This window comes from Ananas comosus, linkage group 18 (assembly GCF_001540865.1).
Source record: "Ananas comosus cultivar F153 linkage group 18, ASM154086v1, whole genome shotgun sequence".
Classification (NCBI taxonomy): Eukaryota; Viridiplantae; Streptophyta; class Magnoliopsida; order Poales; family Bromeliaceae; genus Ananas; species Ananas comosus.
The window spans coordinates 10,118,655-10,179,602 of record NC_033638.1 but is presented as its reverse complement, the minus strand read 5'-3'; the positions used below and the strand labels follow the sequence as shown (position 1 = coordinate 10,179,602).

The window sequence follows — 60,948 nt, the reverse complement described above, 5'->3', positions numbered from 1 at the left end:
TATAAGAGAGAGAAACTATATCCTCTATTAAATTATTGCTTTTATAGGATTTGAACGGTGGATTAGAGATCATGTTTGTTTGTAGCTCGATCTACTATGGATTTGAAAAGTTAGAAAATTTTCTTGGACGATCCGAGGACATGTGAATTAGCTTCTATGATTCGGGAGTTATAATGTTGTAACGCGAGTCGCTTTTGAAGAAAATACGGAAAAATACTGCTGACGTGTTCTACATACACTAATTAATGATGATATATAAGCATTGTTAATGGATATATGGCTATTATTTTTATTATTATTATCATTACTATTATTCTACTTCAATAAGTTTAATGGAGAGTCATGTGCATCTTCACTTAATTTGGCATCTGTTTAAATTGTGTGTGAGGTTGTTTGCTAGAGACAGACTAAAGATACGACAGGTCGAATTGAACCCTCTTTCACCTTTGTTTGAGTTAGCATTCTTTTTGCATATGGTGCGTGTTAAGACAGTTCTGCACCTGAGCTCTAACGAAAATCATTGACAGCTAGTTAGCTTGTTTTGGATCTTAACAAACTAGTTAGTATTACCGACCGTCCCTAGAGCAAGTGGCAAAAGACTTGGTGGTTGGTATTCGAGACCTAAGTTCGAATCTTAGTTGATTCACATTTTCAACTAAGTTTATTTCTAAATGAAATAAACGAAGCGGGTAACGTGCTACCTATCTCTCAAAAAAAAAAAAAAAACCAAACTAGTTAGTTATTCGCGGGCAATAGAGGGAGAAGTGTCGACTTTTATGTTTCTCTATCTTTTTTTCGTCTTTGCAGTAAAAGAAGAATCTGTTAGCGGTTTCGTCCGTTTATGTGTATGGAGGTATATTAAACTGTAAATAATAATAATAACATAAAAATACTCCTTAACTCAAAGAGTAGCATGCATATTTATTTTCTAGAGGGACCTCTAATGAACGTAAGCTAAGTCTTTGTCTTCAAATTTTGTCTTGGGGCTGCATCAGATAATAGTACTAGCTAGTATAATTTTATATTAAAAACAAATAACTACGCTGAAATAAAAATTTAGAGTCTAATTTGAAAGAACTAAACTCAGTCGGTATGATCTAGAAATCTGGGGGACTAGATGAAATGAGGGATCCAACTCTACAGCTAAGCCGAACCCTCGAATAGAATGGACCGGAGTTGAGGCCTCAGTTTTTTTTTTTTTTTTTTTTTTTTTTTTAAGTTGTATGCGTATATGTAATTAAAGATTTTTTTTTTTTTTAAGTTGTACGCATATATGTAATTGATTATAATTACATATTTGTTCTGGTAAAAAAACCTGAAAATTATTAACTAGAAAACTTGGCTTTGGATCTTCTAACATAGTTCATATAACATATATAATTTGTCCACTCATTCTTAATATTTTATGGACTTTTCCGAGTTACTGTCCAAATGACTCGACTCATCCCTGTGTGCAAAAAAGTCAAAAGAGCTCCTCCTTCAACTTTATGCAGTGGGTTTGGCGTGCATGCATGAGACAAAAACCCTCGCCTAACAAAAGAAGCGTCCTAGAGCAAGTGACAAAAGATTTGATAATTGATATTCGAAATCCAAATTCGAATCCTAGTTGATTCACATTTACAGTTAAATTTATTTCTAAATAAAATAAACGAAGCAAATAGCGTGCTACCTATTTTCTCAAAAAAAAAAAAAACCAAAAGAAGTGTACTCTCATCACCTGATTTTACATTTTTGGTTAAAATTTCTAGGACTCTGTTGAGTGATTCATTTGTCCTTTCATGCAATTTCACTGCAAAGGGACTATCATGAATAGACAAATTTTACTGTACATCGGTCACATTTGAGTAAAAATATAATAAAAATATTTTGTTATTAATTATGATGGAACGGATGAATTCAAAAATAATAATTTAATTAGTTGATAATATCACATCAGTAATATAATTTATGCATCTTAGATTTTGTTTTCTTTATAAATATCATTCCTTGTCACTTCAATCACTATTCTATTTAATAGAGATGTATACGCCAGAGCACTTCTTATACCTGGCACAAACATTTTACCTAACAATGATCATTTAATTTGGCCATTCTCATCAATTCCCAACTATCGACAAGTCTAAAATGTTAGGTCGAATCATATTCTTAATAATCAGTAATTTAGAAAAACTAAGCTGTTCCGTATTATGAAGCGCGGTGTTATCGGTTAGTGGTTTGTGTAGATAATCATAAGAGATATAAGACTAAAGTGATGATAACATATTTTTTTAAGAGATAGGTAGAACGCTACATGCTTCGTTTATTTCATTTGGAAATAAACTTAGCTAAAAATATGAATCAACTAAGATTCGAACATGAAATCTCGGGTATCAATCATCAAGCTTTTTGCCACTTGCTCTAGAGATGGTCGATGTGATGGTAACATATTATATATGTGACTCGATGCAGGTAAAAAACTAAGGGATATTTTAGATGCACGGATGCAAATGAGTAGGCTCATGATATTCTATATGACTTTTTCTATTATTTTTTTTGAAGTTATATATAGTGACAATAAATCAATGTAGGGTAACAATGGGGCAATGATGATGATGCATTAATTTCTTGTTACATGCTAGATATTCCAATTTTTAATTGAATCCATGTGGGAGGGAAAGAGAATGATCCAACCATGAATTAACATAACTACTTTTACTACATACAATACCGATCAAATATTTTGATTTGATTTGATAAAACTTAAACTGCAAATTGTAATCAAGTTCGGTAGATTTGTCAAATGAGGTATTGTACTTTTAGCATGAGTTTGCTAGGATTAGCTCTAATTAGTATAACTTTTCTACTTCAAAAAATTCAAGATATAAAATTTTATTAAAGCATAAAATGAAATTAATTGCTAAACAGCAAATAGATACAACATGTGGTTAATTGAGGTTTCGACCTATATGGTGTTCAAGGTTTGTGCATAATTTCGCCACATGTAAACAGAGAATTATCGCTGCACAGAATTTTTCTGCACAAGAATCGCGTCGCGATCATTACGGTGGACACCTCAAAATCCAGAACAATTCATTATTACTGGTGCAAGGAAAGGATTATGTGATAACATGTTTTCGTGTCATATTCCTTATCTTTCTATATAATTAATTATTATTATAATCCAAGATTAGGTAAAGGAGCAAAACAAGGAAGCAAGGAACAACAATGTCCTTTCCATTACTCAGCAACTACCTCTCATTATTATTATAATAATTATTATAAGACATAAATATACAGAGAACCCCTCAACTACAAGTCGTTCTGAATAGCAACTCTTGAAATTTTTTTTCAATTGAGAACTTGAAAAGAACCAAGTTGAGGGGGAGTTTAGAAATCGCCTATAGTTGAGGGGGTGTCCATACATTTTTTCCACCTTCGTATCACGGTTGTCAATATGCCACGTCGACCCAAGTAGTGTGGGCTCCACGTGTCAGCCTGCCAACCGTCTGATGCACAAGCGTTACACCGAAAACGTCCTCCCTCTAACAGTATCACCATTATCACGTGTACCCGCCACCTCCATGTTCATCGAACACGAAAAGACTAAATTGCCCCTCCCTGCGATCGCACGTTAAAGGGTCCCACTCCCATGCGGGAGCGGATCCCGTACAACCTGAGCTTTACAAAAATAGCTACATACAGCACACGTGGCCTACTCCCGTTGGGTGTATAACCTGTAAATGATTCTGTACGGGCGTCCGCATAGTTCCTGTTCACGCCTTTCGCGCCTTGTGCGCAGAACGGTGTCAGAGGAGCAGTAAAGGCCAACCCCGTTTTGAAATTTCAAATATTATTATTTTATTAAGATAAAATTTACACATACCCCCCTAAACTATAAACTATCTTCAGAAATACCTTTCAACTTTATTTTTTTCCTTCGTTTTAACTTTAAATTTTTTAATTTTTCTTATTTAAATAGCCTAGTTGAAAATTACATTAAATTTAATAACGTTCTTAATAATTATTTATTTATTATTATCCTATTAAATATTCATTATTAGTTAGTTACCTATTAATGAATAAAATTAGTAAATTTGATATAATTATAAACAAATTTAATAAAATTTCTGGTGTAATTGGCTAAACCACACAATGAAAAAAAAAAATTGAGAAAAAAACTATAAGCAAAGAGAATGTTTGTAAAAATTCTATAGTTGAGGGGCCCTACTTACACTTTTAACTTTTATTTATTTATTTATTTATTTGAACTGTAGCAAAAAGAATTTAAGAGAGAGAAACAGAGAGAGAAACAGAGATTTTAGAGAGAGAGAGAGTGTTGTGTCCATTTCCCCACTCCCCCTACCTGTATCCCTCTGTTCCCCCTCTCTACAACGCCGCCATTAATGCTCCTCTCTCTCTCTCTCTCTCTCTCTCTCTCTCTTTGAGACGCGCACTTCTCTCGATCTCTTCTCATCTACGTAGCTCCCGAATCCACGCACGAGCTCGATCTATAGGGCGTGGCTACGCCAATACCTCTGAATCCTTGTTAAATTGCTCTTCGTCTTCATATAGATCATGAGTTTGGATTCGTCGATTTGAGGAATGTACCAAAGTATCAGATCGCGGAGAAGAGAGGAGATCGACGGCGGAAAAGGTTCGTGCTTTGTTTCGGTTTCTACTTTCTGGATTTCCGATTTGTCGCTTTGCTCGGAGTTTTCTTTGTCAAATTAGGAGCTACGAGCATAGGATTCTCGTCAAATTTAGGGTTCAATCGAGGTCTTTTTAACTCGATTTGTTTAATCCTAGCTTTTTAAACTGTGACATGCCTCGCCCCTCCCCTGGAATTTCGCTGATGCGTCGAGAACAAGTTTCGATTTTGTTTTCGCATTCCGAGGATTTTGCACGAATCCGTCCGAGTTGCTTCTACTCTAATGGGGAGACGTAGAAGATTGTCTTTATTCGAGACTAATAATATAATAAAAAAGCTATTAATTATAAAATACTCTGACGACTCGCAAGATGCGATCTTTGGGTTTATTATCTTAATTAAGGTTGAGATTAATCACTCCCTTTTTTCCCGTCGTTTTTGGATTCCTACGTGCTGTAATGTTTTTAATATTTCATTATATAATTAAAATTGTTTGATGTAAGATGCTGCTCTCTTTATCTGTTCCTGTTTTGCTTTCATTTTTTATCCTTCTTTAAGAAGGTAACTCCAGAGCTTCAATAAGTTCCTTTTCCAGAAAAAGGGGGGACCTTTATTGAGTTTCTTTTAAGTTTATTGCAATGTTGTTGGAATAGTTGCTTAAAGATAACTTTTTGGAGGTCTAAAAGGCGTTATTTTGCATAGTCATTAGCTTGATTCATTTCCCATCATGCAGAATGTTGTTCAGCGAGTGAAAATGTTTGTTAACCTGCTGTTTAGTTCGATGCTTCCTTTCTAACTCATTCAGTTCATCTTCTTAAGTGTTTTCCTGCTAATGATGAATTATTTTTCATCTTAAACATTCTGTTTTGTTACTTTAGCCTAGTGATGTACTGATATTAAGTGACTCGATATATGTAAATCAACATTAGTAGCCCAACTTCATACATTTCTTTGTCTAAAGTTGCTAGAGTTCATGGGGATCTATCTCATTGGAAAAGATACTTTGGTTTCAGGAATGTTTCAGTTTAGGAAGCAACCAAGTGCCTCAGAGGTGCAGGTGGGTTCTTCTTATCGCTGTGGCTCGTCAACAGAAGGAACTTCTGTAAGTGTTTTCATTTGTTGTTCATCTTTGTATGAGATTGATGCCAACAGAAATGCGGTCGTAACTGCTAAAGTGGGGATATTTTGGATGCTTTATATAATCTAACTAATGGTGGAGTTTGCTAGATTCTTATTCTTGTACCTATATTTTTTGTTTTTACTTGCATTATTGTGTATAGCTGATGCATGAGTGGGAACATTGATCTATTTCCATCTTTTTTTGGCCACAGTTTGCTCCGGAGTTCGATAGAAGTTCATTAATGAAAACCTCAGGGTTGCCAATCAAAATGCTAATTGAGGAAGAAGTGTCCAAAAAAGCGCAAACTAGGCACTCCCCACCAAGTGTTATTGCTAGACTGATGGGTCTTGACACCGTTCCATCTTCTCATCTATCCCACAGCCAGCGCAAGAACGTTCAAAGATATGTGCACTCGCCATCATCTGTAGGTTCTGAAGAGAGGCATGTTTTCTCTGAAGATCTTTCTCGCAGAAGAAGCACTGATGAACTCCCAGAGTTAAAAGATGTTTTTGAAGTAATGGAATCATCAGAGTTGAAGGCCTGCAAGAATCAGAAAAATAGAAAAGGGAGAGTGAGCTCTAGACATAAGGAGACTGACGTGGACTTTATAAGGCAAAAATTTATGGATGCAAAGCGTCTCTCTACTGATGAACAAAGCTCTAAAGAGTTTGACGATGCAATTGAAGTACTGGAATCTAATAAGGATCTTTTATTGGACTTTCTCGATGAACCGAACTCTTTATTCACGAAGCACCTCCACGATCTAAATTGCTCTCCTCCCCCCCAGGCAAGCCACATCACAATTCTGAAACCATCTAGATGTATGAAGTCTTCAAAGCCAGCAATGCTTTCTAAATTAGGAAGAGATACTGAGATATTGAGAGAAAACCCAAAAGAATTTAGGAACCTTTGTAGAAAGCCTGCAATTAGACCCGAAAGTGACTGTTTTAGTGAGCTCTCTGGTTCTCAAACATGTAAATTGCCAAAATCAACTTATGAGGAAAAAATTGGAGCTCACAGTCATCCAACTCGGATTGTTGTGTTGAAACCTAGCCTTGAGAAAGCTCAAAATATGGAAGGAGCTATTCCATTAACCCACGAGATCTTTCAATCTGGCTACAGAAGGCCCATGCACTTCTCATGTCCTGGGGCTCAGGAATTGTTTTCAGAAGGAACTATTCGGCCAGATTTGTCTGACGGTTTCGAATTAGCTCTGGGGCCCAAAGCAAGGGGCTCGAGAGAAATTGCAAGAGAGATCACAAAGCAAATGAGAAAAACCGTACACCGTGGTGGTGCTAAAAAGGTATCACAGATTTTGCCTCACATGGATATGATCGACAATCCAGACGTGTTTCAGAGATCTAGTGACTTGCATGATGATTGGAACCCGAGACTCAGCCCGTCTTCAACATATTCAAGTGCATCATCAGTTAGCAGAGAAGCTAGAAAGCGCTTGTCTGAAAGATGGAAGATGACCCACCAATTCCAAGATGCAAAGACTCTTGCTAGAGGCTCAAGCACGCTAGCTGATATGCTCGCTTTACCTGATAGGGATGTGCAGAAGGCTATGAAAGCTTCAAATCAGACACGGGCTTCCTCTGCTGGTCCTACCAGTAAGGATGGTTGGAAGGATGGCAACTTGATCGGTTCACCAATTTCGAAGTCTCTTCCAGCTTCATCAAGCAGTCGAAGGAGTCCAGAATGCAGGAAAAGAAAAGAAAGTGGCCAACTTAGGGATTATCGTGTAGTTGAAAACTTACCCAATATTAATCTTGATGATTTTGCTGATGGTAGCTTTATTAAACAAGGAAGATCAGAAATAAGAAGTTCAATGTATCATTTTGACAAAGCTTGTTTGGGTAGCGCGGCTGAAGATGAAATTTTGTTGCCTGAACGGGAGATTCATGTGAGCTCTGAAGAATTGAGGAAAAGTATTCATGTGAAAAATCTTTCTCGACAGGAATTCATGCATCCCACACTCTCTATCGATGCCTTAAGGGAAGGAGATCAGCAGCTTGTTGACATTTCTTTGGTTACTGAATGTCAAGATGGAACCTGCATGTTGACCACACAAGCAAAACAGGTGCAGCAACAGCTTGGATCAGCAATAGTTGTGGGGGATGAGAACATTATTACTTCTGATCTGGATGGCTTGGTACTAGATGTGCGTTCGCATTAATGCTGCAGTTTGAACTTTCTGTTCCATATAACATTCATCTTGTTCATTCTTTTTTAGTGTTTCATGCAGAGTAATGTTAGTTTTGATTGGCCTTGTTTCTAGCTCAACTACGACTTTTTCCATCTCTTCCTGCTTTATCTTCTTGCGTTGCTTTTTTTCTTTTTTTCTTTGGTCCCTTTTGATATCTCATCTTGTTCCACTTCTCAAGAGTCAATTATATGCCTTCAGGAAGAGAGAGTTGATCACCCTCTGGTTGACCCCATACTATCCCCATTCAAGGCGCCGCAACCAGCATCACCGGTAAGCTCCAACGAAGGTGAACCAAGTCCAGTATCTGTTCTAGACACTTCTTTAGAAGAAGAAAATTCTTCTTCAGCCTGCTTCGAGAGAATTAGCACTGATCTTCAAGGCAAGCGATTCATACTATGAAATTATTTTACGATAATGCTCTGTACTCTACAGCAACTTAGGCTGAAAATTACAACCTAACATGATATTTTTCATCACAGAGCTCCGAATGCAACTTCAACTTCTCAAGCTTGAGTCTGCAGACACTTATGCAGAAGAATCAGAGCTTTTTATAGTAAGCGATGAGGAGAGTGTGGGAGAGAGTCAGCCTCTGTGTCCAACAGGAGAGATCATTCAAACTTTCCGAAATGAAGAGGAGAGAGACTTCTCTTACCTACTCGACATGCTTATAGATTTGAATGTCCACCTTACAAACCAGGATGGGCAACTCAGTTCATGCTACTTGCTGGACTCCCCACTGGGACCAGGTGTCTTCGGCAAGCTTGAAAAGAAGTACAGTGGGCTTATTTTGTGGTCAAGATCAGAGAGGAAGCTGTTATTCGATCTAATAAATACTATTCTTGCTGATGTGGTTTCCTCAAAATTGGATCTCGTCTCGCGCGGGGTTTCTAAGTGGCATGCGCCCAAATGGGACCGAGAGGGTCTTGTGGAAGAGGTGTGGCAAAGAGTCGTTAGTCGAAGGAGGGATATAGGATGCTGCAAGGAGGGGAAAGTTTTGGAATTAGAGTGGTTGGATTCTGAAGGTGGTGTTGAGATTGTCGGAAGAGATATGGCGAGCATGTTATGTGATGAACTAATTGAAGAACTCATTGCTAACTTCCGATAGTGGATAAGTTCCTTGAGGAACAAATATAGTGGGTGAGTTCTATGGAATTAGAACGAATTTGCACATTTTGGAAGTTCAAATATGAAAATTTCAATTTCCCACCCTATATTTCTTTTTGTGCAAATTGTACCTGAAACAGTTTGTATCAGCCAGTCAATCACTGAGGTGTCCTCAAGTTTTAAGTAGCATAATCTCATGGTCCCCTTTTATTTGATTTCGCCTCTGAATAGGGAAATCAGTGTATAATTTCTCCTAGTCATGCTGTGACAGCATATAATGAATTTCTTATCATCATGCAATGCGCAATATATGTCAGAATTGATTGCTTAATTTGGTGTAAATTGTTGAAGAAAAAGCTAAGGCATAAGTTGTGCGACTTTTTTAAAAGTACTGTTTAAAAATAAAAAATTATCCAGATTATTTGGTTTCTGAGGAAGCATCCGTTTATGCCTCTGACATTTATAAGGTGTCGTATATTATGAAATTTTTGTTGCTGATGTTATGAATATATTCATACATTCCTCTGACATATATTTTCTTCTCTTTTTCTGAGAAAAAGGAAACATGCTGTCTGATTCGTCCATTTTTTTCAGAAATAACCTCAGATAGAAATATACAACAATTATGCTTTAAATTTGAAAATTCGGATATTAATTATTAAGTTTTTAATCAACTATGTTAAGTATGGTCGATATTTCTCCAATATTTTCAGATGTGTAACAATTAATGCATTAAGCATGCATTCTTTTAACCCTAAAAAGGTATAAAGAAAAGGATAGTGTATACATCCGCGATGATGATGATGATGATGATGGTGGTGGCAACTTATCTATTCTAATTCAAGAGAAATAGACCATTAAGTTAATAACAACCATCCATCATGTATAATATTTTCTATTAAACCACGTTTGTTGCATTTGCTCACAACATTGGGATTACCAGCTAGCTAGCCTAGGCTTAGCTCAAATAGCAACTAAAGCATGTTCCCATTTAAGAACTTATTACAGCACTAATTTACTACTTGAATGGTGATGCATGTTCATTTGGAACCTTTTATTTGAGGGTCCATTATTGGTTCAAGGGACATATAATGAGAAAGGAAGTAGGTAAATTAGAAGAAGCATCAGATTCTATTAAAGTAGCTCAGTTTTTCCTTTCCTAACTTGTTCTACTTCTATTCACTCATCAGGAATCGAATCATGTAAAGTGCCTTTAATTAAATGTGATCATGGTTGTACCCATTTGTCCACAATGAAGGACCCATTAGTGGCTAATGTCAAAGTAATAGTCCACATGACCTTTTCTGGTTTCTTAACTAGCTTTTACCTTTAGTGTTTTCTCTTTTTTTTGTGTAAGAAAAATCATTATTTATTTTCTAGAAATGAAACACCTTAATAAAGAAAAACCACTTTTTTATAAAAATTTTCTATATCAGCAAGCTGAATCAATAAGTATATCATTCATTACTCTCTAATGCTCAAAGTTTTACTTTAGACAATAGGAATTGAGAGATCCTCTTAAAAAGGAGATAACTTAAAATCTGCTTTTGCATACAAATAACAAATATATAGGAGATAAAAATATTCACCTCAACTGCTCCAACTTGTTCCTTTTTCCCTCTCTTCTTTTCCCTGCCTCTTGACTACAAGCATGCTCCTAAGTAATTTTTAACTCTTTCTGCAGAAGCTTAATTATTATCAGCACAAGCAATGCTCATCACTTGGTGAACTTTTCTTAAGGGATAACACAAAAAAAATACTTACAATATGTGTCCAGAGTAAAAGCCACACCCATAAGACATATTTTACTATAATTAAGGCTTAAAACCAGGAGACCCATTTTGACTATTCTTTGCTCTTTTGACCCCCACTTCACACTGTTCATGATGAGATACATGTCTCTACATGCATGTATACTAAAAACTTATTTTTCTTTGATTCACTCTTTTATACGTTGCAAATTAAATTCATTACATGGTTTTACAAAGCATCTATGATTTATGAGCTTTAGATATATCTTGAACTTGTACCATGAATGCACTAATGCTAAAAACCTACAAATTTAATTGGAATTGATTTTTTTTTCCCCCTTCTTTTAATTTTTTTCCTAGGAACAAGTGGGTGGTTAGTAATTAGTCAACACAATTTCACAAAGTTACAAAAGTACACAATCACATGGGGGACTAATGATAGCTAAAACCATAATTATGTGAGCATAAAGTGATTAATTATGTGAAACCTATATGAAAAGTTGTTTGAGTATGGGACACCATGGCCGAAAGGTTCAAATGGGATTGCTTCTATTGATCAAATTAAATAGCTTTGTCTCTTGATCTTATTTTGCAATTTATTTGGGGCCTAATTGGATAGTCCTTCATAGCCATGAAAAATTTGTCATAATTAATAAACCTCGTAGACCCACCATCAAATTCAACTCAAAAGTATCTGGTTTGGATCAATGATAACATCCAATCTTTATTTGCTTTTTCGTGTTCTAAATGCCTGTGCTTTAACATGCGATTATTTACTTGTAACGTCCCAATAGTTCCATATCGAATAAAAAAAAATTCTGATTAGAAAATATGAGGCTTATACACTAGTAATAATAACTAGGCTTAAGTATTTTGGGCCGGTGGTTTGGCCCAACGAATTATTATTGTTAGTGGGTCGGATCGTTACAAATGGTATCAGAGCCGAATACCAGCCGGAAATGTAAGAGCTAAGTGCTATGCGGGGCAAAGTCTCTAGAATATCACGTTGCCTGATAATTCTGATCTGATGTGGAAAAAATAATTCTAATTAGAATATATGAAACCTACAGGCTAGTAATAATAGCTGAACTTAAGTACTTTAGGCGGGTGGTTTGGGGCCCAACAAGTTATTGTTTTTGAGAGAGAAAGGTAGCATGATGCTAGCTGTTTTGTTTATTTCATTTAGAAATAAACTTAGCTAGAAATGTGAATCAATTAGAATTCGAATTTGGGTCTCGGGTACCAACCACCAAACCCTTTTGCCACTTGCGCTAGGAACGGTCGGCCTAACAAATTATTATTGTTAGCAGGTCAGGTCGTTACAAGTAGATAATAAAACAAATTATTGTTGTTAGTAGGTCGGGTCGTTGCAAGTAGATAATAGTGATCGACTGGAGATTAATTAGCTGAGTCGTTGTTGTACATATAGAAGATCTTCAACTAATTAAAGAAGATTAATAAATTGTTCTTATCTTATTGTGTCTGTATAATCTTTTTCATTTTCACAGAAAAGTTAAAAAGGAAAAGAAAAGTGGATTGAAAATTGGAATCATATCACTGTAAGAGTTGGCTTAAACCCACCAGTGGTAATGAGCTACACTTTTACCTCCTATTCTCCAAATTTAAAAGCATGCCAAAGTGAGCTCCCCTTGTGAAGCTTCTCCCTCCTTTTTTAGTCCCACACTACAACACTCCACTCATCATAGCTGCTTCCTTGTTATCCCCCTCCTCTGAACAAAGCAAAATGGCTTCTCTTCTCTTCAAAGACATGAAGAGAAAGAGCTTCTCCTGTGCATCACCTGCCGCCGCCGCTATTTGCACGAGCATCGATCGAAAGTCCATCTTTCTCCCTACAACTCGAAGCACGCCTCATCATCAAAGAGATTTGCAGAAACAAAAGTCTTATTATCCCTCCTCCAATAACAAACCTAAAAGCCAAAACCTCAGCTGCAGCAAGAATCAGTCAGAAAAGCTCATTGATCTCATAAGCCCCGTCGATTCGTCTCGCCACCTACTTAGCTCTTCGCGGTACCTATCGGACGACTCGGCCTTTATTGATATATTTCCTCATGACTCCACTCCTGTGAGTACTTTAATACCGATTGATTCGTCAAAGTTTCGAGCAAAAAGAGAGGATGACAAAGTTATTTTGAGATCATCTTCTACAAGATCTCAAGACCAGGTTCAAATCACAGCACCCTTTTCTTCTAGCATGTAAATTTGTGATCATAGTGTGTTATGCAGCTTATGTTGTAAATTTGTTCTTAGGTTGTGGCATTGAGGGTCTCCATACATTGCAAGGGCTGCGCAGGAAAGGTGAGGAAGCATATATCCAAGATGGAAGGTGAGGTTTTTTTTCTTCTTTTCCTTTCTTAAAACTATTTCTTTAGAATCTCAACTTCTAAAATCTTTAGTTTGTTCCGCAAAGTTCCTTTCTTTTTCCTTTGATTGTATCATATATAACAATGAGAACTCCAGCTTTGGTAGTACTACTTTATGTTGAGCAGGGGTTACATCCTTCGACATAGACTTGGCAACGAAAAAGGTGACGGTGGCCGGAGAAGTCACGCCTTTGGGTGTTCTCAACAGCGTCTCGAAAGTAAAGCACGCGCAGTTCTGGCAATCGCCACCGCGGGCCTCAGCTTCATTCTAATCATAGTTGCGCCTCTTAAGCACCATAAACTGTCACATAGATAAGAAAAAAAAAAGAAGTGATGTTTTCTGCAAGTGAACTCTAGCTGATCTACTTAGAAGGGCTTGATCTTAGGATGTCTTAATAGATATGTCCTCTTTTTGAATATTTACTTGCTCTTTTATGCATGATATAATCTCCATCTGTAAGTGAATGTATATCTTGTGGTATATTAGTAACATCAAGCAGAAAGCGGTAAGCGGTATGTAACAGCCAAGGAATGTATTAATTTATAGCTTTAATTGAAATAATGTGGAGACGAAAGAATGGTAACATGCTACTACTTTATTCAATAAAAATATGAATTAAGCTACAAGATGAGGCAATTAGGCCTCTTAGGCAAAAAAAAAAAAAAAAAAAAAAAAAAAAAAAAAGGGACAAAAAGGTATTCCAGAGACTCCTGCGAAATTGGACCTCCGCCATGTGTTTTTTTCTTTTTGAAAATTCTTTTATTCCGCTCTAACAAGATAACCTATCAAAAAATGGCGATTGGTGTTAACTCTCTTCCTCCTAAGACGGAGTTATGCAAGATCATCTTGTTAGAGGTAACAATCCCTCTAACAAAAAATATGAAATTTTTGCAAACCAAAAAAAGGTGATCAACGGTCTCTGACTCTTCCAAACAAAACACACACTCTCCTCCCCCTACTAACCCCTTTTCAGCTGGTTATCCACTGCGAGAAAAGGTTAGCTTTCCATCATGTTTTCACACAAATTGGATTGGAATATGGAACCACCTTAGGTTCATCATGTCACAAACATGAAAAGTAACTCCTTAATTAAATAGAGACCATCTCTTTCTCACAAAAATGTGAGATCTGAAGAAGGCGAAAATAGGGAGAATACCACGAAATTGAACCTCCTTTGGAAAAGTAAAGAGCTTAAACAACCATGAAACAAAATGTAGTAGTTGGTCCCCTAGATGGTAGATAACCCAACACAACTTTTATGAGCTCAAGGTGGAGGGATGGGTTGAACAGTGCTCAAGAAATTCTCACATTACTCCAAAAGAAACAACATATCCACTTTTGTGGTCCCTTAAGAATTATATGAAACAGTGCAAAAAGCATTGGGTGTAGCAACCTTTCTCTGTCTCTATTATGTGAGCATGGGTGAGTTCAGTGTCTTCTAGGAAAGACATGGAACATATTCTAGTGTAACATGTCTCCAAACTATAGCTTGTGCTTGGTTTCTACATAATTTTATTGCTACTTTATTAGTTTAATTGCGTATATAATAATCGAACTACGGACAAACATTTCACTAGAATATTTGTCTTGCACCTTGATTGTCTCCACCATGCGCAATCAGTCAAAGAAAAAGTCCAAAATTTCAAACATTTGTTCCATGTTAAGATTTGGTTGTTTGAATATCGGGTCGATAATGGGCCGGGCCAGGGCCTACTCGACTCAGGGTGTTGGGTCCGGAAAACAATTAAGGCCCAGGTTCGACTAAGGCCCAATACTCCTCTGCTTCTCGACAGGGCAAACACTGGCACATACCATCCCAAGTTCGAAACCTAATTGCTTCACATTTTTAACTAAATTCATTTAAAATAAATAAATAAATGAAGCGGATGTTGCACTACTTTTCTCTCCGAAAACACTTATCTTATGAAAGTAATAGTGCAGGAGCTTAGAAGCATGAAAAATAAATGTTTCTGGGATAAACAAATTAAGAAAACTATGTCCAATAATTACAGTTCATGTCATATATGGAGGTTCATCTATGAAGAAATATTTATGACCACTGGTTGGAATCATACTAATTTCATGTAGCAGTTCCTTATTCATTCAAGAGGGTTAGGTTTTCTAACTAAACATGATAACTGGGAACAGCTCCACCCATTGCACTACCTTATTAACCCAAACCACTAACACATCCAATTCCAGCTGCTATATAAAGGGCAGGTTCTCCCTCCCAACTTCCACCACATCCACAAGCAGAAACCTGAGCATTACTTCTTTTCCCCTGATCTTCCATTTCTTCTCCTTGGAGCAGCTTAACATGGCGAAGCAACTTGCCTCGACGCCCACCACACTCAAAGGAGCATTCTATCTGATGCTCTTGCTGTTTGTAATGGCTCGCTCAGCTTCGGCTCGAATGCTCGATGAGCAGCATGTTGGGCCGGTAACCACACCGGTTGCAGCACCGCCACCTTCCGACTCGATCCCAGCCCCTGCTGACCCACCCACCGACCCCGCAGATTCACCGTCTCAGCCAGACCCCGCATCAGCGGATCCCGCAGCCTCACCAGCTGAGCCAAACGCTGCAGCAGCACAGCCTGCAGCTGCACCAGCTCAGCCAAATGCTGCGGCGACGCCACCACAGCCGGTTGGGACATCTCAACAGTCTGACCACCCGTTGACCTTCTTCATGCACGACATCCTTGGCGGGTCGAAGCCCTCCGCGCGCATTGTAACGGGCCTTGTGGCAAACACTGCGGCCAACGGGCAGCTCCCCTTCTCGAGACCCAACAAGGACATTTTCCCAATCCAGGGTGCCCTTCCCCTCCCCAGTGGCGTCAACAACGTCATCAACAGCAACAACGCACCCTATGTCGCAGGCCTCGGTGGCACCACCACCACCATAATTCAAAACAATGGCAACGCCGCTGCCAACGGCGGGAGCAACGCCCTTCCGTTTGTCAACGGGGCAAACCTGCCGTCGGGGGCCACACTCCAGAACCTTCTGTTCGGGACGACCACCGTGTTCGATGATGAGATCACGGAGGGGCATGAGATCGGGACCGGCATGATTGGGCGTGCGCAGGGGTTCTACGTGGCAAGCTCACAGGATGGGACGAGCAAGACGCTGGTGCTCACCGCCGTGTTTGAAGGGGAGGGAGGGGAGTACGCGGACACCATCAGCTTCTTCGGAGTGCACCGCACCGCCGCTCCCGAGTCGCACATCGCCGTCATTGGTGGCACCGGGAAGTACGAGGATGCCAAGGGATTTGCAGCCGTTCAGACGCTTCAACCGGCAGATTCACACACAACCGACGGCGTGGAGACACTTCTCCAGTTCTCCGTTCACCTTCTGTAAATTTTAAGCTGTATGTGAAGTGCCATGAAACTGTTTGAAGCTGTGAAACTTCCCCCTAGATTTGTTTCTTCGTGTGAACTTTTATGGAATCTCTGTGATGTACTGGTGAATTTCGTTAGTAAAAGCTAAATTACTCCACTTTGTTCTATATTCTTGCGATCCACACACAACTTCTTTCGCATTACTAAAGCAAAAAAGATAAAAAGAGCCAAATACGAGCTTGTTTTATAGTGATGATAGTAATTAATATCGCCAAATGAGTCTGCTTCTCGAGACCCCAAAAAAACCCTCAAATAAGTAATATTCAAGTAATTAATAGTAATGGATAAGAAACAGATCACCATCAGGAGTTTGGATAGGTACCTAAGCAAAATATTCATGGGATGAAAGGAAAAAAGAGAAGAGAAAACTTCTAATACACTAATGAACGGAGGTGAGCAAGTTACTTCAGATCCTACATTTCTCTGCAACAGGCAACATGATAAGAGGGAATATAATTCAGTAATATAGCTTCTCTTATCTGCAATATATCATACAGGGAAAACACATGGTTCCAAATGAAATTAAAAGACGAAAAAGAAAAGAAAAAAAAAAAGAAACAAAAAAATGCAATATCTCTAGAGACAAAAAAAAACCTACATATCGCAATAAGTCTCTTGCAATGAAGAACGTAGAGGAGAAAGGAGTACTAAATAGGAAAAACTGAATCTGTGGGCACTCGTAGGTCATCAAGAAATTAAGTAAATTTACCACATATGATACAATGAGAACCTTCTACTCTTCGGCATCATTTTTCATCTAAGATACGTTTCTGGAAATCCGACATCATCAACGGAAGCCCTTGCCGTAATGGAATCTTCGGCTCCCAGTTCAGAAGCTGTTTCGCCTTAGTTATATCAGGTTTCCTCATGTGCGGGTCATCTGCAGTGTTGGGTCTGAACTCGATCGTCGCACTCGGGTCTATCGTCTCTTTCACCACCTGCACAGCGGTGGAAAATGTTGTTTAGTTTCAAGCGAAGTAAGAAATGTGAGGGTACAAGTTTAATTAGGTTGAGATTGTGATCAGACTTGGGCAAGCTCCAACATGGTGAACTCCCCAGGATTCCCCAAATTGAAAGGTCCAATATGGTCGCTTTCCATCAGCGCTACTAACCCATCAACCTATCGAATTTTGCAAGGAAAATTAGTCAAAATGAATTTCTTTTGCTTAAGCTTTTAGAAGGAGCAATTATGAGGTATTGAGGAGTTTATACCAGATCTGAAACATATTGGAAACTTCGAGTTTGTTTTCCATCACCATAGACAGTCATAGGTTGTTTACGCAAGGCCTGAAGAGAGGGGTTTTAACAATCAAGTGAGGTAATATTTGGAAGCTTTATTACGCTTTCGAAAATAGAATCCTAAAAAGGAGGAAAATTTAAAACTGAAAGAAAAACAAACCTGTGCAACAAAATTGCTAACTACACGGCCATCATCCAAGCACATGCGAGGCCCATATGTGTTGAATATACGTGCAATTCGCACCTAGTGAGAATTGACAAAGGCCAAGTTTGATCAGTCCAATATTTCATTTCCTACTTGCTTGTCATAAATATAGCGTCAGGCGAATTTTATTTGCGTCACATGATTTCAAAGTAATATTAAATGAGAGAGAGAGAGAGAGAGAGAGTGAGTGAAAAAAATATAACAGCAATGACCCTCTTGGTAGAAAAATTGTCAGGCAAGATTAACCAAGCCAGGGTCTTAGCTTATAGCAGGCCAAGCCTGAACAAAGTCTAGATCCTAAGACAAAGCAAAGGTCAAGTCGCCCAGTCTGTTAAGGCTCCACTGCAGTTGTACAGATTGAATTACCAAAAAAAAGAAAAACACCCTGAAAATTGTTGCATAGAAATTCTCCTTGGCCCAAGCAAACGTTAAGGAAAAGTAGACTAAAATGTGTTGCATGCTATGTGTTGCCTCAGTAGTGCAATATATTAAGATACTACAGCTTATTATTAAATCGACAAGCAATCAAGTAAAAGATTTCAAATGTGCAAAAGGAGCTGCTGTTTACATAATAAAATGTAACTTACTATAGTTATGTTCCTTTTTTAATTAGGTTATGTTCGTTTTTTCGTTTTCCGTTGTACGGATTTGCTTTTGGCATTTTCGGTTTTTCTGTTTTCTGTTTCGTTGGCGCGGTTAGGAGGCCCTAGTTGCTTCCATCATGTATGCCTAATTCATTTTACTTTATGAATGAAGCAGGTAGTTGGCTACCTATTTCTCAAAAAAAAAAAAAAGAGAAAAAAACTTACTATAGTTCATTCAAACAAAAAAGGAGAAGAATATCTTGACAGAAGCTCATGGTGTATCGTTCAGAAAAGTTTTTGGATTGGGTGTTCAGTGCATGATGACATGTTCCTCAACAGCATAACCGTAACCAATTTAGATCAAGTTGTCAGAAACAATCACCTCAACACCAGCGCCGCGATGGTAATCCATAGTCAAAGTTTCCGCTGTTCTTTTCCCTTCATCATAACAGCTCCTAACACCTAGAGTGTATTAAACGAAGACAAATGTCATTATAAGGTGAAAAAAAAAAAGAAAAAGAATGGGAGTTTGCACCTTTAAATAAATATTACGCAGTAAACTGGGAAATGAAAAAAGAACACCTTTGGGCAAAGTAAAGGCATTAGTATGGTTATTTATATTACAGAAAAGAAACACCATTGAGAAAAGTTAGGTGGTTAACCTATAGGATTAACATGGCCCCAATATGTCTCCTTCTGAGGATGCTCAAGTGGATCACCGTAGACCTCACTGGTACTTGTCAACAAGAATCGGGCTCCAATCCTCTTTGCTAGGCCCAACATATTCAAGGTTCCCATTACATTTGTCTTGTGATCAAAATTAAGGATTTTTTTCAAAAATTAACATAAGGGGATATATTATATTAGCTATCATGCTGAGTTCCTCATTAACGGGACACAGTAGATAGAAAAAGACAAACACATTGATAAAGAAGCCAAATGAGGCTGGGAACCACATAAGCAGGTACACTCGGCTGAATTAAAATCCCTTTAAAGATTTCTGGGTCTATGAAAAACTCTAATTTAAATCAGTAAACAGTAATTTGTCAAGTACTTAATCACAATAACACCAATTTTGACCAAGTTTCACTCCATGGAGATAGGCAAAATCAAATCATTCCTTGCAAGTCGAACAAATATTCAGTCCCACATTCCCACTAGATAGAAATTCTTCTAAATTCACCTTGAATAAAAAAGTTTACTCTTAATGCACCTGCCAAAACAGCTTCCAATATCAGATCTCATTTCACGAAGAAGCTAAGTGAATCCTACAGCATAAAATGAATCAACGCTAATTACCTTGACTAATTTCAGGACATCAAATAGCTATTTACAATGAGATCTACAATGCATTTTGTTTAGATACTGAATTCGTAATTGCACTACAATTACCCTCTAATAGACACCAAATTCAAACAAATTTTATCACGATGGAGTAAAACCTCAGTTAATTCGTATTGAACTAATCAATCCAACTCGGGGGAAGAAGGATATGATGGTCTTGATGGGGTTATGCTTGTAGTGGACGGGGGAGGCGGGGCAGGCGAGGTGGTAGATCTGGTCGACCTCGAGGAGGATGGGGTCGACGACGTCGTGGCGGATGAGCTCGAATCGGTGGTTGCCGAAGTGGTGCACGACGTTCTCCTTCCTCCCGGTGAAGAAGTTGTCGACGACGATCACGCTATCTCCCCTGTCCAGCAACCTATCCACGAGGTGGCTCCCCACGAACCCCGCCCCACCCGTCACCACGATCCGCATCGGCCGCTTCCGCAGCCCCACCGGAATCCTCCGCCCCCCTGCTCCGCCATGGACGACGCCACGGATGGAGGAGGAGGGGAGGAGGGCGAGGGAGGAGGGGTGGAGCGGGGAGGAGGAGAGGGAGAGGGAGGAGGGGTGGAGGAGGAAGAAGGAGGAGGCGATGAGGGCTCCGGCGAGGAGGAAGAGGAGGCGGTGCTCGCGGAGGAGGTAGGAGACGACGGAGCGGGGGAAGGAGCGGTGGTGGTGGTGGTGGTGCTTCGAGGGTTTGGTCACCGGAGCTGGGGAGGGGGAAGGGATCTGGCCATGGTGGTGGTGCAGGCTCGGTTGCTTGTGGAGTTGCTTCATCCGATCGCGGCGAGGGAGGGATCTGATCCGAGCGTTGGTCGTCTTGTGGGGGGCTGCGGAGGAGAGCAGGTGATCTCGTTATTCCGTTATTTCTCCGGTGGATATATGCCGGGCGACCATTGGGCTTTGAAGACCTGGTCTACCACGTCATGCATGTACCGAGCCAATCAGAGCCCACTACTCTATAAACCCATTAAGGGCCCATATATATGAGATGGGCGCTTAACGGGCTAGTGGGCCCATACCTCACATGGCCCACGACGACACGCGAAGCTAGGGTTTTCTCCGGGGCGCTAGGGTTTATTTAAGCTCTTCCTGCGCCGCCGCCCATTTCTTCGAGCCATTCTCCTCCACCCGCGTCGCGCCGATCCCCTACCAATTCGCATCGCCATGGGTAAGAATTGATCCCTTCTCCCCCGCGATCCTCTCCCCTGGATTTCCCGATCTCCACATTCTCATCGATCTCCTCTCTTTCTCCTTCGATCGCAGCGAGGATCAAGGTCCACGAGCTCCGGGGGAAGACGAAGGCGGAGCTCCTCGCCCAGTTGAAGGATCTCAAGGCGGAGCTCTCCCTCCTCCGCGTCGCCAAGGTCACCGGTGGCGCCCCCAACAAGCTCTCCAAGATGTGAGTCTCATGGCGATCTCTCTCTCCCTCTCTCTCTCTCTCTCTCTCTCTCTCTGTATGCTTATACTTGCTTGGATTGTAACGTTCTTGTCGTCGTGGTTGTGGTGGTGGTGGTGTAGAAAGGTGGTGAGGGTTTCGATCGCGAGGGTGTTGACGGTGATCTCGCAGAAGCAAAAGGCGGCGCTGCGGGAGGCATACAAGAAGAAAAAGTACCAGCCGCTCGATCTCAGGCCCAAAAAGACTCACGCCATCCGACTCCGCCTCACCAAACACCAGGTTTTTTCCCTCCCCTATAATCTAACTCTTTTAAAATCGGGCGGTTTATAGTTTTTTTTTTTTCCTTCTTTGCGTTCATTTACTTGTTTATCATTTTGTTTGTCAAATTCGTGATGATATATAGGTTTATGTGTGTGTCTGAGGAACTAATGAGATGCATCTTGAACATCTTAATGTGCGGCGGGGTACTCCTGTAGAAGCTTAAATGTTACAGCTCTGTGCTTGTGTAAAAGCTCACTTTAATGTGCGCTAATTTTGGTGAAATTATTTTTCTTTTCCGAATCATTTGTTTAAAGGTAAAGGTGCAGGAGAGAAATTGTTCTTTGTTCTATAATTTTTATTGCCTGCTGTAAAGCTATTACCATTAAAAATGTGGCTCGATTCAGCAGCGATACAAGTATTTCTGGGAGTTCATATCCAAGCATAGGTGTCATATTAGTTGCTAGTGGAAAACTACTTGCTCTTTATGTGTGATTAAAACCGAAGTGACTCTTTTGTCGTAAATTTACTGATGCTTTCGTTAGCTTTCCGCTAGCTTTTATGTTAATGCCTTTAGCAAGAGACTTCGTAGGTGTTATTATTGTGTAATATGTAATAAACTTACGAAGCTTGATAGATGATCACTTCGCTGGAAAACTGATCCTATGGTTATTTATATTAATATGTATGAAGCTGGTCTTTTGCAGTGTCCTTAAAAGTATTCGATTCTTCATTTTTCCTTTCTGCTGGTGGCTGACCCTAGTTGTAAAATGAGTCTGGGATCTCAACTCACATGTTTATTTTCCTGGAGGATTTTAAGAACGTCACGTATTTTTCCATTTTCCTAAGACTTTGTCTTGTATGTTACATTCCTTCAATAGTTTTATGTCTTAGTGATTGGTTAAATCGAGTCGAGATTTTTATTTGGGAGGAGATCTTGCTATTGACGTTTTGCTAGTATCTTGTCAAAGGATGCTTGTTGATTTGGGAAGTTTGATCTATATCTTCGTCATGCTTCTTATTAGTCATCTGTATTTTGGTGAATGCTGATCAAATTGGGTTGATTATAGTTTTGTTCGTGTGATGCAGGCGTCTTTGAAGACGGAACGAGAGAAGAAGAGGGAGAAGTATTTTCCCATGAGGAAGTATGCAATCAAAGCATGAAAAGAGTAGGAGTATTTGATGTTCTTAGCTGGAATTCGACGCTTTTAGTTATATCAGTTGCATTTTATTGTAATATTTGCTCTGTTGGTTAGTGTGAACTTATCACCAAATTGCGTTTCTTCATTATGGATTGAAACAGCAGCTTTTAGATGCTTGAATTTCTGCATGTCTGTAGCATCATTTTGTTGGATTCACAAAGATGGCATGTAGTTAAGCAGTCCTAATACAATTTGCTTTTTTTTTTGGCATGTAGTTAAGCAGTCCTAATACAATTTGCTTTTTTAAAAAAAACAATCTGAAATACATCCTGTTCTGGATGTGATATTCTTTTGTGTGCCACAATAAAATTCGTTTGTTATGAATCTTACGGTAACTCTATGTATTGAGTTTCTATTAGTTATCAAGTTGGTGTACCTGATATTACTAAAGAAACTTCGTTTTTTTTTTTTTTTTTGAGAGATAGATAGCATGCTATCCGCTTCGGTTATTTCATTTAGAAATAAATTTAGCTGAAAATGTGAATCAACTAGGATTAGAACTTGGGTCTCGGTACTAACCACCAAGTTTTTTGCCACTTGCTCTAAGGACGGTCGATAAGTTAAGAAATTTTGTTGGTACAAATAAAGATCGGATCTTCCGTTTGAATTAGAAGACATGTGAGATTGACACATGAAATACTCTAGTTAATAGGCCAAATGTGTTTTTGATCTCTAGTATTCTCTATTGGGACCAACGGGTACCTTACTTGGCCTAATTTCCTGAACCCTAGTTTCAGAGGGTGAGCCTAAATAGAAGGTGACGTGGATTGAAACTATAGAAAAGGCGAGTCGTGGGGATGAAAACGCTTTTGACAGTTGTTTGTTCAATCAGTGGCCTAATTGTTTTGAATAAGATTATCGCATGTGAATTATTCGTTGGGTAGGAGATGAATCTCAATATTGATATATTCTACTAGTATCTAAAAGTCTAGCATTTGTAACAAAATCCGTTATAGACTAGTTCATTAGGATATTCAGGTAAGAACAAAATCCGTTGTAGTCTAGTTGGTTAGGATATTCGGCTCTCACCCGAAAGACCCGGGTTCGAGTCCCGGCAACGGAATTTTTTAATTCTTTCTCTTTCTCCTGGCAAATAGGTTTTCCCCCTCTTTTCTTTTTAATATATATCTATATATAATATATTGATGAGATATTGCTGCATAGGCACTTGATAATGGTCAGAATATGAAAACTCGCTATCAGTTTAGTAATATATCATATAATTAGATTAAATTGTGTTGTGGTTACCTTATCTCAGGTAACTGATGATGGCAGAAAAATTTGATGAACAAAAAAAGAAAAGTGGTTCAGGCTCGCAAAAAATGAGAAAAATAGTACATGTATTTTGAGGATTGAAATGATATAAATTTTTTGTAACTGTTCGGGCGCCGCGCGCGATTGCACACGGGCTTTTGCAGTGTGTAGTCGTGCGGTCTGTTTGTATGGATACGAATACGATTGCATGTGCGGTGTCATGTGCAACCACACATTCTCGCGTTTTCGATCAGGGCTTTTCTCCAAATAAACCAGCTGGGCCAAACAAGTCTTTAGTCCAATACCTAATACTAATATGTGATGAAAAATATTATTTGTATATTTAAAAAATACATATAAATCTTACACTTCTGGCTTCCTCGCTTCAAGTGTAAATTTTTTTAAAAAAATTTTAATACTTTTTTGAAAATGATGAGATTAGTACATTTTGAATCGTATTAATAGCATAACTCCCTATAATTATATTGCAAAAGAGATATCATACAAATCGTTTGCTTTCCAACTATGTCCAATATTTGATCTCTTAATTTAGACAAATAAGCAAAATATGAACTGCCACAATTATTTTTAGAGAAAAAAAAAACACAAAAAAAACAGAAAAAGCTCGACCACAGTGGGAGTCGAACCCACGACCTTCTGATCCGAAGTCAGACGCGCTAATCCACTGCGCTATGCGGTCAGTTTACAACTTGGTTTCTTTGTCTTTATATATTTAATTAATATGACTATTGAATCTAATCACAAATTTACAATTTATCATTTTACAATTTGGGACTCCATTGAAACGTGTGTAAAAAGGTAAATACTCCTCCCGGTGACATGCATGTGGACTAAATAAGCGTGAGAGATACGTATTACGTATACACATATCCTCTAAACCAAACGTCATTAAAAATAGGCCAATTTGCATAAAAAATTTACTTATTTTGAATTTTTGTAAAACTGGGCCACCTTTTTTATTTTTGCAGATTCGGTTCATTTTTTCAGCAAATTAACCAAAATACCCTTATTACTTTTTCTCTTTTCTCTTTTTCTCTTTCTCTCTCCTCTTTGTTTCTTTTGTTTTTTTTTTTTTTCTCGCCGAAAAAAGTAACGAGGGAGAGGCGGAGGCGGAAACGGTCCGCCTCACCTCTCACCCTCATGCTCTCACCCTCGCCCTTGCCCTCACCCACGCATCCCCCACCTTCCTCGCCTCCGACCCCGCCAAGGTCACGCCGCGATTTTTTTTTTTCTTTTATTTTCTTCCCCGACTCTCCTCCACCGTCTCTGACGACGACGGCTCTCTCGCTCTTTCCCACCCTTCTCGCCTCTCCCTCTCCCTCTTTCTCTGTCGCCTTCGACGACGATGCATTTTCGCCGGCGTCGACGCCGACACGTGGAGGTCACTGCGGTGCTGCAGCCTCGGAGGGGAGGGTCCTTAGCGGCGTCGTCGCCGGCGCCGTAGCTGTTGGCAGAGAGTGTAACAAAAAAAAATTATAAACAAAATAGAAAAAAATAAAGATAAAAAATTATATAAAAAAAAGGATGAAAATAAAATTGCATCGTTAACTGCAAAAAAAATTATAAGTTGCACTACTTAAGATGTAAACTGCAGTTTTAAGATAAAAATTACACTCTTTAAATTAAAATTACGCTATTTGAGAGATATTTACACTGTTTTTCTTCTTATTGCACTCTTTCAGATGTAAACTGCATCCATTTAGATGAAAGTTACACTTTTTAAACGAAAGTTGTACTGTTTCTCCTCTTGTTGCATTATTTTTTCTCTTGTTACACTATTTTTTATCTTAAACTACACCCCTTTAAGAGATATTTATACTGTTTCTCCTCTTGTTGCACAATTTATCCTCCTGTTACACTATTTTTTATCTTAAACTGCACCCCTTTAAAAGATATTTATACTGTTTCTCCTCTTGTTGCACTGTTTTTTTTCTTGTTGCACTATTTCTCCTTTTGATAAAAAACAGTGCAACAAGAGGAGAAACAGTATAAATATCTTTTAAAGGGGTGCAGTTTAAGATAAAAAATAGTGTAACAGGAGGATAAATGGTGCAACAAGAGGAGAAACAGTATAAATATCTCTTAAAGGGGTGCAGTTTAAGATAAAAAAAATAGTGTAACAAAAGGAGAAATAGTGCAACAAGAGGAAAAACATTGCAACTTTAGTTTAAAGAGTATAACTTTCATCTTAATGGATGCAGTTTACATCTGAAAGAGTACAATAAGAGAAAAAACCGTGTAAATATCTCTCAAAGAGTGTAATTTTTATTTAAAGAGTGTAATTTTCATTTTAAAGCTACGGTTTATATTTTAAGTAATGCAACTTATAACTTTTTTTGCAGTTAACGATGGAATTTTATTTTTATCCTTCTTTTTTATGAGCTTTTATCTTTATATATATTTTTTTGCTTCTTTTATTATTTTTTTGGTCACCCCTCTCTGCCAACGGTCACAGCGCCGGCGACGACGCCGCTAAGGACCCCCGCTCTGAGGCTGCAGTGCTGCAGTGACCTCCACGGTGTCGGCATCGGCGCCGGCGAAGATGCATCGTCGTCGGAGGCGGCAGAGGAGGAAGGAGAGGGAGAGGACGAGAAGGGCGGAGAAGGGCAAGAGAGGCGTCATCGTCGGAGACATGTAGGAGAGTCGGAGAGGTAAAAAAAAAAAAAAAGAGTCGCGGTGCGGCCTAGGCGGGATAGGAGGAGAGGAAGATGGGGGTGTGTAGGTGAGAGTAAGGATGCACCGGACAAAATCGAAGCAGGCCGTCTCGCTCTGTCTCTATCGCTCTCTGGGAAGAGAAAAAAAAAAAGAACGAGAGAAATGAACAGGAGAGAGAAAGAGGAAAGAGAAAAAAATATAAGTGTATTTTGGTCAGTTTACTGAAAAAGCGGACCTGCAAAAACGAAAAAGGTGGCTCGATTTTACAAAAGTCCAAAATAAGTTATTTTTTTATGCAAATTGGCCTTAAAAATAAAAAATAAAAAATAAAAAATAATTTTAAAGAAAAAAAAAGAAAAAACAAACGACAAAAGGAGGTTGTCGTCGAGAAGACATCGAACCGTGCCACTCTCTCCTCTCTCTCTCTCTCTCTCTCTCTCTCTCTTTTCCTCTCCGTCCATGTCTCGTTCCTCGTTCCCTCCTCCCCCTCCTCTGCAAATCCCTATAGGGCTTCTTCGCCCGTAGCCTCCTCGATCCGCGCCTAGGGTTTCATCTCCCCGCCTCCGAGGTCGCGACGACGACGATGGGCATCGAGATCGAGAAAGGTGAGTCTCTTCCTAACCCTAACCCTAACCCTCTTAATTCCCGATTCTTCGCCCCAATTTTTTGGTGTAATTCATGCTTTGTTTAGAGGGAGAGAGGGACCTGGAGATGGGGTTGGCGAACCCCAGCTCGCCGTCCCCCTCGGCGAAGGCGCCGTCGCCGGCTCCGGTGCGCGTGCTATCCAACTCCGGGAAGCGGATGGACCAGGGGGCCTCGCCGTCCCCCTCCCCGGCGCCGGTGTTGGTGCTGTCGAACTCCGGGAAGCGGATGGACCAGGGGGCCTCGCCGTCCCCCTCCCCGGCGCCGGTGCTGGTGCTGTCGAGCTCCGGGAAGCGGATGGACCAGGCGTCGCCGTCGCCGTCGCCGTCTCCGACGGCGGCGGCCGCGACGGCGCCGGTGCTGGTGCTCTCGAACTCCGGGAAGCGGATGGACCAGTCGGCGGGGAAGAAGAAGTACGTCAAGCAGGTGACGGGGCGGCACAACGACACCGAGCTCCACCTCGCGGCGCAGCGCGGGGACCTGGCCGCGGTGCGGCATATCCTGACCGAGATCGACGCGCAGATGACGGGAACAGGGGCGGAGTTCGACGCCGAGGTCGCAGAGATCAGGTCGGCGGTCGTCAACGAGGTCAACGAGGTGGAGGAGACCGCACTGTTCATCGCTGCGGAGAAGGGGTTCCTCGACATCGTGGTTGAGTTGCTCAAGCACTCGGATCGGGAGAGCCTTGCTCGGAAGAACAGGTCGGGGTTTGACGCGTACCATATCGCTGCGAGAGAAGGCCACCAAGGTGAGGCCCGAATCAATTGCTGAAGTCTTTTCCTTGGATTTACTGTTTTAACTTTTAATCATTAAATCTACCATTTTTAGATCAAATTCCAGTACTTTTTTCAATGAGTAATCTTATTGGATATGAATTTTGGGAGGAACGAATTGGAACTCTTTCTATTAGCAGTTTTGCAGGAGGAGAGTAGATTTAGTGGAGTTCGAGGATGATAGTTGTATTTATGTTATTCTCTATTTCTTGCTTGATTTGTTGAATATGTTGAGTAATATTGAGGTGCAATTTGTTTGTTTGGTGACAATATTAGAGCATACATTATCAATTAGCAACATTGAAGGGCTCCCTGCTGCATTTAATTTTCTAGTCCTTCGATTGTTTAGCAAAATGTCCTTATCTTTGCTGGTGATTAGTAGGTTGTTCAATGTATAAAAAAAATATCTATTTCCCATCTTCTGTATGATGTAACCTCCTTGTATTCTTATTATATGCTTCGTTGACTTGAAAGATATATGCAATTGACTTGACTGCTTTGTCAAATCCAATGTTAAGTTACAGTAAAATATAGCTCTAATAATGCAAAAACTCCAATAATTTGAGCATTCCGGACTGTACTCTATATAGTTTTCACAAAACGAAGAGATAATGAAGGTAGTGGCTTCCCAAGATACACACTTTAAGCTTTTCAAAACCTAAATTGCTACCATACAAAATTGCTAATTGCAAATGCTCATAAAAACTCCATAGTTCATTTTAAACATTCCTATTGATTATAGTCTACTGCTGCACAGCCATCTGATCTATGCGTGATACATATTGATATCATGTATCATTGTAACTTCTTATCATATTTTGCCTAGTAAGCATATGTATTTACAGTGATTATAATCACATCAGTCATGCTGCTTTTATCACCACTGAGAATCTCTTTGCCCGCACTTCATCTCACTTTAAGCTGCCATGTGAGATGCGCAAGAAAGCACACTTACCACCAGCCGCCCCCTTTTGTGTTCTTGTCACGTTAATAGAAGAATGATAAATACATAAAAACTTTGTTGAACTATAGCACATTTTGAAATGGTTTCCCAAAATTTTAAAGTTTTGTTTTACTACTGGACCTTATTGCTATTTTGATTTAATTACCTATTTGTTAGAACTAACAATATTTTGAGCTGTTTGATGGGATATTTTGGAACCGAAGGGAATTTTTTGTTACTAGGAAAAACATTCAATCACTTCTTTTGATGGAAAAATGCATGAGTTTGACAGAATTTTAAGAAATTAGATAACCGGAAGGTTAGGTAGTATTGTTAGAATTTTAAAAGCCTAGGTACCCATAAATGGGTAAGATCAGGTAATGTCTACATGTTTTCACGAGGAACAATCTATGATTAACCTCTTTTGTACAGCAATTGTCCAGGTACTTCTGGATCACGACCCAAGCCTTAGCAAAACATTTGGTCCGTCAAACGCTACTCCCCTTATATCCGCTGCCACAAGAGGTCATATTGATGTCGTCGATCTGTTGCTAGAAAGAGATGCTGGTTCAATCGAACTTTCAAAAGCTAATGGAAAAAATGCTCTACACTTTGCTGCTCGCCAAGGGCACGTGGAAATTGTTAAGGCTTTGCTTGCGAAGGACCCGCAGCTTGCCCGGAGGACTGATAAGAAAGGACAAACAGCTTTGCAAATGGCAGTTAAGGGAACAAGTAGTGAAGTTGTCAAAGCTCTTGTGGATGCTGATCCGGCTATAGTGATGCTGCCGGACCGAGCTGGGAACACAGCGTTACATGTGGCAACAAGGAAGAAACGGGCAGAGGTATTGCTTAATCTCTGTTTTATAATAGTTGCTCTAGCCTATAGTTTAGTTTAATTTCGGTGAACCATTCGCTTGTTATTGTATTCTGATCCACAGCACTCTGAATCAGCTGCATCTTTTAAGTTTAATTTCATAAAATACTTCTGGCTTGCTTTAATGAGGCCATGCCTTGAAATATTATATTGTTTAACAAGTAAAATTGGATTTTTGGCCTTTCGTAAAAGAAAGGTATGCTTTGGTCTTTGAAGAATGTCTTCTGAAAACTCAAGAAGAAATGATCACTAATTTGACAGTGATTCTTTTTGAATATATCCAAAATGTAATCCGGACAAATTGGCCTATGAAAGGAGAAGTGTAAAGAGGGCTTGGCATTGATGGAAATTTTGTCCCATCTCTTTTTCTGCTATCGTAACCGAGCACGGCAACTAGTTTGCTGCCACTGAACCATATTTCTTCATATTCTTCTTTCCACAGTATTTTGAGAAGATAATTCAGATGCTTTTGTACCTTTGATTTGCCCTTTCTCTTTTGATCCTTTTGCCATATTCATCATTTTTTAAGGTTTTGGTTTATAAGGCTATCCCTCTGAAATGTTCCACGGTGGTAGTCTGAGGCAATAGATAGTTCATACCTTCTACTTAGTTATGGTGCATAAAATTCTATGCTGATATGCCTATTCAACGATTTGCTCTTGATTTTAGAATCTCTGTTGGTGAATAAGCTGAATTGGAATTATTTTGATGTGATCCTAGGGGGTTAGTGAGCATTATGTTGACTCAACCCGAAGTTCACTGTGGAGAAAATTGCAGATTATGGGCTTTAATGAGCCCCCCCCCCCCAACCAGTTCAAGACAAATCAAAGTTCCAAAAGTTAAAATTCTTTGCCTTCCCCCTTTCTTACTCACATTCTTCTCTCTTTCTCGCAGATCGTGAACGTTCTGCTCCTCCTTCCTGACATCAATGTGAACGCATTGACCAGGGATCATAAAACTGCCTTTGACATTGTAGAGGGCCTCCCGCTCTCCGAAGAGTCCGCCGACATTAAAGAATGCTTAGCTAACCATGGTGCTGTTAGAGCCAATGACTTGAACCAACCCCGTGATGAACTCCGAAAGACCGTGACAGAGATCAAGAAGGACGTACACACCCAGCTCGAGCAAACCCGAAAAACCAACAAGAACGTCAACGGGATAGCAAAGGAGCTCCGCAAACTCCACCGAGCTGGCATCAACAATGCGACCAACTCTGTTACTGTGGTTGCAGTACTCTTCGCCACAGTTGCTTTTGCAGCCATCTTTACTGTTCCCGGCGGAAACGAAAATAATGGGGTTGCCGTTGCCGTCCAAACTGCGTCCTTTAAGATATTCTTCATATTTAATGCTGTTGCCTTGTTCACTTCTTTAGCGGTTGTGGTTGTTCAGATAACCCTAGTGAGGGGGGAGACGAAGGCCGAGAGGAGGGTCGTGGAGGTCATTAATAAGTTAATGTGGTTGGCCTCTGTTTGTACAACAGTTGCATTCATCTCTTCTTCTTATATAGTGGTGGGCCGGCACTTTCAGTGGGCGGCGGTGCTCGTGACTCTGATAGGGGGAGTGATAATGGCGGGGGTTTTGGGAACAATGACTTACTACGTGGTGAAGTCGAAGCGCACCCGGTCTATTAGAAAGAGGGAGAAATCCTCCAGGAGGAGCGGCTCGAACTCGTGGCATCATAATTCCGAGTTCTCCGACTCTGAGATCGATAGGATCTACGCCATTTGAAGCAATTTCTGTTGCTGATCATTTCATGCCTACTGTATTTATATGATGCCCTATGAGCTAATGGTGTTCTTTGTGTATGGCCAAGCTTAAAAATCCATGAAAAAACTGTTACGTTGTTCCTAAATCTGTAGCTAAATATCCCTTATGTATCTCTATGAATGGAAACTTCAGTAAATTAAATTTATGTTCCCGAGATTATAAGACTCGGATCGGTAAAGACGAAGGTGAGTTTTTTTTTTTTACCTCGAGAAGGGTGCAAGTGATCAAAGGTTACTCTTTTAATCAGATGTGTTATTTGTACTGTGGATCTATTGCAATTGCTTCAGATTCAGAAGCAGATCATGTTGTATTAGTTGATCGCATTCGAAGATATAATTTTAAAATCAAATCACTATTTTATTAATTAAATTTAATCACATTTAACCAAATCTAATCTAATATATTTCTGTTTGCAGTAAAATGGTTACTAATTTTGGTGGGATTGTTGCCGTGGCGGCGCACCGAGTTCCGCGGTTCTCGTTGACTCGAAAAGAAGTCGTTGCGTAGTGTCTTTATCGTCACCCGCGTTACATGTCCTTCTCTTTTTATATCCGCATGCGGAAAACGGGGGCCGTACGATTCAATCCATCACCGCCGTTCAGAGAAGGCCGAACCATCTTTTACGTACTAACCGCGGCTGTTACATGTCTCGATCCCGACCGTTGATCGGGCTGCTCTCAACGCGCTCCGTCGTTCGCGCTCTTTATCCGTTAATTCACTAACGGCCCGGGCCCACCTGCTGCCGCGTCAACGGTCAAACACATTCTCCTCCTTTCATTGGTCCCCTTGCCTCCCTCGTCAAATCCAGTAAATAATAACAAGAAAAAAAAAAAAAATTTACGTACGAACTCTAATTAATAAATTATTTAATGCTTCCTCTTTGTGTGAACTGTTGTCACCATCAAACAAATAAACAAATGGTCCTCTCGCTGCTCTATATCAATGGAGCTAAAAAGTCGATCTCTTTGAAGCGCTTGTCCCTGTTCTGTGTTCCCTTCTCTCATGGTTCCATGAATCAATCCCGAGGGAGTACCACGCCCACGTGCTAAAAAGATGATGTTGGTTTTGCTTCATGGACATTGGAGATGAGGTAATTAGTGCTGGGTTCTTTTTTCTTCTTTTTTTTTTTCCCCATACCCATGTGAGCTTGAATGCTTTTGTCTCTCATTTCCTCTTTTTTTATACGCAATTTTGTTGTTCTTATTATCATGGGCCATAAATTATGTTTCTTGGATTCCTCCTAAGTTGATTCGCCATTCTAAAGAACCATGTGTTCATGAGTTCCTCAGTAATTGTGCTATTTTTGTGGCAAAATTTGGGGTTCTGGGGAAGATGGTATGTATTGCTTGTGATGCTTTAACATTTGTATCTATATATATATATATATATATATATATATATATATATATATATATATATATATATATATATTTATAAGAAGTGTTGTTGTGCCCATGTGAGCGATCATCTTCTTTAGCCTCTTTTACATTTTTCAATTGGGAGTGCTCAACACCCATTTGCTAGATTTTATTTAGACATGGAAGTGGAGAGCGCAATGCAAAAACACTTTTTTTTTCTCTACCCCTTTTCACCTTTTTTCACACTCCTTTTCTCCTTTTCTTCAATCCCTTTTTCCTAATAATGTCTTAGGGTGGGGGGTGGATTCATAAAAATGAAGAATTTTTATGATACATGGCTCTCCTGATTCTCATTGCAGGGTTTCATGCTGAGAAAAAAAAAAAAAAAGTTCCTTTTTTGTTGGGCATTAAGATTTGCGCAATTTGATTTGAGAGACGATGGATTCGCTGATCGGGCAGCAGAGTTTTCGTCGGAAGAAGATGACGAAGCAGTTGACGGGGAAGAGGGATGACACGCCTCTGCATTCGGCGGCGAGGGCCGGGAATTTAGCAGTTGTTAAGGAGATTCTTTCAGGGACGAACGACGAGGAATTGAAGGATTTATTGTCGAAGCAGAATCAGGCAGGGGAGACTGCTTTATTTGTTGCTGCGGAGTATGGGTACGTCGATGTGGCGCATGAGATGATCATGCGTTATGATGTTGCGACGGCCGGAATAAAGGCTAAGAATGGTTATGATGCTCTCCATATTGCAGCTAAACAAGGGGATGTAGGTATTGTCCCTCTCTATCTATCTTGAATTCACGAATTTGATTGATCTCTTTTTTACAGGACTAAAGATCCTGTTCTGCAGAATATGGTTTATTGTGATTTTGTGGTTACGCTCCGCTTGTTCGTAGTATTTAGATAACAATATTACTATTTGAGATAATATTACTTCGACATGTTCATAGTATCGTGATTTGTAAGTTGATCGAATCTTTTAACTTCAACAGATGTAGTGAAGGAGCTCTTACAAGCCCTTCCGGAGCTCTCGATGACTGTTGACCTCTCAAACACCACGGCATTGCACACCGCTGCTACGCAAGGCCATATCGATGTAGTGAATTACCTTTTAGATGTCTATGGGAGTCTCGCTCTTATTGCGAGGAGCAATGGCAAAACAGCCCTTCACTCTGCTGCGAGAAACGGGCATTTGGAAGTTGTGAGAGCTCTTTTGCGTAAAGATCCTGGGATCGTAACTAGAACCGATAAGAAGGGCCAAACTGCACTTCATATGGCAGCGAAAGGAACGAGCTTAGAACTAGTCGAAGTGCTTTTAAATTGTGATCCGGCGTTGGTGAACTCGGTGGACACAAAGGGCAACAGTGCGCTGCATATAGCAGCAAGGAAGGGTCGGTGTCAGGTGAAATCTCTCAAACTATTTCCAGTTTTGCTAGTATTTAATTTGATTTTCGTGGTTGTTTCAGCGTTTATGTTCGGTACATGCTGGACTGTTCTTTCGTCCAGATGTTTGCCACGCATAACTCGAACATTGTAAGATGTCTAATACTTGTGCAGATCATAAAGAGACTGCTAGATATGAAGGAGACCGACACCAAATTAATCAACCGATCAGGAGAGACCGCGGTTGACACTGCTGAGAAGCTCGGAAACCCAGACTGTGCCGCCATACTAGCCGAGCATGGCGTCGAAAGTGCCCGGACCATCCGGCCCGCCATGAACCCAGCCCGTGAATTAAAACAAACGGTCAGCGACATAAAGCACGAGGTCCATTCACAGCTCGAGCACACTCGACAAACACGAAAGCGTGTTCAAGGAATCGCAAAAAAGTTAAGTAAACTCCACACGGAGGGGCTCAACAATGCAATAAACTCCACAACAGTTGTTGCTGTTCTTATTGCAACCGTGGCCTTTGCAGCAATCTTCACTGTCCCTGGCCAGTATGTGAGTTCAGACAATCTTGCCCCAGGATTAACCATTGGCGAAGCTAATATCGCACATGAAACCCCGTTTATGATCTTCTTTGTGTTCGATTCGGTGGCTCTCTTTATATCGTTAGCTGTCGTGGTGGTACAGACATCTGTGGTTGTGATAGAGAGCAAGGCGAAGAAGCAGATGATGGCGATTATTAATAAGTTAATGTGGCTTGCTTGTGTCCTTGTTAGTGTTGCATTCTTGGCTCTCTCTTTTATTGTCGTGGGTGAGCACGAGAAGTGGTTGGCTATCGGAGTTACAATTGTAGGGACTACAATATTGGCAACGACATTGGGCACTATGTTGTATTGGATTATAGCGCATCGGATTGAGGCTAAGAAGCTGAGGAACATCAGGCGGTCTTCACTAAGTAGGTCGAGATCGTGGTCGGTCTCTGGAATGTCGGATGCGGAATGGATTGACAAGGAGTACAAGAGAATGTATGCAATTTGAGTTTAACACTAGTGCTGGGCTTCGACTTTGCTATAGAAAGTGTATTTCGAACTGAGTATATATTACGATGACTGAACTATCGCTGTTCTTCTCCTTGCGGCAGAAATTTTGCTTGGAATGGATGACAAAGTGCAGGAATTTAACAAGTTAACATTTGATGAAATGTTGTGGTTGTTCACATGTGGCTTTTTTTGAGGAAAATGATAATAGAGAGTCGGTTTTGGCTACTAATTTCTACATACTGTTTAACTAAATTCACCATCTTTGAAAATCTGAAATCGGAGTCAAATAAATGTGGATCCCTTAAAGCAGGGATGAAAACATTTGTAATAGTACAGAAATTTCTTCTTTTTATGGTAAACTACACTGATTGCATCGATTATCTTAAGGAGTAATTCTCCAGGTTGATTAATTTTTTAAATAAGCTCAAATCCAGGTTTCTACCCGGCCTAAACACTGCAGTCAAATACCTTTGAGAATCTTCTAGCACATGGTTTCTGCCATTTAAGCACATGAATCACATATAATCACATATAACAACACTATTTGGTTCTGATCATCTGTAGCAACAGAACTAATATTATGTAGGTGAATAATATCAAAGCTTCTTATACCATAAACTTTCATAAATTGACTATTTGTTGATTATTTGTCATATGGATTCAATCTTTCTCTATTTACTTTATTACTTGAATGATTAGAAGGATGCTCAAGAAAATACTATCATAATTTGTCTAATACTATAGCAGAATCTAAGGGACTCATTGTGTTGTAATTCCATCACATGCTGCTGAGTAAGACCATGCGTGATGCCCTTCGTGCATCCTTTACCTTTATGCCTGCACCAAATAGAAACCATAAAGATTCTGAAAAGGTATACAGAGAATCCATGGAGAAATTCTGTAGCTTTTCCAGTGCATTTTTGAAATTCTGTAGAAAGTGGCACTTTACTCTCAGCATGATGCATGTATTGGAATAAAGTAAGAGGTCAGTTGCTTAATGAGAAAGATTTGAGATCTAGGTACGTAGAGGATACAAAAGCTGCGCAAAAAAGAAAACGTAGCAAGGAATTTTTATGCATTAAAATAATATCTTTTCGTACGTTAACGATTATGAAATTGAGTTGGTGATCAACACCAACAGAGAGGTTTCTGAACCAAACCCAAGTGTTGAATCAATGCAATAACTCAGAGCTACTAACTAATAAGTCACCTGAGCAACTGCTATTTCATATTTACACATATCTTTATTATACAGAGTTCAACAAATTGAACAGTTGATACATCACCATATGGCAACGTATCACTTGTGATCATATACAAAAAAGAAATACCAGGAAAAGAAGAAGAGAAAATAATATACATCATACTGCAATTTCAGATTTCCCCATTCCCACTGTTCATCATTGTTTGTATTGATCAACGCAAACCATCTGAGGTGAAAAATGTACACAACAGTGCGGACCACACCTGTTTATTTTGAATCTTAGATAGCAGACCTTAGATCCTCTTCGAGCACATCAAACTCCCACTCACTGACCTCTTCGGCTAGGTAGCCTTTGCTTACTTGTCCAAATTCCCTCTCTAATCTTGTTATTTCTGACTCAGGGTCCGAATCCTGTTCCATTGTCTTTGGAGATGACTTGGGAGATTCAATTCGTTCAGACCTTGGCGAATTCGAGACACTAACATTATGAGATGGACCTTTTTGTGATTCCTCTTTGGAAACTCCCTTTTCTTTAGGTATCTCAGTCTCAAGTGTTGGCCTTTCAATAGATTCGAATTCTGCTCGTATTTTATTAATGGCGGCAAATAACTCGTTGACCTCAGGATCATCTCTCCTGCATGAATAATGGGAATGAGTGTAATTTACATATATGGCCCTGAATGAGTAATAAAGCGAGGAGAGGTTAGAAGAGAATACCTAATTATATTTCCTTGTGTGGCAAAATGTAGCTCCTTCATTTCATCTACTATACTAAAGACAGTTACGATCTAAAGCCAATTGCGTATAAAGTCATCAGCACAGTATTAACATTAATAACGAAGGAACAGGTCAAGAGCATTTCTTGGTTACCGATGTTGATAAGCAGCGTGTAAGAAGTAGCAAGTTAAAAAAGAAGACATTAATAAGTACCTCTTTTTCAGCTGCCAAATACTCTTTTTCAAGGGATTTTCGTTTATTATTTTCATCCTGTGCCATTTCTGATCTGCAAAATTGTGAGAAAAGGCAATTAAAGAAATAGAGATGTAATGATATATACATCAGAAGAACATTACACAGGCACAAATAACCTACCTATCGCTGAATATTTTTAAACTGTCCGCACACGTCCTCACTCGGTCAACGGAAGGATTCAGCACTTCCTACGCACACAAGATGATGCGACAAGAACCCAGAATGACATAATTAGGGTAGTGCTAAAACATGAATGAATAGCTTCCCATGCTGAATTAAATAAAGTTGAAACAGCTCATGTTAAATTTTTGTAATCACACCAATACCTTGCAAGCAGAGAGATGATGCTTAATCGACTTTATAAAACAGTCTCCACATTTCTCCAACTCGTCACTTCAACAAATATAATTCAAAAGGGACTCAGAAGTAAGAATGGAAGTGAACCAAACCATGCACAAAAAGGTGAATTGCCTTCTTAAGTAAAGGACCATACATACTTCGTCTTCTTCTCCTTCGCTTCCGTAAATGAGGACTGGAGCTGCCATGTGTCCTCCAAAAAGTTGATCCATGCATGGATAACTTCAGATTCTACTTTGCATAAAGCAACAGATCTTGAAAGATCATCCTCCTATGGTTGGAAAACAATAGAAAATGAAGGATTGATCAGTTTAAGAACATATTAAAAGATTTCTCAAGGAATTTATACAAGAAAACAATTTGAATGACACCTTTGCTTTCAGATGTAATAAAATCTTGTTGCTTGCTTCATCAAATTTGTCCCTCTCCTCTCTGGTTTTCTTAAGCCTCCTAACAGCCGCAGTCAAAGAAATATTGATCTGCATTTCACAATCCATATCTAAGATAGAACTTATCACAGGGCTATATCATCTTTTAACGAACAAGTGAATGTTCCAACAAATCATCAGCAAGCTATCAACAGTAGATTCATCTCTATCTCTTTAAAAAGGTCAAGTTGTACAGCTAGCCCTAAACTATTAGTCAAATTTCTTTAGGTCCTCGAATCCAATCTTCTTTGGCTGCTAAAATTTCACTAGTTCATACAATCGAGCCGCCGAGCATTAGCTCCAGCTGTGCAAGTAGACGAAGACAGATGTGTCGCCGCAGTCTATTGAACTAGACTGCCATTCCAGTCAGCATTTTGTTGGGCCAATAACCCATCCAATCTTTGCATGCGAAGGATTTCAATCAAAATGATCACATAGCACCCTGTGAACATTCAGCAAGTACCTTCTTCCATTGGTGAGCCAAATTAAACAGAAAGGACGATAGCATCCATGCAAGATATAGTGATTGTGATGACAAAGAAGGTGACAGAAATGGGCCATTCATGAAACTGCGATGACCAAAAAAATACCTTCTTTAGTTCTGCCTCGAGTTGATCCTTTTGCTTCTCTAGTCCAGCAATCTCATCAACCAATTCCTTAATTGAACATGAAAAAAAACTTCATCAATTGTATTGCATCCACTGCTTCAGGAGAATCAAATTTAGAAGAAAAACAACCAAATCCACAGACCAATGTTCTTACTTGAGTATACACCAAGATAACAAGATTACATGAATTATACTATTCTAATCATATGTTGCATCAGCACATACAATGAATACTATAAGTAGAAAAAGGAGGCAGGCAGTACCAAAAAATGTTCAAGATAATATAATAATCATCGAAAGAAGTTACTAATTATTGAGAATACCATATATCATGTAAAAGATTTGGAATGTAGGCAAAGTAGCAGGAGGACCACAACGACATAACATGTTCAACCTGCTATATGGTTTCTGAAACGCAAACATGTCAATAAGGTGAAAGCGACAAAATATAAACAAACTCAAAAAAGATAAGAAGCTATAGGGTTTGTGATTTCCCTGATTCAATTTCAGTTCTTAAATCCCAAACCAAATTAGTTGGTTTGACTCTATTTTCCCTACAAACTCAACTGAGGCGGCCCACAGAGGTCAGCACTTCGCAGAATTTATTTCTTACAGATCGCTGCTTTACCATCAGTCAACTAATGAGGCAAAGTTTTCAAGACAAGAATTTGTAGTTAAAGAACAAAAGAGTAATGCAGCATGACACTTTGAGGTTACTATTGAATTTGCAAGCAATATAAGAATACCAAAATAATGCAGCTCGCAAGTATGGAAGGCTACTGGTATTACTCATGAGAGTTAGTTGCAAGAAGCAGCATATTAAGTAAGTCTTTATCATTCTGCCAGCAATTTACCTTTTCAAGCCCGTTAACTTCCTTCGATTTGATTATGTGGAAATTGAGAGCCTCTTCCTTCTGATGCCTAAATAGTAATAAATATGAAAACAAATAAGCATAGCTACAAAGAGAAAAATATATCCAGAATTTAAGTGAGGACATGTAGCAAAGGTCCATGATGTTCACGACATTATAGAAAAGCCAAAAAATAAAGAGTATCGAATTAATACATAGAGAACTTTCTTGTTACTGTTGTCTAGCTTTCAGGTTAGACACCGGTAACAAGAAAGTTTCTAACCTGCGTTCTGAATAGCATTATTGACTCGATAAAAACAGTAAATACCATGCTGCTACTTTACTGTGGAATAAGCTATCCTTAACTTATACATTACCTTCAATATAATATAATTTTCTGTACTCAGAAAGAGAAAATGGAAAGAAAATGCCAATGGTACGCTATCAAATCTAATAATCTTCATCTAAACAAGGAAAATTATCCCCATAATTCACCCAAAAACGGTTCATCTGGCAAAAGAAGAAACTGTATATGTTTGATATGACCAGTTAGCTACACATAATTCACCCATAAACGGTTCATCTGGCAGAAAGAAGAAACTGTATATGTTTGATATGACCAGTTAGCTACATTGTATTGAGGAAAATTAAAATTTCAACAAGAAATGCAAGATAGACGAAAGAATAGACAAGCTAATTTGAACCTTTGATCCAAAATACGTTTTTCTGCCTTTGAGGCAGAATTGGTGAGAGATTCTGCTAGGACCTTCAACTTATCAACCTGAGTATTTTGAACACAGTATAATTTGAGAATTCAAGGTCAAGTTGACATAGAAAGTGGGGGGAAAAAACATACCTTTTGAGAATGGATTTCTAAAGAGTCCCCTCTATTTATGGATTTCTTCTTCAATATAAGAGCTTCCATCCTAGCGCATAGACGAACTTCGGCAAGTGCTTCTTTAAGCACCTGAAATATGAGATAGAAAATCAAGTTCTTTCTGAACCTGGTCGATCTTTGAAATGCTGTGTATCAAGCAACACAGGTTATTGATGTAGGCTAACTTGGTAGATTAGACTTCAATTTAATTAGGTTCGATTAGAATCTATAATGTAGGAAGCAGACTTACAAGTCGAACTTAAAATGTGTCTGCATTATCTGATTCAGAAGAAAAGTCAGCAAAATGACAAAAGAATGGTTGCCCGAGGTTAGCATAATGAGGACATCGTAGCTGAATAAAAATGAAGAATCGTAGAAATGTTCCATTGACCACAGCAACAACGAACAATATGTCGCACATGGTCCAGTCATGCTTTCAGCTGAAAAGCATGTCCAGAATTTTCAGAGCTTCAGCCTAGGGTTAAAAAGGCAAGTTCAAATGAAAAACTTACCTCTTCAGTCGGAATATTAGTATTTTCAGAAGCTTCATAGTGATCTTCATTAGAAGGAACTCGCAGCGCCTCCATGCTATAAATCTTTTTCTGCAGTTTTTCTGCTTCAGAATCTAACCTGTAAGTAAATGTGGATCAGACAATCTGAAAAAGGCTTTCAATTCAGCACTCCACATGGAACAAGAATATTAATTGATAGATCACCTTGCTAGATCAGCATTCAGTTTCAGTCCAGAAATAGCACTTTGAGCAAACTGAAGAAGCTCCTCACGCTTCACCTGAAAATAACACAAATCAGTAGAAGAAAACATGCAACAGTCTATCTTTTGTTTTAGATGATATATCGTCATGTATACTTCTTTAAAAATGAATAGAGCATGAAGAGAATATACATTAGAAAGAAAACCATATAAAGAGTAAACAGAAAGATATGATCAATACCATCACACACCAAAGAAAAGGTCGGTCAGGAATAACATAGATGATGCCTTAAAGCAAGCACTGCTTTTGAATTTGTAAACTTATCTATAAGTAAAGAGTCAAATTAAAGTATTCGAAAAACTTGATTAACCCATGTTAAACACTAAAAGAAAAAAAAAATCGGCAAATACCAAGACTTCATCCTGGTAATTGGAAAATGCTTTGGCCAAATCCTGTATGCTACTCATAACCGCATTTTGGACTTCTTTCCCTCCTGTAAGACACAGTCTGTAAAGAGTGACAAAATTTTAGATGCAAAATGTGAACGATTTCAGCACGAAGCCGAAAATAGAGGAATCTGAGAAATGTATGCTTATATTAGCACCCAAAAATCTCCAAGAGCAGCGAAACTTCTTCATCATTTGGAGCTTCCAGAATCTACATCACAGAGAAGAGTTAACCTGTGGTTAACCTCCATGATCGGCAGAAACAATCAGAAAACAGAATGCAAAGTATATAATGCCGAAACTAAGAGAATGTGCTCTTTTCTTCAAAACAAGGTAGAAAGCAGTAGCGTCTCCACTGCAGAGTACCTAGTGATGATTATGATACAAAGCGGCGTAATTCCCATCATGAAACTGGACTGTAACACGGTATAATTGTTGAATATATTGTTTACGTTGCATGCACACAATGAAACTTAGCTCATGTTCATAATCTTTAGTCACTATAAGGTGGATCTAACAAGCCATCTCTGAACTGCAATATATGCTTGCATGTTCAGCACTAGTTCGCGACTTTGTGCATCTTTGTTCACAGTTACATCAAATGATAAATGAACACTTACTAAGCTGCAGAGAATCCTACATGATATTAAAGAAAAAAAATAATTAGAAACAGCGGGTAGCTAAACTCACCGTGGACAATGTAATACCTTCAAGCGCATGGCTATGTAAGAAAACATCACGGAAGTTCATTGGCTCAGCTCCAATGTCAGAATCAAAAAATAAATCCTGTAAAAAAATGTTAAAAGCAGGAAGCTACAACATGTTGAAACTCCATTGTCATATAATACTATTACGCATTTTTTATCACATCAAGTTTCTCAACAGTCATAATTATACATATGTTAACTTTATGTGTAACTATTCTGAGTTTTACGATCCGAAACTTGTTTTTTGAGTACTCCTTAATTTCTCCTCAACCGAGTTGCGTAAGCAGCAATTTATAAATCAAAGATAAAGGCAACCGAGCAAGATTATATTCGCACCAACGAGTAACTCTTAGATGAAGTATTCAGCTCGTCAGACGATCGCTGTTTCTTGAGAATTTTATCGTCCGCCGGAGCTTCAGACGCCCTCTCGACTTGTTTTAAGGCGAGCAGCCACCGCCGTAACAGCTGCACTCTCTCGACCCCGTGGCAAGACACCGCAATTTGTTCCAACCTTTTCGCAGTTTGCTCGAAGCTTCTGAAACTCCGAACACCCTGCGAAAGCATGCAAGCGAGATGAATCGATCGATCGATGTATAGATTAAGCGTCAAGGATTCAGATATGTACGCTATTTTCAGGTCAAGTAATGATCTAACAATTTGGCGTCAGAGCGATGATTAGGATCGGGTGATGCTAACGAAAGTATGCAGCATTTCATGAGAATTTTCGATTCGAGTATAAGAAGCCGATTGGGGGTTTTTAGGGTTTGGGAGGAGTTACGATTCTGTCGTGGAAGGCCTTGGCGCCGCCGGCGACGGCTTGGCCGGCGTGGTGGACGACGGAGTCCGCATAGTTTTTGACGCTGCGGGAGAGGTGGTTCTTGCCCCCGACCTCCACGGCCTTCCTCACGGCGCTCCTCCACCACGACATTGCTCCCCACAGAAGCCCTAGAAATCGTAATTAGAGGAGGAGGACGATCGCGGAGGAGACGATGGGGGGAACGAGAAGGGACGAAGCTTTAAAAAATAAAAAAAAATAAAAAAAAAAGAGAAAAAAAAAAAGGAAAAAAATAAGGGAAAAACAGAGGGGGAGAACGGGTCAGCTTGGAGAAAATAATTACGTGGATGGGGTCCACCACGTCAGCGGTGGACCGCGCGACCTGTTACCTAACAAAACCGTTGGAATGTGAGGGCCCACCGCCCGCAAAGAGTGTGAAATTATTGCCTGCAACTGGTGTATTCATATGTGCCTCATGCACCACTTTAAATATTTTGTAATTTGTGGTCTAAAAATAGATGTCCAATTAGTTGATGTGATCTATGCATCTAAAGGGCCTACTTGAAAAAATTAGGAGATTTCAAAACGTATCCTTAAGGTGTTAATTAATCTAAAAATTTAACGGTACTGAAATAAATATCTATCAATTTGCACGAAACCGTGTCTAATATATTTATATACATAATACAAATAATTATCAAGCATTTTCAAAAATACACTCAGTAATTTTTTTATCTAATATAATTCTCAAGTTTTGTTTTTTTTTAAGTTTATATTACTTCTGCCAATTTTGTTAAAATTAATCAGATTCAACCACAACATTACATACAATTCAACTAGTTTCCACTATTTTTTCGACTATTAAATTAATCTAAAAATTTTGCTAACCGCCTGCGTGGTTCACCGCTGACGTGGTGGGCTCCGTCCAGGAAATCATTACTCGTCATCGACTCCGCATGTGCTCATGGGCTAAAGCCCATGAGTTTACGGCCCATAGGCTTTGAAAATCCTCAGAGGTTCTCCTTCGTGGACCATGGGCCCATTGTTATTATGGATCTAGGGTACGATGATTGTGGGCTTTTTGGGCTCCCACTTTCGAAGCCCAATGGACATTATTTGGGCGTTGCTTTTTCTCTTGTTTGACTTGTTGGTGTGCTAAAAGGCCCAATCTTAATCGCCAATTACTTATTTTATTTGTATTTTCTTTTAGAATACTTTTCAATATTTGTGTATTTATGTTTTTTTTTTTTTTAGTATGTATTTGTTTGATTTGAACTCAAAATTTGTTGCACAACGAAATTTATTTTCAAACTTATAAATCAATTAATATATTTGTAAGCTTGGGCTCGGTAGAAGCTCATAAACCTACTACTCCAAAGTCTGTTTAGGATTTACAAGTCCACTAAGCTAATTCAAAGCGATTTGGCACCGTATGGTTCCAATCCTTATTTCAATTTGAGTAATACTACATGTACATTAAAAAAGAGAGTATAGATTTTACACGTTTTTATTCAAGAATTAATATTTCATTATCATATTGTTAATTTTTTAAAACATTAAAATTTTAAAAGAGCTTATTTCAATTTTTTAAGTTTGTGAAAAACTATTTTTTTTACAAACAATTCTTTAGTTTGTAAATAATTATTTTTTTATTATTTATCAATAATATATCCCTTTATATTTTTTAAAAAAATTTTACTTTTCGTAGTTAGTTGGGTGGCCACGGGCGCCGCACGCCTTTTAGTGCGCCATCGAATTTTAATCCGCCACGTGGATCACTTATTTAATTTTTGGCTTCGATCGTTCACATCCTTTACAGTCGTTTACTGTCAAAAAAAAAAGAAAAAAAAAAAAGAAAGAGAGGGGTCTGTTTTCGTTTTCAACTAAATGTCTAGGCCAATATTGCTTCCTACCATAACAAAAAACAACAAATCTGCTTCGTGTGAAAAAATCGCCAATCTAGATATGTGCGCAAGAATAACTTATTGCAAGAACACCAAATTTTTTTTTCTAAAAACATCAGGATCAACAATGTACTAATAGAGATATCAATACCGTAATCTAATTTATATTAAATTGTGTCGCCAAATAGGCTCGCCGAATCGGCACGGACCTGTGAATCAGAGAGTCCCAGGCTATACTCAGATTAAGAAATAACGGAAGATTTGTTTAATAATTACTTGAGATTGTCACACTAGAAAACAAGAATTATACTACAAGCGGAACTGATCAGTGATCACCGTTCTTTCACACTGGTTCATATGCAAAATTCAATGCTGCAACTTTTCATGTAGAAATTAAATAACATGCTATTTAAAACCCTAATGCTTTTCTAAACCAACAAAACCCCACCATGTTTCCAGGGCATTAAATGTAAAGGCTAAAATAAAAGTGTGTACTGTACGTAGCTAAAGGAAGGAAGGAAAATTCAAAAGAAAAAGAAAAAAGGAAAAGAGGTGTAGAACTTTGTGTGACTGAAGCGTAAGTTGTTAAATTTTATATCCTCACGAACCCTCGAAGCGTTGATCCTCCACATCAACCCCGACGCCGCACGATAGAAGGCCATGGAAGATCGAGCTAAGCGCGGAGTACGAGGCCTCCTTCAATCTCTTCACGCATCCCTTACTCTTCTTATTATTCTTCCTCTTCGCATTCGTACTCGTTTTCTTCTTGTTCTTTTGATTCTGATCATTCGTCGCGCGACCGATAAAAGTACCGCCGTCGGTAAATTCGCCGCTGTCGCTTCGCGGGCAACCGCAGGCCGCTCGCTCCTTAACTTTTCCGAAGCACCGCACCGTCTTCTCCGAGACGGTTTCTTTCTTCGTGAATGTGTAGCTCTTCAGAAAGATCTGCCGGCACGAATAGCTATCGACCACCGCAGGGCTCGGCCCGAACCTGGTAGCAGGACTATTCCTCCTAACGTGTGCATTGTTCGTCAAACCGCGGGCGGCGGTATGGTCGGTGTGGCTCTTCTCCGACAACCCTCGCACGAACTCCGCGTCGGACTCGGGCCACTTGTAGAGGTTCACGTACGTCGCCCGCATCGGCACGCGCGCGTCGACGCACCCCACCGCCGATTTGCACCCGGAGCTCATCACCGAGAACTAGTTTGTTGATTTTCAATTGGAAAGAAGAGTGTTTAGGGGAGTATAAAAAGGGGAGGGGGAGAGGCGTTGGATATAAGGAAAGGTAAAGGAAGTGGAATTAGAGAAGGATTCGGAGTGGGAGATTAGGGTGGTGGTGGTGGTGGTGGTGTTTGTAAAGTGTTAAACTGTGTTTGTGAGGGGAATGATGTGGCATCATTAGTAATGAGTGAGTTGCGAGTGTTTCTCTCTCTCTCTCTCTCTCTCTCTATAGTAGTTTCCTTTGCCTTTTTTGGCATTCATATTTATAGCCGTCGAATTCGAGTGGTTTTTGGACACTATAAGGATTCCTAGTAGGATTAATTAAGTTGATCCACTTAACTGGGTTTGGATCTTATTTTAGAAGCCTAATCCGACTAGATATTACCGAGTTTGGATTACACATAGCTTATCTAGTAGGATTCCATCTTAGCGGGTCTGGTCTTTTTATGGAATGTGTTCGACCCTCTGCAAGACGACGAATAAAATATAATAATTTTTTTTTTAACTCTACCCAAAAAAAAATAGTATTTGTATAGAAGCTGGAGAAGGATAAAATAAAATTGGATAAAGATGAATCAAGAAATGCAGGTGATAATCTAATAAAAACATAAGTTTATGGAACATACGATTTGCATTTGATAACTGGGAGGGGGAAAGGGGAGAGGGAGGAGTTTGGTTATCCTCCACAAGGAAGGGGAATTGTTTGGTTCAAGAGTGCGCAGGGGATACGTGGGTTGGTGGGAAATAGGTGATGATGAAATCCTGCCACGTGTCCAAAATAAAAAAAAAAGATATTGGTCTATACTCCTCGACCATTCAAGTACACCAGTACGATGCTGTGTGTGTGTGTGTGTGTGTGTGTGTGTGTGTGTTTATCCATAATAAAAGCCAATGCAAAATTACAATAAGGATGCAATTCCAACTATTCCTTAGTGGTTTGATGCTTAGCATATAAAATAAATATTTATCTATAAAAATTTAAGTCATTACAAAATAATATTTTAATAGCTTTCACATTCATTCCTCTAATGGCATAAAACTAGAACTCTAGTAGTGTCAAATCGTAAAGACCACCACATTATCCGTTAATACGACATATATATATNACATATATATTAACAGACATAAGGGCCCAGCACGTGGTCACGCAGCTGCACATATACCCTGGGGAATAAGTTATACTTGAGCAATGTGGTTTCAATCAGAGCCGTTCGTTATTCGGACAAAGACGGTGATGGGATATACGACTCTCATGTATGAGACACACAGGGGTTGTGGATCAACTACTTTGTATGGGAATGTTGAATGGACAAGCACTATACGTACACCTTCGGGCACGCCTGTTACTGAGAGAAATTAGCGACAGCAGTAAGAGACGATGGGGAAATTTGTGGGTCAACGTCCCCCCTGAGGGACCATGGTGATGCTGCATGGTGGAGCATCTCCGAACCAACGATAGCAACACCAGCACTAAAAATATTGAGATAAATTTTACTACGACCAGTAGTGCGATGGATGCATAAAAGAGAAAAGATAATAAGAAAAAAGAATATTATTTATTGGAGAAAAAATTGATAACTAGCGCGAAAAAAATGACCCTCCTTTGTAAGGGTGTAAAAATTACATTCACCTTTTAGTATAAAATTAGTATCGCCCTGTTTGTTTTTGTGTTTTCTATGGGCTCGCTAAGAACCATTAGTATGGTAGGTTAAGTAACAAGAGGCATGAAGAGCCTTTTTGCGAGTAATTCCCAAAAACTATTTTATTTGGTGCAATTAGTAATAATAATAATAGTAGTGTAAAATTTAGTAGGCAGTTTCCAACAAAGTCTTCCAAAGGTATTTCTTCCACCCATCAAATTTGGCGCAAGTGGTCCCAGAAGAGTAGGAAAACCAAGATAAGATATCTATCTCTCTCTGCTACTCAGAGAGGAAGTTCAGCCCCAATGGAACTTCTATTAAGTGCTAGATGAGAAAGCACTCGTATCTTTTGCCTAAACTTCTCCAACTCTACAGTAACTAGAAGACTTTTTTTTTTTTCTTCTACAATAGAATTTCTGGTTCTAAAGGTTCGAGAATCTATTTTGGCTTTCCATCAAGCCAAAAAGACACAAATGGAAACATTACAAATCACATATCCCAGAGCATAATGAGCCTCCAAAGAGCTCCGTAGTCTCTCTCTCTCTCTCTCTTTTCTAAGAGCATCCATTGTGCATTAGATATCGCATCACGTATATTGTGGATGTGAGTTTCTTACCAAGGAGATAATAAGTGCTCGAAGAAAGCGAAGGCCCGACAGAGACACAAGGGGCGGCAGAAATTTGCCCTGCCCAGTGGACAAAGCACTTTCATGTCAAAAAGCAAAAGCAGATTAAGCAACCACGCGACTCGTCAATGGTTGTTAGCAACGGGAACAGTTATAATCACCATTTATTCATCCCTACCCTCCACCTCTCTAATAGGTGAGTCTTAACTATAACCCATATTCCGGAAAGAAATTGGACTCGCCCAATTGTATTAAGTGATGTGAGATTGTAGAGGACTTATTGAGGATAATATGATAATTTCTATTCTATACAAGAGGACACCTTTTAAAAAAAAAAAAAAATCTTATAGTTATAAGCAAGAAGATGACAACATTTATATTGGTATTAATATTTCTATGCAGAGAGCCTGCTATAAAGAATACTTCCTCAGTAGGCACTACAGTTTAGATTCTGTGCAACGTCCCCTATTTTAAGGAGGTTTAGGGTCAGTGGATTAGAAAAACAAACGGTTTGGATGGGTCTGTTGTATTGGAGAAAAGCTGCCTCTAGGATAAGAATTCACTCAGTTTTCTTATCTCTAGCAGCTGATGAATTATCTATCTTCTTCCTTTTCCTAGCCAACAGACAGAACAGGCTACCTGGACAAATTATCTAGAGACGGTATCCCCTAGTGCAATATAAGGAACACTTTTTTGAAAGTAAAATTCTAGCTGTGCACGCCAAGAGAGGGCGTAAATCTTATACCCCTTTATTCTAGAGTACGCAAATTCTTTTAGATTTTCAATATTAATAAACAAAGAGTTTGACAAGACAAACTAAATATTGGTTATTGGATGAAAGCGTGTAAGATTTACACCCTACAGGTAGCATTACTCTTTTTGAAAAGATTACCAGGGATACCTATACTATAATTTAACCTTGCGATAGCATTAGACTTGTGAAGCTTAATGGTGCCCAGCCCAGCACCGGCCTGAAGAAGAGTTTTTTTTTTGTTTTTTGAGAGAGATAGGTAGCATGCAACCCGCTACGTTTATTTCATTTAGAAATAAACTTAGCTGAAAATGTAAATAAACTAGGACTCGTACTCGGAACCTCGGATACCACCCAGCAAGCCCTTTACCACTTGCGCTAGAGACAATCGGTAGCCCGAAGAAGAGTTGGGAAATGAACAGTGAGAGTTGGAGTAGAGATCCCAGCCAGACCCGCTTTATGGTGGATCTCCTATAGGATCCAATAACCCAATTACTCTCTCAAAGGGGATCTCCTATTGGATCCAATAACCCAATTACTCTCTCAACGGAAAAAGAGGCAGAACAAAAAAGAAACAGTAATAATAGAGTACTAGCGTGGGAAGAAGAAAAAGGTAGTTGCGTCCACACACCTTAATCAGTCATCTGAATTTTATAATGAAGGCAGTTTCCTGGAAAGGATGCAAGCACGCCCAGGCCTGCGACATGGAAAGGGGCTAATGATATTACAGCCGTAGTCTATACTACAAGCAATGAAGATTACTTAACAATAGAAAGTGAAGACCTACATGGTACAACTGATTCTGCATTTACAATTATGCACTCTTTGCCAGATCATATTTTTCAGTGCCTGGCACAGTATATGCAATTTCTACCAGTTTACTTTGGGGCACAATGTTCCTCTCCAATTTATCTGCTTTTGGTTCGGCTTATCTGAATAAATATTTAGATACCATATATAGATTGCAAATAAGTCTACGTCCCCACCAATACGACCGACACACAAAATAATTGGTTTTCCAATATATATGGGAGCCGAATGCACTGTAAAGACTGCACAACAGCACAAGTGCACAGAGATGCCAGAGGATCATTACTTCAACCGCATTTTACGGTCTCCTCCTCCGATGACAAGAACCCTCTTTCACATTCCAACAACTGGTTTCGATCCAATTTACTAATGAGTTGCTTTTTGCCTCAAAGCTCGTGTATATTATTTTCTCGTTGCTGAATATATCCAGCATATAAATGCATTACTTCGTCGCCCAGGACATCAGGTCACACCATCATAGCTGTGAGCCAGTGCTGGCTACTCCATAACCAATATTAGAATTTAGAATCCCTCATATCTTGAAACATTCAGTGGCATCTAAGTTGGATGGGAATGAATTGGCACCATTCATGAAAAGTATGATCACAAAATCAATTGTGTATTATCTCTTGCCAATATTAGCAAAGTAAACATCACATTCCTCAAAAAGTAAAGCTATCTCACCTTTTGGCCCTCCTTGGTTTTCCTTCCAATAAATCATATTTTCTGATGGGCATTCAATACATAGACAAGCCCTCAAGACAAATGAAGATGCATTAGGAGTTGCATAGAACGGAAGAACAATAGTGCAGCTCCTCTCATCATCATTGCCTCCAAACTGACCTAAATCCAGGAAAACATATTCAATTGATTCACCAACAACCATGCGGAGCCACAATCTGTCATTATTTGACACGTTGCAAAGAGTGATGTGATACCTAATACCCACAGGCAATCCTGAAATATATAAGAGGGGATTCTCAGAGTTGTTATCGAGAGCTCGTAATTCTCCTTTTATGCTTTTAAAGCCACCATAAAATGTAATCTGCCGAAGATCAAAGAGGTCAAGTAAATTGCAATGATTAATCTGCTGAGAAGCACTATTCATCCTCCTTTCACTAACTGCTTTGCTTACTTCTTTAGAGAAATCAGAAAGCATAATGGACCCTTCTGAGCTGAGAAATTCCAACCGAGAAATTATTTTCTGCAGCTTCTTCAACACGGAGTCAGAGAAAATTCCAAACTTTGACAATCTAAGTATGGTAGCAAACAAGGAGAGCTCTAAAATATGGAACTCGATTTCACTGTGCAGCCCGCGAAAACAATACGTCAATCTTTTAAGCGACATATCTATTTTTTCCACCAATATTTCAAGTGCCACCATTCCAAAAGAGTGAGAACTTTTGGCCTGTATTTGCTCCCAGAATTCAGCAACTAACTGGATCACCTGAACATATTGCAAAGCAAAATCCAAAAAAGCACTAGCAGGTCCAGAAGCACTCTGAGCTAGCATTTCCAACTCCTCCTTGCAAGTTCTACATGAATATAATAACCATCATAAAATTGGATGACAAATGCTTCAAAAGGAAGAAAGAACAGAAATTTTATTCCTCTATCAGTAAGCAAAGGTAGAGACGAAAAATAACCTGAATATTCTTTGCACCTCATACGCTCTACATGCCTTCACCAAAGGCCAAGTTTGTCCAACTGTTTTAAGAATCACCTCTACAGATTGCATTAGCTCTTCACTTAAGTGCTCTTCTTTCTCTTTAGAATGTTGAGGCTCGTGCGAGTCTGACACAGTAACCTTACAACAATCTGATGCTTCATTTTGATTAGGGGGGCTGCATATTTCGCCAGCCTCTTTAGAATCTGATGTTTTGTCCAAAAAAGGCATCCCACTGTAACGACATAAATAGGCCAAAAGTGCATCTCGATGTATAACATCTTGCAAAGCACAGGATATCCTGCCTAGTAATGTGGCTGCATAAGAAAATATTACTGCCGGAATATCGCATGTATACTTCTTGTCAGGGAAAGAAGAGGAGATTGATACCACCAGCATTGCTGAAATTCTAGGGTTGTCCAAAGTCATCTCCCCAGAACTTGGTTTTATCTGCAACTTGGATAATAATTACGTATTTAATTAACATCGAGAAAAGCGTCACAAAGCTAAGAAACATGTTTATGCACAAAACTAAATCGCAATATATAAAGAAAAACTAATGGTATTTAAGGTAAACTTTGCATTTTATTCAGAAGTGGAACATGTTGTTTACTTTTCTAAGAAATGGTGATAAGAAATACCTCTTTTGCCAAATCTTTAGCTAACTTCGCCGAGAACTTTCTGTGGTTCTTACCAACAAAAAATAAAACATAGAATATATCTTCTTCTTCCTGAAAACAATGGAAAGGGAAGTCACTATACGATAGAGAAAAAGTTTAAGGAAATTTAAAAAACTCTTAGTCGCTGTTTCGATAACTTAGTTAAGAAATGATTCTTGGAACTGCAGATGATAAAGGAAATCAGAGGTGACTTTTAAGTCCGTTAATAAAGAAGGGACAAAAACTTAGTGTCTCCTGATAATTAGAATTTAAAACAGTATAAGAAAGAAATCCACCAAAAACTCACACCCTTCTTTAGCATCCTCTACTACCAAATATCCTACAATAGGTCATGCAAAAGATGGTTGCTGAGAATACCTACAGAATATGGCATAAATATTCATGATAATTTGATAAATTACAAAGTACAAGCATAATTAAAATGTTCCGCCAAAAATATAAATAATTTAGCCCAGAAAAGTATATACATGAAGGACTGCAAAGGTGCTAGATGATCAAACCTCCGGGTTTGTCTCCAAGTTCGTAATAAGACCATCAATGACTAATTTGAATATCTCAAGATTGGGCAATTTCATTAGCCGAAGGGATTTCCGCGCAGCAGTTCTGACTAAGGCACTGATATCAGCCAATAAACCAAGGAACTGCAAAACTAGTATATGATTAACATCATTGAGAATATAAGTCGAGCAATGATTATGAAATACTCATCCAGATAGATTCAAGATGTAAGTTGCAAATAAGTAACAATTTTCACCAAAAATAAAGAAAAGAAATTAGCTAATTTTTTCAAGATGTCAATATACTGATATTTTGGTAATACAATTAAGCAATATCATCAACAAGAATTTCAATTTTTGACACATAGAAAAAATACTCCCGAAATAGCAAGCACTTGCTCAAACATTTCTACTTGCATATTATAAACCAAATAAGTATACAGAAATAAGAAAATATCAGGGATAAGACCTTAGACTATAACAAAATTAACGATCAAATATCTCGAGTCATTCTCAAATGGGATGAATTCTTGTAAAATTTCACAATTCTTGCCTCAGTAAATTGTTGTCGAAGATCATAGTGAATCATGCAGAACTGATAGTGGCCATCTAGCCCTAGTGAATATCAAATTTGTAAAAGTGGCAAAAGTTTTCTATGAATGATGCCCTTATAATAGTTCGAGAAGCTACAAGAACTTCGAATGCACTATAAAGTAGTTGGAAGAGTTATATATTTGCAAAGACAGTTTACACATCTATAAAGTCATCATATAGCACTACTGACACTAGTATTTTTATTTTAATAGCTAGAAGAACATACCATGTGCATATGCTTCTCCTGCACTTTTAGATGATCATATGTTGCCATAAGAAATATTGTTTCCAAAGTCTGCAGTCGGACCACTTCTGCATCATCGTTCAACATATCCATTAATAAGCTTAATGCCTCATCAGCAAACCGGACAGAGAATATAGCGAGCATCCCCAAAGATTTACAGGTGATTGCCCTTACCTACAGTAAGCCAGTAACCAAAAAAAAAAAAAAAAAAGGTAAAAGGCAAAAAGTTAAATAAAATTAACAACAGAAGGATTGTAGACTATCAGAAGCAGCAGTACTGAGATTATGAGAAAACAAGGGGATGGGATAGCACGAAAAAAGAATATTGACCTCATGGTGTTCATCCTCAATTCCGTGTATAAACGTGCCAGCAGCACGTGAAAAAGAAAGTTTGGTTTCTTTTTCACATTTGCTGACGATTTTGCTTCCACTCCTGTTCCCTAGAACTTTCTTAGACAATGATTGTAACAGAGCACTCTCAGAAACCTCCTTGACATTTCCAAGAGCATCGAAAGCTTCAATTCTGACCTGCTTACTCATGTCTCTTGCCATCGAACAAAGCTGAAAAAACAAATGCGAGGTTAGCATAATTGATGACTAGAGCGTACAAGCTTATGCTAGAGTAGCAAATTGAACCAGTGAAGATCTTACCAGTTCCAAGTTGTTCAGTGTTCAATCACCAATCAATCATTAAATCTTTTATGCAATAAAGACTATCAAGATGGCAAGCAAGAACTCTTTACAAAATAACTATGTTGCCAAGGAATGCACTTGGAGAATGTCATCACTAGTTGAATGGCACTAATAAGTTTAGAAATAAGTACACTTTTGTAGATTGGGTATGAGGATAGAGCACAGAGATGGTATACAAATTAGATATAATCAAATACTGGCATAATTGCATGTTTAGCATTTGACAAAGTATTTTTTTTCCAAAGTGAGCAAGTAAATTTACAGGCAAATTCAACAGTTCATTATTGATTTTCAGTTTACACTTATACTACATAAGCTAAACGCTAATAGTTAGCTACACAATAAAGGAAACAACAAGCAAAATATAAAACCTGAAGTTTTACCTGAACAAATATTAGCTCCGTTTGTTCACTGCTATCCGTTCCCTTTGCACCCACCCTGAACAACTCCCTGCACGAACTGACCTAACAGTAGAACATTCACATACCATGACTTTAGCCAATCATTCAGCAAGATTGCAGAAACCAGATTCTAGAAAGTGAAGCAAAACTGAGGCATAAAATCCTCACCAATCTAACAGCAGCTGATCTCACAAGCTCATCCTCATCCTTAAGAAGCTCGACAGCACGGTTATAGCAACATCTAACAATCAAACTGTCCGCATCAGCCCCAATTTCCTTGCAGAGTGCGATTAAGCCATTAATTGCAGCTATTCTCAAGGATGGGTAGAGGTCGACAGTGAGAGCTAGGAACACTCGAAACAAACAATTATGCCCTAAAATAACACTGCCCCGAGATTTATATATGCTCGAGACCAACAGATCAAGTATCCGCGATCGCACAGCAACACTCGAGCTCCGCACAAGCGAAAGCACGAGATCCCCATCCAAAACAGATGCGACGAAAGAGAACCCCATACTGCTGCTTCGGGCTATGGCAGCGAGAGCGGCGAGAGCGTCCGCGGCGAGGCGATCGGGGCCGTCGAGGAAGGATCGGACAGCGGAGAGCACCGCCGGGGCGAGGGAAGGGTGGAGAGCTGCGGCCTCGCCGAGGAAGTAGAGGGCGCCGCGGAGGAAGGAGGCGTCGCTGCCGTGGTCGGCGAGGGCGCGGACGAGGGCGTCGGCGGTGGAGCGGCGGGTGGTGTCGGAGGAGTCGCGATTCGCCATGAGAGCCCTCGCGATGGCGAGCGAGCGCGTGAGGCGGAGGGGGGAGGAGGAGGAGGAGGAGGAGGTGGGGGAGAGGTGGAGGTGGAACCTCTCGAGAAGGAGACGCTCCATGAGAGTGAGAGGAGGGGGAGGAGGAGATGAGTTTCTAGGGTTTTGATTTTGCGGAGTGCTTTTTCGTTTACAAATTTGGATTCAGATGGTGTATGCGGCGGGAAGAAGAAGAGCACGTGAGCCGAGGATTCTACTCGACCCGCGCGCGGGTAATTGGGCTTATAAGCCCGGTCTACCTAAAGAAGGCCCAGCTTTGTAGGCTTAGTCCACACTAAAATAAGGGCCCGTTTGATAGTGGGCTACTATACTCCCTCCTATTTAATGCCCTTGGGCAAAAAGAAATTAGAGCGAGAGTATATATGAAATTATATTTCTTCATCTTGTACACCGATCGGAGAAATTATATTGTGATAGTGATTGCAATCTACACGATGTGATGCTTTTTTTTTTTAGAGAGAAATGAACAAAACATTTTTCTTTGGTACTTTTCTATCTAATGCAACACATCATCGCAACTCCAGATATAGTCTTTTATTATTATTATTATTATTATTATGTGTTGTTTGATTGAGTGGAGAAGGTTACCCCTCGTTATAAAGGGTTGCACGCTTTCATCGTTTATAACGTTGGTGTTTTAGCATTTAGGGTTTTGTCTAATATTATTATATTTTAAAAATACGTAGTTAGATGTGTCAACAAGAAAAAAAGAATTATTTTTGCAATTATTGACCAGAATGCAATGTAAAATGGTTGCATGCCAAAAAAACTCTCTTCTAAAAATCCAAATAAGTATAAAAAAGTTACTATTTATTTTTTGTTGCCAAATAAAGCTGAATAAATGTGTAGAACACAAGTACTTTTCACCCAGTTCCGCATTCTATAGTGCAAAATTGCATTTAAAAATATTAAGAAAAAAAAATACAGCAATATCAAACAGGCCTAAGAAGCCTGGTTGAGTTAAAAAAACAAGGAAGGATAAACTTGAAAAACTTGACCCTTACTAAAAATAAAAATGTTGTTATCGATCAACTGCGCCTTACCTACAAATTAATGCCAAATCAAGGCCCCGCTTTTCTTACAGGTGAAGTAGCCACAGTTGTTTTATTACATTTGATTTAATTGTCCCATAATCCGGTTTTGGTTTGTCTCTCTGCGAAATTGAGCTTTCCGAGCCTTAAATGGTTCCTTAGATACAAAGCTTTCTCAACTTGTAAAAGAGTAGCTCTCTTTCAATTAAGAGTATCTAGATCAAGGTTTTAAGTGCCCGTCGGTACGGGCCATATCCACAGTGTCATACTATGTCAATAAGATACTGGTACGATGTAGATCCCGTACCAATGGCACAGTTTAAAACCCTCTATTTTTTAAATTAATAAATTATTTTCTTAATAAAGTTCAAAAGATGTGATAAAAAAACATAATAAATAGTTAGAATATTTTGTTGCTAAAGAAAATAAATATTTATTGCTATTATATGTGTCAGCACATAAGAATTTTTTTGACCAGTACCATCGGCACGGCTCGACACGTACCGTGTTATACCGTAGCGGTAAGTTTTCGATACTATCTCGTGCCACGATACTTAAATTCTTGATCTAGATAATTCACTTGGACCAACATATTAAACCAAAGTAACAACCGTATATAATATTTATTTATATATATACATATATATACACACACACACACACAAAAAAGGAGAGCAAGGTACGCAACATGGGCACCCCCCATCTTTGACCAGTAACACTTACCAACCTGATCTGATCCGACCCAACCCGACCGGACGCGACGCGACCGGAATGATCAACCCATGACCCAATCCCCCTTACCTTTTCCATGTTGCATCCATGGTTAGCTACATATTTGGTACCGGTGCTCATCTGCAACTTAACTACCGATTTCCGCACCCTCACGAGCACACGCTCACCCCCCCTCCGCACCACGCGAACTACCACACACTCTCTTCTCGCCAGATTCTGACCAAACTCCGCATATTCTATTGCAAATTTTACAATCCCACACCCTCTTTATTTTTCTATTTGTGAATTCTTAATCTAATTCCCATACGATCTATCCATAGTTAGCGTGCAGCTAAACACCCCCCACCTAATCAACCTCATCGTACATAGCGCCACCCCGCGCCCCTTCCCCTCGGCCCATGTTCCCACGTGGCGTGACATAGACCCCGCCACGTGTGCTTTTTGTTGCTCGTGTAAGATCATCTATAAAACTCGGGTTAAACTAGCCACACGAAACCAAAAAATAACCAAAGCACTCTTCTTCCTCTCTCTCTCTCTCNAACAAGTCTCATTTGAGCGGAAGCACATGCGGAAAGGGTTGCTTCTTTGACTCTCTCTTCTCTCTCTCTCTCTCTCGGTACAGCAGAGGTATCGCGTACGGACGCTTCGCGTTCCCCACGGCGCTTGAGATCTCCTCGAGTTGCGTGTCGAGCTGTGGTTATTAATAATCGCAGGTTAAAAAGCTGCGAGATGTCGCGGTTCGTGGACAAGCTCTCGTTCTTCGAGAGGAGGAGCTCGCCCATGGAGGAAGCCGAGGACGTGGCGCGCAACGGCCTCCTCGGCCACCACCACCCCCTCTCTCCTCCTCCTCATCCTCCTCCGCCGCCGCCGCCGCCGCCACAGCCTCCGGCGCCGGACTCCTCGCCCTCCGCCACGCTCGCCCAGCTCCTGAAGCGCGTCGGCGACGCGCGCAGCGACGCCTCCTCCCCGGCGTCCTCCCCGTCCCACTACGTCCTCGAGCTCGGCGAGGTCGCCGCCCCGCGACCCCCGCAGCACCAGCCCTTCGTGCTCTCCTTCACCGACCTCTCCTACAGCGTGAAGCAGCGGCAGGAGGGCGGCGGCGGGGCGTGCCTCCCCTACCGCGGCAGCAACCGGCTGGCGACGGACCCCATCGCCGCGGGGGGCGGCGACGGGGCCCGGACGAAGACCCTGCTGGACTCCATCTCCGGCGAGGCGCGGGAGGGCGAGATCCTGGCCGTGCTCGGCGCGAGCGGGTCGGGGAAGTCGACGCTGATCGACGCGCTGGCGAACCGCATCGCGAAGGAGAGCCTGCAGGGCAGCGTGACCCTGAACGGCGAGACGCTGGACGGGCAGCTGCTGAAGGTGATCTCGGCGTACGTGATGCAGGACGACCTGCTGTACCCGATGCTGACTGTGGAGGAGACGCTGATGTTCTCGGCGGAGTTCCGGCTGCCGCGGTCGCTGTCGGCGTCGAAGAAGAAGAGCCGGGTGCAGGCGCTGATCGACCAGCTGGGGCTCCGCGCCGCGACGAAGACCATCATCGGGGACGAGATCCACCGCGGCGTGTCGGGCGGGGAGCGGCGGCGCGTGTCCATCGGCATCGACATCATCCACGACCCGATCGTGCTGTTCCTGGACGAGCCCACGTCGGGGCTGGACTCGACGAGCGCGTTCATGGTGGTGAAGGTGCTGCAGCGGATCGCGCAGAGCGGCAGCATCGTGGTCATGTCGGTGCACCAGCCCAGCTACCGCATCCTCTGCCTGCTCGACCGCCTGCTCTTCCTCTCCCGCGGCCAGACCGTCTACTACGGGCCCCCGGACGGCCTGCCGCTCTTCTTCTCCGAGTTCGGCAAGCCCATCCCGGAGAACGAGAACCCCACCGAGTTCGCGCTCGACCTCATCCGCGAGCTCGAGAGCACGAACCCCGCCGGCGCCGCCTCGCTCGTCGAGTTCAACCGCTCGTGGCAGCAGCAGAAGAAGCCGCCGCATCCCAAGCAGCACAACAACAATCACAGCAGTGCCAGTCCCAACAACGACAATAACAACAATACCAACAACAACAACAACATGATGTCGCTGAAGGAGGCGATCAGCGCGAGCATATCGCGCGGGAAGCTGGTGTCGGGGGCGACGGACATGGGGGGGGCGCGGGCGGATCGGTCGGTGTCCAAGTTCGCGAACCCGTTCTGGATCGAGATGTGGGTGCTGACGAAGCGGTCGTTCACGAACACGAAGCGGATGCCGGAGCTGTTCATCATCCGGCTGGCGGCGGTGCTGGTGACGGGGTTCATCCTGGGGACCATCTTCTGGCGGCTGGACAGCTCGCCCAAGGGGGTGCAGGAGCGGCTCGGCTTCTTCGCCATCGCCATGTCCACCATGTTCTTCACCTGCGCCGACGCGCTCCCCGTCTTCCTCAACGAGCGCTACATCTTCATGCGCGAGACCGCCTACAACGCCTACCGCCGCTCCTCCTACGTGCTCTCCCACGCCGTCGTCGGCTTCCCGCCGCTCATCTTCCTCTCCGTCGCCTTCGCGCTCACCACCTTCTTCGCCGTCGGCCTCGCAGGCGGCTTCTCGGGCTTCGTCTACTTCGTGCTCATCATCCTCGCCGCCTTCTGGGCCGGCAGCGGCTTCGTCACCTTCCTCTCCGGGGTCGTCACGCACGTCATGCTCGGCTACACGGTCGTCGTCTCCATACTCGCCTACTTCCTCCTCTTCAGCGGCTTCTTCATCAACCGCGACCGCATCCCCGCCTACTGGATCTGGTTCCACTACCTCTCGCTCGTCAAGTACCCCTACGAGGGGGTGATGCAGAACGAGTTCAGCGACCCCAGCAAGTGCTTCGTCAGGGGGACGCAGATGTTCGACAACACGCCGCTCGGCGGCCTGCCCAACGCCCTCAAGCTGAACCTGCTCAAGGCCATGAGCGCGTCGCTCGGCGTTAACATAAACAACAACACCTGCATCATGACGGGCGCGGACATTCTCAAGGGGCAGGCCATTACCGATCTCAATAAGTGGAACTGCTTTTGGGTTACGGTCGCGTGGGGCTTCCTCTTCCGCCTACTCTTCTACTTTGCATTGCTGCTTGGGAGCAAGAACAAGAGGAGGTAGAAGCGGCCACCGCCGCCGCCGCCGCAGCAGCAGCAGCAGCAGCAGCACAAGAAGAAAAGAAAAAGAGTTTTATT

The 60,948-nt window shown here is 40.4% G+C and overlaps 11 protein-coding genes and 2 non-coding genes across 15 annotated transcripts in view; 8 read left to right on the top strand and 5 right to left on the bottom strand.

The window, feature by feature from the left end:
- On the top strand, nt 4,289-9,402 carry LOC109723998. The gene is made up of 5 exons (XM_020252573.1): nt 4,289-4,633; nt 5,641-5,729; nt 5,959-7,911; nt 8,155-8,335; nt 8,436-9,402. The coding sequence occupies exons 1-5, from the start codon at nt 4,582-4,584 to the stop codon at nt 9,059-9,061; spliced, it is 2,901 nt and encodes a 966-aa protein (XP_020108162.1). The 5' UTR covers nt 4,289-4,581; the 3' UTR covers nt 9,062-9,402.
- LOC109724323 (protein SODIUM POTASSIUM ROOT DEFECTIVE 2-like) lies at nt 12,475-13,720 on the top strand. Its single transcript, XM_020253109.1, has 3 exons — nt 12,475-12,993; nt 13,080-13,155; nt 13,319-13,720. Exons 1-3 carry the CDS (start codon nt 12,556-12,558, stop codon nt 13,462-13,464), a joined length of 660 nt encoding a protein of 219 aa, XP_020108698.1. The 5' UTR covers nt 12,475-12,555; the 3' UTR covers nt 13,465-13,720.
- On the top strand, nt 15,440-16,696 carry LOC109724164 (dirigent protein 24-like). Its single transcript, XM_020252887.1, has one exon. It carries the CDS (start codon nt 15,511-15,513, stop codon nt 16,546-16,548), a length of 1,038 nt encoding a protein of 345 aa, XP_020108476.1. The 5' UTR covers nt 15,440-15,510; the 3' UTR covers nt 16,549-16,696.
- Nucleotides 17,082-20,820, bottom strand: LOC109724163 (UDP-glucuronic acid decarboxylase 1-like). The gene is made up of 7 exons (XM_020252886.1): nt 20,112-20,820; nt 19,280-19,427; nt 19,000-19,079; nt 17,989-18,072; nt 17,802-17,876; nt 17,617-17,709; nt 17,082-17,527 (listed from the first exon to the last, which is right to left on the bottom strand). The coding sequence occupies exons 1-7, from the start codon at nt 20,718-20,720 to the stop codon at nt 17,336-17,338; spliced, it is 1,281 nt and encodes a 426-aa protein (XP_020108475.1). The 5' UTR covers nt 20,721-20,820; the 3' UTR covers nt 17,082-17,335.
- Nucleotides 21,005-23,012, top strand: LOC109724165 (60S ribosomal protein L35-like). Its single transcript, XM_020252888.1, has 4 exons — nt 21,005-21,114; nt 21,210-21,345; nt 21,465-21,621; nt 22,690-23,012. Exons 1-4 carry the CDS (start codon nt 21,111-21,113, stop codon nt 22,762-22,764), a joined length of 372 nt encoding a protein of 123 aa, XP_020108477.1. The 5' UTR covers nt 21,005-21,110; the 3' UTR covers nt 22,765-23,012.
- On the top strand, nt 23,793-23,865 carry TRNAE-CUC. The gene has a single exon. It is a non-coding gene; the product is annotated as a tRNA-Glu (tRNA).
- TRNAR-UCG lies at nt 24,683-24,756 on the bottom strand. Its single transcript has one exon. It is a non-coding gene; the product is annotated as a tRNA-Arg (tRNA).
- On the top strand, nt 27,133-31,960 carry LOC109724161 (ankyrin repeat-containing protein ITN1). The gene is made up of 4 exons (XM_020252883.1): nt 27,133-27,337; nt 27,424-28,122; nt 29,523-29,932; nt 30,859-31,960. Exons 1-4 carry the CDS (start codon nt 27,316-27,318, stop codon nt 31,690-31,692), a joined length of 1,965 nt encoding a protein of 654 aa, XP_020108472.1. The 5' UTR covers nt 27,133-27,315; the 3' UTR covers nt 31,693-31,960.
- On the top strand, nt 32,606-35,900 carry LOC109724162 (ankyrin repeat-containing protein At5g02620). 2 transcript variants are annotated; one of them, XM_020252884.1, is made up of 4 exons: nt 32,606-32,821; nt 33,449-33,861; nt 34,084-34,493; nt 34,598-35,900. In XM_020252884.1, the coding sequence occupies exons 2-4, from the start codon at nt 33,528-33,530 to the stop codon at nt 35,516-35,518; spliced, it is 1,665 nt and encodes a 554-aa protein (XP_020108473.1). In that variant the 5' UTR covers nt 32,606-32,821; nt 33,449-33,527; the 3' UTR covers nt 35,519-35,900. The 2 variants fall into 2 exon arrangements, with proteins under 2 accessions (XP_020108473.1, XP_020108474.1); XM_020252885.1 differs by having other exon boundaries at nt 32,610-32,821; nt 34,649-35,900.
- Nucleotides 36,713-43,728, bottom strand: LOC109723660. The gene is made up of 18 exons (XM_020252089.1): nt 43,462-43,728; nt 43,020-43,235; nt 42,667-42,762; nt 42,135-42,187; nt 41,941-42,037; nt 41,534-41,607; nt 41,330-41,447; nt 40,797-40,907; nt 40,645-40,721; nt 39,944-40,010; nt 39,072-39,137; nt 38,425-38,532; nt 38,194-38,324; nt 38,023-38,089; nt 37,817-37,884; nt 37,655-37,727; nt 37,442-37,512; nt 36,713-37,358 (listed from the first exon to the last, which is right to left on the bottom strand). Exons 1-18 carry the CDS (start codon nt 43,609-43,611, stop codon nt 37,004-37,006), a joined length of 1,998 nt encoding a protein of 665 aa, XP_020107678.1. The 5' UTR covers nt 43,612-43,728; the 3' UTR covers nt 36,713-37,003.
- Nucleotides 45,750-47,072, bottom strand: LOC109723885. Its single transcript, XM_020252380.1, has one exon. The coding sequence runs from the start codon at nt 46,551-46,553 to the stop codon at nt 45,963-45,965; it is 591 nt and encodes a 196-aa protein (XP_020107969.1). The 5' UTR covers nt 46,554-47,072; the 3' UTR covers nt 45,750-45,962.
- On the bottom strand, nt 50,200-56,165 carry LOC109724422 (protein SIEL). Of its 2 annotated transcripts, none has more exons than XM_020253239.1 (8): nt 55,353-56,165; nt 55,167-55,247; nt 54,421-54,651; nt 54,073-54,264; nt 53,256-53,396; nt 52,717-52,806; nt 52,056-52,531; nt 50,200-51,944 (listed from the first exon to the last, which is right to left on the bottom strand). In XM_020253239.1, the coding sequence occupies exons 1-8, from the start codon at nt 56,058-56,060 to the stop codon at nt 51,032-51,034; spliced, it is 2,832 nt and encodes a 943-aa protein (XP_020108828.1). In that variant the 5' UTR covers nt 56,061-56,165; the 3' UTR covers nt 50,200-51,031. The 2 variants fall into 2 exon arrangements, with proteins under 2 accessions (XP_020108828.1, XP_020108829.1); XM_020253240.1 differs by having other exon boundaries at nt 52,056-52,525; nt 55,353-56,164.
- Nucleotides 58,382-60,948, top strand: part of LOC109724389 (ABC transporter G family member 5-like) — a 2,776-nt gene continuing 209 nt past the window's right edge. Inside the window, exon 1 of the mRNA XM_020253201.1 lies at nt 58,382-60,948. This exon is cut by the window's right edge and continues 209 nt beyond it. Within this exon, the coding sequence (XP_020108790.1) occupies nt 58,490-60,874 (2,385 nt within the window). The 5' untranslated portion in view covers nt 58,382-58,489 and the 3' untranslated portion in view covers nt 60,875-60,948.

What these genes read in the sequence shown, in the direction of transcription:
- LOC109724163 (XM_020252886.1), bottom strand. Translation starts at nt 20,720, where the DNA reads ATGAAGCAACTCCACAAGCAACCGAGCCTGCACCACCACCATGGCCAG. An exon ending in TCCAATATGTTTCAGATCTG is followed by an intron (nt 17,710 to 17,801) that starts GTATAAACTCCT and finishes AAAATTCGATAG; the next exon opens with GTTGATGGGTTAGTAGCGCT. An exon ending in CCATGTTGGAGCTTGCCCAA is followed by an intron (nt 17,528 to 17,616) that starts GTCTGATCACAA and finishes ACCGCTGTGCAG; the next exon opens with GTGGTGAAAGAGACGATAGA.
- LOC109723885 (XM_020252380.1), bottom strand. Translation starts at nt 46,553, where the DNA reads ATGAGCTCCGGGTGCAAATCGGCGGTGGGGTGCGTCGACGCGCGCGTG.
- LOC109723660 (XM_020252089.1), bottom strand. Translation starts at nt 43,611, where the DNA reads ATGTCGTGGTGGAGGAGCGCCGTGAGGAAGGCCGTGGAGGTCGGGGGC. An exon ending in ATCATCTCTCTGCTTGCAAG is followed by an intron (nt 37,885 to 38,022) that starts GTATTGGTGTGA and finishes TTGTGTGCGTAG; the next exon opens with GAAGTGCTGAATCCTTCCGT. An exon ending in ATTTGGCAGCTGAAAAAGAG is followed by an intron (nt 37,513 to 37,654) that starts GTACTTATTAAT and finishes AATTGGCTTTAG; the next exon opens with ATCGTAACTGTCTTTAGTAT.
- LOC109723998 (XM_020252573.1), top strand. Translation starts at nt 4,582, where the DNA reads ATGTACCAAAGTATCAGATCGCGGAGAAGAGAGGAGATCGACGGCGGA. An exon ending in CGTCAACAGAAGGAACTTCT is followed by an intron (nt 5,730 to 5,958) that starts GTAAGTGTTTTC and finishes TTTTGGCCACAG; the next exon opens with TTTGCTCCGGAGTTCGATAG. An exon ending in TGGATGGCTTGGTACTAGAT is followed by an intron (nt 7,912 to 8,154) that starts GTGCGTTCGCAT and finishes ATATGCCTTCAG; the next exon opens with GAAGAGAGAGTTGATCACCC.
- LOC109724161 (XM_020252883.1), top strand. Translation starts at nt 27,316, where the DNA reads ATGGGCATCGAGATCGAGAAAG. An exon ending in TGCGAGAGAAGGCCACCAAG is followed by an intron (nt 28,123 to 29,522) that starts GTGAGGCCCGAA and finishes TCTTTTGTACAG; the next exon opens with CAATTGTCCAGGTACTTCTG. An exon ending in CAAGGAAGAAACGGGCAGAG is followed by an intron (nt 29,933 to 30,858) that starts GTATTGCTTAAT and finishes TCTTTCTCGCAG; the next exon opens with ATCGTGAACGTTCTGCTCCT.
- LOC109724164 (XM_020252887.1), top strand. Translation starts at nt 15,511, where the DNA reads ATGGCGAAGCAACTTGCCTCGACGCCCACCACACTCAAAGGAGCATTC.
- LOC109724422 (XM_020253239.1), bottom strand. Translation starts at nt 56,060, where the DNA reads ATGGAGCGTCTCCTTCTCGAGAGGTTCCACCTCCACCTCTCCCCCACC. An exon ending in ACTTGGAGACAAACCCGGAG is followed by an intron (nt 52,807 to 53,255) that starts GTTTGATCATCT and finishes CATTGTTTTCAG; the next exon opens with GAAGAAGAAGATATATTCTA. An exon ending in CTAAAGATTTGGCAAAAGAG is followed by an intron (nt 52,532 to 52,716) that starts GTATTTCTTATC and finishes TTATTATCCAAG; the next exon opens with TTGCAGATAAAACCAAGTTC.
- LOC109724162 (XM_020252884.1), top strand. Translation starts at nt 33,528, where the DNA reads ATGGATTCGCTGATCGGGCAGCAGAGTTTTCGTCGGAAGAAGATGACG. An exon ending in AGCTAAACAAGGGGATGTAG is followed by an intron (nt 33,862 to 34,083) that starts GTATTGTCCCTC and finishes TAACTTCAACAG; the next exon opens with ATGTAGTGAAGGAGCTCTTA. An exon ending in CAAGGAAGGGTCGGTGTCAG is followed by an intron (nt 34,494 to 34,597) that starts GTGAAATCTCTC and finishes TCTTTCGTCCAG; the next exon opens with ATGTTTGCCACGCATAACTC.
- LOC109724323 (XM_020253109.1), top strand. Translation starts at nt 12,556, where the DNA reads ATGGCTTCTCTTCTCTTCAAAGACATGAAGAGAAAGAGCTTCTCCTGT. An exon ending in CTACAAGATCTCAAGACCAG is followed by an intron (nt 12,994 to 13,079) that starts GTTCAAATCACA and finishes ATTTGTTCTTAG; the next exon opens with GTTGTGGCATTGAGGGTCTC. An exon ending in GCATATATCCAAGATGGAAG is followed by an intron (nt 13,156 to 13,318) that starts GTGAGGTTTTTT and finishes TATGTTGAGCAG; the next exon opens with GGGTTACATCCTTCGACATA.
- LOC109724165 (XM_020252888.1), top strand. An exon ending in CCCAACAAGCTCTCCAAGAT is followed by an intron (nt 21,346 to 21,464) that starts GTGAGTCTCATG and finishes GTGGTGGTGTAG; the next exon opens with AAAGGTGGTGAGGGTTTCGA. An exon ending in TCCGCCTCACCAAACACCAG is followed by an intron (nt 21,622 to 22,689) that starts GTTTTTTCCCTC and finishes CGTGTGATGCAG; the next exon opens with GCGTCTTTGAAGACGGAACG.